The sequence below is a fragment of the Vicia villosa genome, linkage group LG6 (genome assembly GCF_029867415.1).
Source record: "Vicia villosa cultivar HV-30 ecotype Madison, WI linkage group LG6, Vvil1.0, whole genome shotgun sequence".
In the NCBI taxonomy this organism is placed as follows: Eukaryota; Viridiplantae; Streptophyta; class Magnoliopsida; order Fabales; family Fabaceae; genus Vicia; species Vicia villosa.
The window spans coordinates 23,723,337-23,795,425 of record NC_081185.1 but is presented as its reverse complement, the minus strand read 5'-3'; positions in this window follow the sequence as shown (position 1 = coordinate 23,795,425).

Here is a 72,089-nt window from a genome sequence, read left to right as displayed (position 1 = left end):
CATGTTTGAGATTATAGATGAATTAATTAAATATGCATTATTTAAATTATTAAGTTAAATAAGATTTTAATCTATTTATCACTAACGTTATATAAATAACGATTTAGAACATGTCACTTGAAATTTTGTAAAAAATAAATTTTAAAATAAATTAGTAATAAGAGATTTAGAATATTCATATTTATATATTAAGAAACGTTTAGAAAAATTAAAAACGAAAGGTGTTGTATATAGAAAATAAAAACATACTTATTTCTACATTTAATCTTATTAAATTATAATAAAAACAATTGTTTAATATAATTGATTAAAATTATTTTAATAATTTATTATTTTCATTTTTATTAAATCATAAACGTGTAGTATTTCACTTGAAAAGATGTAGCTTGTAGTATCCTATGAAAAGTATCCCTTGAGACTTGAGAATTTCTTTATTGAGCTCGTATGGGGTGACCCAATGAAAATTCAAATTTATCCCTGCTTCAGAGATGCATCTCCGAAGTATTTTTTTTAGATTTTTCTAGATTTCGGAAATGCATCTCCGAAAAAATTGGAATTTTGATTAATTCAAAGATGCATCTCCCGAAAACACAAAAAAATGGAATTTTGATTAATTTGGATATGCATATCCAAATTAATCAAAATCCCAAAATATTAAAAAATTTGGGATGTTAATCAATAGAAGAGGGATCAAGCTTAATAAAAAATTTCTTTTTTCATATGATTCGTTTTATATCTATCTAATCAATTCTATATATTAACAAAACATTATTTTTCTCTCACATGAATAATCAATTCCAGATAATGTCAAATAAATAAATAACACAAAAGTTTATTTTTACAAAAATGAATTTAATTATTTTTTTAATTATAAATAACACTACTAAAAATTTTATCAACTAACATACTTTTTATATACTACTAAAAATTTACTATCATATTGATGTTAATGAAAAAAAATTAATTCTTAAACAAATTTTTCATTATTTTCTTCAATTTTATTTAAATTAAAGAATAAAATTAATATTTATATGTATAATATATTTACATATTAGAGATTCACTTAAATTTTAATTCTATTCACTTAACACAGTACTATTTACATTTACTATTCTAAAATATTTTCATTGTTTAAAATATTTACATTTAATATTTACTATTCACTTAACGTCACCAGTACTATTTACATTTACATTTACTATTCTAAAATATTTACTATAATATATTACATTTTTTAAAATATTCTCATTGTTTTTTTAATTTTATTAAATTAAATTCTATTCTATTCAATTAAAATAAAGTATCAAATAATTTATTTGTAAATAAAGTAATAGATAGTTTTCAAAATGTGCATAAAAAATTATTGAAAAAATTTAATTATAAATAATAACTACACAATATTTTAATTTAAAAAAAATGTTAATAATTATTATTATATCTTAATGATAATGATATATATTTAAAGATATCTTTTAATTAATACAATTAATTATACTATTAACTGTATTGATTCTCCTTTATTTTAATTTTTTAATAATTATTGAATATTTTCGGAAATGCATATATGAAACATTTCAAAATAAAAAATTAGAATATTTCGGATGTATCTCCGAACACACCCGCTCTCCAAAAAAAAGTGATTTCGGAAATCCATATCCGAAAACACTTTTTCTATTTTCGGAGATACATCTCAGAAAACACATTTTTTGTGTTTTCGGAAGTGCACTTCCGAAATCAATTTTTTTTCAAAAAAAAATAATTTCGGAGATGCATTTCTGAAATATAGGAGCATTCTAGGAATTTCGCCGTGGGGACCAAAAATATTATGGGGTCAATAAAGAAACTCCCTGAGACTCATAATGTGTCTGATCACACTTTTAATCGTCTAATCGTTTTATTTTCCAGCTTTTCATTATCATGGTACTACTTGGTATTTTACTTTTCTCTCACACATGTTTATCATATTTCTTTTCTCTCTTAGACTATTTATAATGGGGTGTTAGAATAATTTTTTCAATAGTTAAATATTTTCAATTGTGTTTTGAATGAGATGTCAACATGTTGAATGAGAAGTGAGTGAGGACCACATCATATACTTTGCAAAATCCTATTGGTTGTTTTGGTTATTTAGATTTTTATTTCATCATAATTATTTGGGACAATTATTTTATAATAAATCAATTATTTATTTATTTTTATTTTCAACAAAATTCATCATTTTTTTCTATAAATAGAGATCTAGTTCATTTGATTTAGACAAAAAAAATTGACTTTTTCTCTCTAGTTTTTTTATTTAGCCTCTAATAAATTCTTGTTTGTAGTTCTAAACATCTTTTTAGTGAAATGGATCCCAACAATAACCCTTTTAACACCCAAAATTATACTTTACTGTATTGTATTGCATTTTTAATTTTTTATAATTTTATTTGTTTTAATAATGACTATCCCTATATCTCGTCTTTATTACTTGCAAGGAAAAAATTAATTAAAAATATAAAATTAGAAAAATAAAATTCAAATAAGTTATTAAATTATAAAAAAATTTAAAAAAATTATTTAATTCTTAATTATTTTAATTTAATTTTAATCAATAATTGTTATTAATATATAATCACAAAAACAAAAATTATAAAAGAAAATAAGAATATGAAAAGTGATGGGGTTGGGTGTTGAGTTTTATTAAACAAAACCATTGTAGTGAGTAAAAGTTGAATGAGTGTTGAATTATTAGGTGGAAGAGTGAAAAAATGATGTAGAGTGTAAAAAATTAAAAAGAAAGATGTTGAATCCATGAACCATTGTACATAGTCTTACAAGAGAAACAAATCTCAAACTTGTCTCTCTCTTCATACCAAGCCATGACACACAAATACAAATTACTCTTCAACTATCTACCTAAGCTCAAAACATACCACTAAACTCCCTAAATTACCCTTTTCTTTTATTAAATTTACACTACAAAAAACCTTTAATGGTAATTGACTAAATCATTTTCACTGCCCAATCACATTATTCCTTTTGTACACTTGGCATCAACTTTTCCAATCCAAATTTAAAATTCCCTTTCCATTCCATTAGTACGGTCACTGCACTCTCCCTCTCTTGTTTATCATCAAGACTCCCTCTCTCGTCATTTTTTCCTACACTCCACACTCAACAAAGCTTCCTTTCTGTGTTCTAGATCCAACATCACTCCAAAACATCTCATACTAACATCCTTCCGTTTCTCATAAGTTATTCCCTTCATTAGGTGATTTCCTCCCTCCCTTCTCAAACCAAAAAACCCAACAACGACCCTCTCATGCGCAACCAGAATGTCGCCGTTCAAGCTCGTACCAAAGTTCAAAATCACTCCAACGTCCTTCAACTCAAGCTCGTACCTCTCTTTATTATTTCATAGATTCATCCCCTTTCACACACTTTTCATGTTTTATTTACCCTAATTTTCTTCACATCAACTAAATTGTCTTTATTACTATTTTCGTTTGTTTATAATCGCTAGGGTTTGTTGTTCATAACCCTATATAGTAGATTCCAAACCTATTTTTTGTTGATGATTCAATTTTCCTGTGATTTGATGCAAATTGGACAAAGTCATCCAACTGGCCTCACCACGAATTTGCTTAAGTTGTTTGAGCCTAGACCTCCATTGGAATATAAACCTTCTTCGGTGAAAAGAAAATGTCCTCCATTAACGGGTAATTGATAATTGTTTTAATTAGGTTTTCATATGATTTTGTTACTGGTGATTACGGAAATGTAGCCAAATTTTCATTTTTTTTCTATTATTTTTTGTCAAGGGATTGCGTAATTTGTCACCAAGTTTGTTGAACATTGTCTGAGTTGAGGACCAAAATATCTGAGTATGGTACTGTTGTTGATAAACACAGTTTTAACTTTGTATCATTAATACAATACAGAATAAATAGTATCTGTAGAAGGATAAGGGTGGAAAACGATGATGTGAGTTGCAATGGCATGTTGGATGGCAGCAGCAGTTGTTATCTATTCACATATTCTTCCCTCTAATGGCAAGTTGGATTCCAATTGTTTTCCCGAATCACACTATCTCGAAAAACACGGAAACCACTATCTAAGAAACTATGAGGTAATTCCAATTGAATTTCATAATTAAAGTACCAAGTTTACCTTTAATTGGAAGTATTTTTGTGATGTAATCTCATATGTATAGCTAGGTAACTGTGAAAGAGTTGGAATATGCTCATGGAGCTGTTGAAGAGTTTGGGAATGATAACAGAGCTGGTATTGAGGATACTTTGCATGGAATATATACAATCAAGAGTAGAAATGGTTGTATTGTTGGTTTGACCTGTTGAATTGGGAGGGCGGTCACTAGCCATATTGGCATGGTTTATGATCTGCTTCAATATGGAAAAAGCATTTTATTTGTTGGAAGGTATAACTTCTTTTCATTCATGAGAGAGATTGCTTGTGTAATGACATATGAGTTTCACAAAACAGTGGTAAATTGATTTTGCAGCATCTCACTGCAAGTAGCTTTTTTTCCCTAAAAGTAGTGTTATAAATTAGTTCATGATAGAATGAGTTCTTGTAAATTGGGTAGCTGATTGTTGATACCAGTAATGAAATTAGAGGGGATGGCAATATTCCTCATGCACCAATAGGTGGCGCACGAAGATTGCAGGTACCCATGCCATCGATGCAATATAGTGTGATGATTGAGGCTATAGAAAATCACATAAAATATTCTGCATATATCATATAGTATCAGATAGTATAACAAATTGAAAATATAAAAGAAATTTAAAAATAAAATAATGATCTTGAACTTGTATTGGTTAGCCCATTTAGTAAAACCAGTCAAATGTTGTAAAAAAAACCATTAGAAATAGCAATATAAAAGTTAAATAATGTAAAACCCTAATTATTTTTACTTTTCGTCGTTGTTGTATTGCATTTCATACTGCCAATATTTTATCTTCCTTCGTTTACTCAAAACTCATCTCTTTCCAATTATTCTTTCTTACACGAGAAAGTCTTCATCCTTTCATTTTATACATGAAAATGAATCAAAAAGTTTAAAGAGAAAGAACAAATACATTTCTCATTTCTCTTTCTTCGTCATCTAAAACTCAAAATTTAAAACAACTATTAATTTTATGTTGGAAAATTAAAATGTCAGATCAATCGTTAGAATCGTGTGAACTACCATTTCTACCAGTTTCAACAGTTTTTTACCGATTTAGCAGTTTATTTTCCAATTTAAATCTGCAAGGTTCACACAAAATGATTTTGTAGATCTGGATCTATTTTCTCATCTTTGTAGATTTGAAACTATTTTTTCTATTGTATTTTTAGATTTGGGTCTAAACTGATTAGTCGAAGATGAAGAACAAAAAAAAACCACATTGTGAATGAAGAAGCGAAAATTGTGAAAATGGAGCAAAAATTATTGAAGAAGCATGTAGAAATGCCTGAAGTTAATGGAAACGAAAATATGTTGAACAATGAAATTGAATATGAAAATGAAACAAAATTAAAGTTGTTAAATAAAGATAAGGAAACCGTGAAAATAAATGGAAGAAGCTAAATAAACCATACAAAATATTTTGATAAAGTAGCATAGATGAAGAAGGAGATGAACGAGGATGGAGAATAAGAGGGAGATGAAAGAGTAAAAAGAAAAAAACTTGAGTATGGTGAAAATAGATGGGATACTGATTTAACAATAAGTAGCAGTTCATGAGTTGTGAGCATGAATAATATAATAAGAATTTGGAAGAAAAAACTTTGAAAAGGTTGTGCATTTGAAACATTATGTCAATGAAGAGGTGTATATGCATGGGGAAAATCAGATGACGTGGAAGCATGTGGTGCAGGTAGGGTATTTTGGTATATTTTATAGCACACTGCTTTCTTATATGATAGATACCTAAGTTTTTTTAAGGCTTCGTGTGGGAGTTTGAAAGATAGAAAAAGGAAGAGCTTCGAAAAAATTATTTTAAATATAAAGAATTTTTTAATATTTTAAAAAAGTATATACTTGTCTAAAATAATAAAAATAATTTTTATCATCAATGTATTTTTAATTTTTGAAATAATATAACAATAAAGTTTATATTTGAATAATGGGGGATTACTTCGTTACCTTTGCAAAAAAGTTGGATAATCTTACCTAATTGAGGTGTCATCTATCACAATATGTCACGTGTCTTATACTATCCATATCATTAAGAACATAATAGTTTATAAAATTAGGAAATTAATTTGTTTAATTGCAATTACACTCATTTGTTTAACATATAATTCTTTTTTTTCTCATTTTAGTGTTAGAACAAGATTTGTTCTGATTAATATTCTTAGTTTTGATGATAACAATGTATATGAATTTTGTATGAGATAATGTGGTACTCTAATTCTATGCAATTTCCATTTCAGAAATCACATAAAGAGTATGCACAAAATCAGCGCAAGAAGCACTGACTTAGAAGGTTCAGCATGCAACATCAGAACATGGTCTGGCAAGACATCAGAAGATGGTCAAGCAGAATCAGAACATGGTCTATGGAAGCATCAGAAGAACTTGAGATCAGAAGCAGAAGCACTGAAGATATCATGGTATCACGCTAAGAAGCACTTCAAGGTCAGAAGACAAGAAGATGCTCTGCACCAAGCTGTTTGACTTTGATGATTTTCAAACGTTGTTTACACAAACATCAGATCAGAAGCAAGTACAAGATGGCAGGCTACGCTGACTGACAAAAGGAGCGTTAGAAGCTATTAAAGGCAATGTCAGTAGACACAGCGAAAGCAAGCTCGAGGTAGTTGACAAAAGAGTGAAACATTAAATGCAATGCTGTACGGATCACGCATAGCATTAAATGCTCCCAACGGTCATCTTCTCAAACGCCTATAAATAGAAGTTCTGATGAGAAGCTGAATACAACACTTTGCACAAACATACAGAAACGCTGTCAAATTCAAAATCTCTCAAACTTCATATTCAACCTCACTACATTGCTGTTGTAATATCTTAGTGAGATTAAGCTTAAACTTAAGAGAAAAATCACAGTTGTGATAATAGCTTATTAAGAAGCATTGTAACTCTTATAAGAATTTGTTTACATTAATTTGTAAGAACTAGAGGATATCAAGTTGTGATCGGATTCTCTAGAAAGTCTTAGAGGGTATCTAAGCAGTTTGTTCCTAGAGTGATCAGGTTGTGATAAGGATACTCTAGAAGACTTAGAGGTTATCTAAGTGGAAAACCATTATAATCTTGTGTGATTAGTGGATTAAATCCTCAGGTGAGGTAAATCACTCCAAGGGGGTGGACTGGAGTAGTTTAGTTAACAACGAACCAGGATAAAAATCATTGTGCAAATTGTTTTTATCTTACAAGTTTTAAAGCTACACTTATTCAACCCCCCCCTTTCTAAGTGTTTTTATATCCTTCAATTGGCATCAGAGCGCCGGTTCTAAGGTGCAAACACTTAACCGTGTTTAGAAAAGATTCAGGAAGAGAAAAACGCTTAAGTCAAGATGGCTGGTGATGAACCAACACCTACATCTACATCTGGCTCTGCTGAGCAACATAATGGAAATGGTAACAATGGTTATACTAGACCACCAGTATTTGATGGTGAAAACTTTGAATATTGGAAAGATAAACTTGAAAGTTACTTTCTTGGTCTAGATGGTGACTTATGGGATCTTCTGATGGATGGTTACAAACATCCAGTGAAAGCTAGTGGTGTAAAGCTTTCAAGACAAGAGATGAATGATGATCAAAAAAGTAATTCAAAAATCATCACAAGTGTAGGATTGTTTTGCTGAATGCTATCTCTCATGCTGAATATGAGAAGATATCTAACAGGGAAACTGCCTATGACATATATGAATCATTGAAAATGACTCATGAGGGAAATTCCCAAGTCAAGGAGACGAAAGCTCTTGCCTTGATCCAGAAATATGAAGCCTTCAAGATCGAGGATGATGAAAATATTGAGAAGATGTTCTCAAGATTTCAAACGCTAACTGCTGGATTAAGAGCTATTAACAAGGGATACACAAGGGCTGATCATGTCAAGAAGATCATTAGAAGCTTGCCAAGAAGATGGGGTCCTATGGTGACTGCTTTCAAAATTGCCAAGAATCTGAATGAAGTCTCTCTTGAAGAATTGATCAGTGTTCTGAGGAGTCATGAAATTGAGCTGGATGCTAATGAACCTAAGAAGAAAGGTAAGTCTATTGCATTAAAATCTAATTATAAAAAATGCACTAACGCTTTTCAGGCTGAAGAAGAAGATTATGAAGAATCAGAATCAGAAGATGAATTGTCCATGATCTCCAGAAGGGTAAACCAACTCTGGAAGAACAAGCAAAGGAAGTTCAAGAACTTCAGAAGTTCAAAGAAGCATGAAAGAGGAGAATCTTCTGGAAGCAGAAGATCTGACAAGAAGAAGGTCATTTGTTATGAGTGCAATGAGCCTGGACACTTTAAGAATGAATGTCCAAAACTTCAGAAGGAGAATCCCAAGAAGAAGTTTCATAAGAAGAAAGGTCTTATGGCAACATGGGATGATTCAGAATCAGAATCAGAATCAGACTCTTAAGGCGAGCAGGCAAACCTTGCACTGATGGACACAGTGGATGATGGATCAAAATCTACATCAGAATCAGATTCTGAAGAGGTATTTTCTGAACTATCTAGAGAAGAGTTAGTTTCCAGTTTAACTGAACTTCTGGAACTCAAGGCTCATCTTAGCATCAAATACAAAAAGCTGAAAAAGCTATTTGAATCTGAAACTAAGAAGCTGGAAGTGGAAAATTCTGAACTAAAGGAAAAAGTTTTAAAATTATCCAAAAATATTGGATATCCTTATGAATCAGAAAAATCCATTCCTAGTCTCAATCATATTCTGAAAGAATATGATTTGAGCTTCAAAAAGTTCTTATCTAGAAGTATTGGCAGAAGTCATCTTGCTTCTATGATATATGGTGTTTCTGGAAACAAAAGGATTGGCGTTGGCTATGAGGGTGATACCCCACACAAATTTGAACCTGTAGATGATATGAAAATCACATACAAGCCATTGTATGACCAGTTCAAATATGGCCACTCACATGATATTAGGCTCACTTCACATGCCAAAAGCTTTCACGTTACACACACTAAGAAGCATGTGACACAACCTAGAAAATTTCATGCTGCCAAACCTAAAGAATATCATGATGTTCCTCCTGTTGTTTATTATGCTAAACCCAAGTTCAATCAGAACTTGAGGAAAATTAACAAGAAAGGACCCAAGAAGTTGTGGGTACCTAAGGAGAAGATAATTTATGTTGCAGATATCCTTGACAGCAAAGAAGACAAAGCACAAAATGTCATGGTACCTGGACTCTGGGTGCTCGCAACACATGACGGGAAGAAGGTCTATGTTCCAAGACCTGGTGCTTAAATATGGTGGAAAAGTCAAGTTTGGAGGAGATCAGAAGGGCAAGATAATTGGCTCTAGAACCATAAGTATTGGTAACTCTCCTTCCATAACTAATGTACTTCTTGTAGAAGGATTAATTCATAACTTATTGTCCATAAGTCAATTAAGTGACAATGGTTATGACATAATATTCAATCAAAAGTCTTGCAAGGTTGTAAGTCATAAGGATGGCTCAATCCTATTTACAGGCAAGAGAAAGAACAACATTTATAAGATTGATCTTTCTGACCTTGAGAAGCAGAAGGTGACTTGCCTTATGTCTGTTTCTGAAGAGCAATGGGTCTGGCACAGAAGATTAGGACATGCTAGTTTGAGAAAGATTTCTCAGATTAACAAACTAAATCTGGTCATAGGACTCCCAAATCTAAAATACAAATCAAATGCTCTTTGTGAAGCATGTTAGAAGGGCAAGTTCTCCAAACCTGCATTCAAGTCTAAGAATGTTGTCTCTTCCTCTAGGTCGTTAGAACTTCTGCACATTGATCTGTTTGGACCAGTCAAAACAACATCTGTCAGAGGGAAGAAATATGGATTAGTCATCATAGATGATTATAGCCGTTGGACATGGGTAAAGTTCTTAAAACACAAGGATGAGTCTCATTCAGTGTTCTTTGAATTCTGCACTCAGATTCAGTCTGAGAAGGAGTGCAAAATCATAAAGGTCAGAAGTGATCATGGTGGTGAATTTGAGAACAGATTCTTTGAGGAGTTCTTCAAATAAAATGGTATTGCCCATGATTTCTCTTGCCCTAGAATTCCACAACAAAATGGAGTTGTAGAGCGAAAGAATAGGACTCTACAAGAAATGGTCAGAACCATGATCAATGAAACCAATATGGCTAAGCACTTCTGGGCAGAAGCAATAAATACTGCATGTTATATTCATAATAGAATCTCTATAAGACCTATTCTAAATAAGACTCCTTATGAATTGTGGAAGAACAGAAAGCCCAACATTTCATATTTTCATCCTTTTGGATGTGTTTGTTTCATTCTGAATACTAAAGATCATCTTGGTAAGTTTGATTCTAAGGCACAAAAATGTTTCCTTCTTGGATATTCTGAACGCTCTAAAGGCTACAGAGTATACAATACTGAAACGTTGGTTGTAGAAGAATCAATCAATATCAGATTTGATGATAAGCTTGGTCTTGAAAAGCCAAAGCAGTTTGAGAATTTTGCAGATATAGATATTGATATATCAGAAGCTGAAGAACCAAGAAGCAAGGTTTCAGAAGCTGAAAGTCTCAGAAGCAAAGGATCAGAAGATCAAGTTGCTGCATCTTTAGAGAATCTCATAATTTTTGAAGAGTCAACAGTCAGAAGATCTTCTAGACTCACCTCAGCTCACTCAGAAGATGTGATTCTTGGAAAGAAAGATGATCCTATCAGAACAAGAGCATTCCTTAAGAACAATGCAGAATGTCAATTAGGTCTTGTTTCTTTGATCGAGCCAACTTCTGTTGATCAAGCTCTAGAAGATCCAGACTGGATGATTGCCATGCAAGAGGAAATAAATCAGTTTACAAGGAATGATGTATGGGATCTTGTTCCTAGACCAAAAGGATTCAACATCATTGGTACAAAGTGGGTGTTCAGAAACAAGCTAAGTGAGAAGGGAGAAGGGGTAAGAAACAAAGCCAGACTGGTGGCTCAGGGTTATAGTCAGCAAGAAGGTATTGACTATACAAAAACCTTTGCACCAGTGGCCAGGTTAGAATCTATTCGCTTATTAATTTCTTTTGCCACTCAACATAACATCACTCTGTATCAGATGGATGTTAAGAGTGCCTTCTTAAATGGCTATATAGATGAGGAAGTCTATGTCCACCAACCTCCTGGTTTTGAAGACTCTAAGTCTCCAGAACATGTTTTCAAACTAAAGAAATCATTGTATGGGTTGAAGCAAGCTCCTAGATCTTGGTATGAAAGATTAAGTTATTTCCTTCTGAACAATGGTTTCACTAGAGGACAAGTGGATACGACTCTCTTCTGTAAAACATCTAAGAAGGACATTTTAATTTGTCAAATTTATGTTGATGATATTATTTTTGGAACATCTAATGCTACACTTAGGAAGGAGTTTGCTAAGTCTATGCAGGCTGAATTTGAAATGAGTATGATGGGAGAACTTAAGTATTTTCTTGGGATTCAAATCAATCAAACTTCTGATGGAACATATGTTCATCAAACGAAGTATGTGAAAGAACTTCTGAAGAAGTTTAATCTTTCTGAAAGCAAAGAAGCCAAAACTCCTATGCATCCAACGTGTGTCCTAGGTAAGTGATCGGTAAAATAGCAAGTGTACTATTTTTCCTCTGTAGTAATAATAGGGAAATTCCCCGAATGTCGATCTCAAGGACTGTGTAGTAATATCGAGTTCAAATTGTAGTTTAATTAAACAAAAACTAATGTTGGGGGTGTGTTTGCAAATTGTGACTAAACAATAATTAAAATAAGCAGAAAAGTAAATTGGCTTTTTGACAAATATTTGTATTATGCTAGGGGTATAGTGTGTGATTGTTCCTGTAATAACCTTGGATTTAGATCTCTTCAACAAGTTCATAACCTTTAATTACCGCCCTTTAGATTATTTTCCCCTAAGTCCTTAGTGGGAAAACCTTTGAACATTCATCCTAAATCCTAAGTCCTTAGAGAATTATGATGAAATCAAGCCTTTATGTTATCAAGAGTTAACCGGTAACTATAGGGTATCCCTAGTCCTAGGTGATATCTACTATAGTCTAATCGTACAAAAACCTTAACAACCGCTGTCCAGCTGGTTGTTAACCGTAAATCAATCTTGTTGGTCCGACAAAGAAAGCATAAGAACCTTGTACAATTAAATTAAATAAGAAAACAAATCTATTGATGAACTCAGGAATTCAAAATCATTACATAATCAAAGCAGGGACACCCCCTAGCATTAGGGTTTAGTTACTCATATTGTTCAAAGAAAACAAAATATAAAATAGAGACATTACGAGATTTAGATGAAAGTTGATCTTCAATCGCTTCTGTTCATGAAGACCTTCTTCTCTCCCAAACCCTTGTTTTCTCTAATCTTCAATCGTGTCTTCTCTTGGCCAAAAAATCCTCTAATTCATCGTTAAAACTCTTCTAAATAGTGCAGACTCACTTAGGTTGGTTGGAAGTACCCAAAACGCCCCCATAGCTTAACCCATGGAAAAAATATGAAAAAATCATAAAATCAGCGTCACATGCTGACACGGGCCGTGTCAGACAACACGGGCACCCGTGTCAGACTTCTGTCATCTTAAAACTTGATTTTTTTTCTCCCAGGCCTCTTGACACGGGTGCCCGTGTCAGGTAACACGGCCCGTGTCAGACCATAACTTCAGAATTTGGCTTTGAGTTCTTCATCAAAGTTGTAGCCCTTTTTGTTAGCGAAATTTTGCCACCGAAATCGCGTCAATCGGAGTTACGAAGCTCTAGTTATGATCAAAATACTACACGCCTGTCACAATGAGAAACATGCTGAAAATTTCTAGATCTCACACTTGCTAACACGGGCCATATCAGCCCCCTGACTTTCATCTCTGTTGCATTTTCTTGGCCACGCTTCATCCTAACACGGCCAGTTTCAGGTGACACAGGTGGTTGTGTCAGGCCTCATGTAGCATGATTTTTCACTTCCTTCGAAACTCCCCTTTTTGTACTTTTTCGCATTGATTTGTCTCGATTTATTCCTTTGAGCTTGCAAACAGTAAAATACACAACCAAAGCATAAAATGTAGAATAATGAAGTAAAATACTTGACAATATAGAGCAAAGACGACTAAAATCAACGGTAAATAAACGTGTAAAAACCACTGATCAGTAAGGATGAGGTAAGTAAGAAGGTTGATCAGAAGTTGTACAGAGGTATGATTGGATCTTTTCTATATTTAACTGCTTCTAGACCTGACATTTTATTCAGTGTTTGTTTATGCGCTAGATTCCAATCAGATCTTAGAGAATCTCATTTAACTGTTGTTAAGAGAATTCTGAGGTATCTGAAAGGTACTACTAATGTTGGTTTAGTCTACAGAAGATCTAAAGAATACAACTTAGTAGGATTTTGTGATGCTGACTATGCTGGAGATAGAATTGAAAGGAAGAGTACTTCAGGAAGTTTTCAATTTCTTGGAAGTCACCTGATCTCCTGGTACAACAAGAAGCAAGCTACCATTGCCCTCTCAACAACAGAAGCAGAATATGTTGTTGCTGCTGGTTATAGCACACAAATGCTCTAGATGAAGAGTCAGCTAGAAGATTATCAAATATATGAGAGTAACATTCCTATCTTCTGTGATAATACTTCTGCCATATATTTATCTAAGAATCCTATCTTACATTCCAAAGCTAAACATATTGAGATTAAACATCATTTCATTAGGGACTATGTTCAGAAGGGTGTCCTTTCTTTAAACTTTGTGGATACAGACCATCAATGGGCTGATATCTTTACAAAACCCATTGCTGAAGATAGGTTTAAGTTCATTCTTAAGAATATCAGTATGGATTTATGCCCAGAATGAGAAGATGAGAAGTTCTTACGTATGGTTAAGTTCTGAAATGTGGTGGGATTATGTTTTTATAAGAAGTTCTGATAGTGATCAACTAGAAGTTCTGATTCAGTTATTACTAACATTTCATTATCTAAGTTGATTCAGAATCTCTTTTAAAGTAAAACAGTTGTCACCAGTTTTCCAGAAAATGAACACGTGTTCACTATTTTTGGACATGCATGCGTACAGTTGAGGAGACGCCGCCCTAGGTAACTGTGCAAATCATGTCAATTTCTCACTTTATCTCTCCTAACGTCATATCTCATTAAATGCAAATTGATGTCATGCTGGATTAAATGATGTTGCTATGCAAAATTTCTGGAGGATCTTCAGAAGAAGAGCAGATGCTTGTTTTCAAGAACTTCAGGAAATTTGTGTAGAACTTGCTCCATGACCTTGTGGATTTCTGAGGCACTATGAAGAATTTTGGTTCAGTCGTCTTGGAGGGAGATACTGTTTTGAAGAAAAGGAATTCATTGATGAACTTGTAGAAGCACGAGTTTCTGAGGAGATGGAAGACAACCCTTGTAGGGATATTGTGGTTTGGAGGCCTAAGTATCCAGTTCTGACTGGAGACTTCAAGTGGTTGTTCGACTTTCTAAGTGAGAATCCTTCTGAGAAGTCCCCCAATATGGTCATTCCAGAAGTTGTTTATCCTCCAGAAGTTGATGCTCCTACTGCTCCAAGGAATCTTGCTGCCATTCTTCAAGCCCTTGAGAATGGAGATTCTGATCTTCTTGCTCCTGAGTATGAAGAAGATGCTTCTAGGGAAGAAGCTGATGCTGAGATTCATCCTGCTGGGAATATTCCTGCTGAGGAAAATCATGATGATGATCTCACAATGGATGCTGTTGTTGAGAATGTTGTTCCCTTGAACAGAAGTTGTGAAGCTTCTTCTGGTGAACCCTCTCTTCTGGTGAAGACTCTAGAGGTTATTCAGAAGAATCAAGCTGAACTAGCTTCTCGCATGGACAAGCAAGAAGATATCAATAATGAGTTTCGCTAATTCATGGAGAAGCAGGCTGAGAGCAATGCTGGGATTCAAGACCTTCTGGCGAAGATAGTTTCCAAACTAGGCTAGTCGTAGTCTGTTGTGTCTTAGTTGTCTCTTTCTTTTTTGCATCCGCTTTGTGCATCTATCTTCTCATCCCTTGTATCTTCTGAATATTTCAACCGAATGAAATCCTTTATCCTTCTCTCATATTGTTTGTTTTTTCATCTGAATTTTTTGTGCTTTTTGATGTTATGACAAAAAGGGGGAGAAAATGTGATAAATGATCTGATTTATATTATCAGTTGCTGGGAGTAAGTCTCCACATTTCTAACAGAATTTGCAAGTTCTATGTCTTTGAGTGTTTTGCAGGATTGAAGACATTGTAAAAAGCTCAACATGAGAAGCAAAGACATGAGGAAAAGCAATTCTATATAGAAACAAGCTCATGGAAATTGAAGCAAGCTGAGTGTTGTGAAGCTTCAAGATCAGAAGGAAGAAGGAAGAATGTTATGATACTCTGATGATAGAATATGCTCTAACACATTCTTATTCCTTATATGTTCTGATACATTTTGTTTCTTAATATGCTCTAAAACATTATGTTTATGCTCTGATACATATTATATGTTCTGATACATATTTTATGTTCTGATTCATTCATGCTCTGACTTTTGTCGTTTAGTTTGTTTTGTAACATTTCAGGATGTAGAGATGCTCTGATGATGCTCTGGTACATTCAACAATGTTCTGATACAATCTACCATGCAATGATTCAAGAAGAAATTCAAAGCTCCGAAGTTGTCCTATGGAAGCAAGAAGCAAAAGCTATGAATGTTCTGAAGAACTAAGCATATGTGATCATCTCAACTGAAATGGAAAATACTCAGGGAAGTCCTTTATTTATAAATTTCTTTCAGTATTTATTTCAGGGGGAGATTATTTATCTCAGGGGGAGATTGTTAATCTCAGGGGGAGACATATTCACACAATATGTTTATATGCTTATGCTATAACTGTGTAATTGTCTTTAGCCGTATGATATTCTGATTACAAATTCATATCATTTATATATGTTTTTGTCATCATCAAAAAGGGGGAGATTGTTAGAACAAGATTTGTTCTGATCAATATTCTTAGTTTTGATGATAACAATGTATATGAATTTTGTATGAGATAATGTGGTACTCTAATTCTATGCAATTTCCATTTCAGGAATCACATAAAGAGTATGCACAAAATAAACGCAAGAAACACTGACTCAGAAGGTTCAGCATGCAACATCAGAACATGGTCTGGCAAAACATCAGTAGATGGTCAAGCAGAATCAGAACATGGTCTATGGAAGCATCAGAAGAACTTGATATCAGAAGCAGAAGCACTGAAGTTCTCATGGTATCACGCTAAGAAGCACTTCAAGGTCAGAAGACAAGAAGATGCTCTGCACCAAGCTGTTTGACTCTGATGATATTCAAAAGTTGTTTACACAAACATCAGATCAGAAGCAAGTACAAGATGGCAGGCTACGCTGACTGACAAAAGGAACGTTAGAAGCTATTAAAGGCAACGTCAGTAGACACAGCGGAAGCAAGGCTCGAGGTAGTTGACAAAAGAGTGAAACATTAAATGCAATGCTATATGGATCACGCAACGCATTAAATGCTCCCAACGGTCATATTCTCAAACGCCTATAAATAGAAGTTCTGATGAGAAGCTGAATACAACACTTTGCGCAAACATACAGAAACGCTGTCAAATTCAAAAGCTCTCAAACTTCATCTTCAACCTCACTACATTGCTGTTGTAATATCTTAGTGAGATTAAGCTTAAACTTAAGAGAAAAATCACAGTTGTGATAATAGCTTATTAAGAAGCATTGTAACTCTTATAAGAATTTGTTTACATTAATTTGTAAGAACTAGAGGAGATCAAGTTGTGATCGGATTCTCTAGAAAGTCTTAGAAGGTATCTAAGCAGATTGTTCCTAGAGTGATCAGGTTGTGATCAGGATACTCTAGAAGACTTAGAGGTTATCTAAGTGGAAAACCATTGTAATCTTGTGTGATTAGTGGATTAAATCCTCAGGTGAGGTAAATCACTCCAAGGGGGTGGACTGGAGTAGTTTAGTTAACAACGAACCAGGATAAAAATCATTGTGCAAATTGTTTTTATCTTATAAGTTTTAAAGCTACACTTATTCAACCCCCCCCCCCTTTCTAAGTGTTTTTCTATCCTTCATTTAGATCTACCTCTTAAAAATCAGTCCTCTTCCTCTATATAAATTCAATCTCATCCCCTTCCTTAAGAAATTCTTCTTTACCATAATCAGTGACAAACTCTAAAATAGTAATGGTAAGGTATACAAAAATCAGTTAGAGAAAAAAATAAAAATCTACTGTTTCGACAAACTTCAATGTCATAGTAAGTTAAATTCTGAAACCCATTGCGTTAGAAAATTGCAATTGCACCAACGCGATGGTGTCACCAACGTCGTCGTCGTATTTTACACCGACATAGAGGTACGCAGCCGGAGCCTTATTTGGCCTGGCTTAACTTCACCAGACTCATCCATTAGGTATATCAACCGACGAATTTCCTTCTTTTAGTAGTTGCAGTACCCGTGCGGTTTTTGAAGATCCCGACCTTTGGGTCCACAACTCCTTCGCTTTGCTTCACCCTATTCTCATGTGTATCTTTGTCATCCTTTTCATGTTCACCTTTTCGGTTACACGATACCTAATTGGTTATATTCAAAATTATAATTGCATCCTTGTTTGCAACTTTTTTTTTAATTCATTGCAATTTTGTTTTGGAAATGATGATTTTAGTAATGTATAATGGTAAAAAACTAGCTTAAGTTAATTTCATTCTTGTTCTATTTGGTTTTTCCTAATTAATGTTTTGAAGCTAATCACATTGTTGTTGTGCTATGTTTGAATTTGTTTTCTTTGAACAGATTTCTAGATATTGATTCTAGAGCATGGTCTGGACTTGAAGAAACTTCTGGATCTTCATTGGCTAGTTGTCATGTCGGACCAGTATGTAATTCTACTATTTTCTCACTTTCTCTTAAAGTTGTGATGTATACATAGGGGTGGGAATAGGACTGGCCGGCCTACAGGGGCCTATGGCCTAGCCTATATAAGGCCAAACCAGGCCATACTTATTTAACAAAAAGGCCAGGCTTAGGGTTTTTTAAAAGCCTATTTAATAAAATAGGCCAGACTTAAGCTATTAAAAAATCCTATGAAGTCTTATAGGTCGGCCTATATTTTCATATATATTAAAAATAGGCTAAATAGATCGGCCTATATTTGCATGTATATTAGAAAAAAAGGTTAAATAGGCAAGTCTATATATGCATATATATTAGAACAAAGGCTAAATAGCTCAACCTATATATCCATATATAGGACAACTCATAAGATTTCTTAAATAATATAGATTAATTGAAAATCATAATGAAAAATAGGCTTTTAAATAGACTTTCAGATCAGGCCAGAGTTTTAAAAAGGCCAGGCTAGGCCAAAAAAGAAATCCTATTATAGGCCACGGGTCAGATTGAGGCCTTTCAAGTTTATCGTAGGTCAGGCACAGGCTTATAAAGCCTAGCCTAGCCTATTTCCACCCCTATGTATACATTCTCGTAGAGTAATTATGTACTCATATAATGGAGTTAAAGTTTAATTTTGACACATTGCTAGTGTAAATTTTAGCATATCGTCAGCAAATCACGTAGCATTGTGTTTAACTTTTTAAAGTAGTTATGATTAAAGTAACATTTTCAATAATCTGATGAGACGATGATGATTGATAGACAATTCAAATGATCTATATGAATTAAATATTTTGCTCTGTTGTGCCTTCTTATGTTTTGTTGTTTTAGGTATGTTTCTTTCTTCATTTTGTTCATTTGCGCAGGGTTTATAATATTGCACCTGTTTGTTTCTTGTTCTCCTATTTATACATGTGTAATTGGTTTGCATAACTCTTATTAGGACTTGAAGTTGAACTTTACACCGAGCAAGATAGTGGTTGAAAATATCTCATGTATATCTGAATCGTGTTTCTAAACACTGTTGTCGATAGAAAGAATTTCCAAAAGATACTTAATATATAAGTTTCCATTTTGCTTGTGAGGAGTTTGACAAGTGACAACACAAAATGTTTGACCATAAAAACACCAAGCTATGTTTATTATTATTTGACTCATGTCACCTATTCCACTGTTCTTGTTTTTTTCCCGTCTTCTTCTTTACCTATTTTCATTGGGGTCGATGTATTTTGTGTATAGAATTTGGTGTTGTGTGGCATAACTTTTTTTTATTGTGTTCATATATTTTTTTGTTGATTTTCTTTTTACCAATTAAATCACTTAAAAAAAGCATGTGAATGTTGCAGTTCTTGAGACTATAGTCAAAAGAATTTGATATTGATGATTCTCAAAGGCTACATCAAGAACTCGCTTTATCGGAAGCAGTTGATGCATTGGTTCTTAGCTTGGAAAATATTTCAGAGTCTTCGAGGTCAAAAAGAGAGAATTTGCGTGAATAAGAGCATTAATGTCGTGAGAAGTTTTCAACTGTTGATGCTCAACCAAACTCTGAGAAGGTAGACACACATTCAAAAGTCAGCAAGAGGACGATACTCTTTTCTTTGAATGTGAAGATCCACATGGGTCTTCTAATAGTAATACATATGAAGGTCCGGATGAAAAGGTAACGATGCTAAGCTATTAGTGGGAAATAGCAGTCCTCCTTTAACTTCTCGCTTCTTGTTTGTCAAATATAGGTGAAAAAACACAAAATATGCTGGTTTTGGGAGGGGTGGCAGTGGGAAATGAATTTGCTTCTATCAAGGGTTGTTCCTGTTACTGTTAGTGCAGAGTCGGTTGCTGCAGCGTGTATTTTGCAACGACTGTTACACTATGCATGTCTCTTTACAAGGAAGTTTTGATACAAGATAAAGAGATTGAAAAAAATTGGAGCATCTTGAATTTTAAAGGAGATATAAATCTATTGTTCTAAATTATGGAAAAAACTGAAGTGAGTATTTGGAATTAGTATAAGACACAGTGTAGACACTTTTGGCGATAGTAAATGGTGTTTGTTGATAGTGTATATATTTTAGTTTTGAGCATATTTTGGCTCTCAATATAAACCATTCATATTATTGCCATAATTGTGAGCAAACTAATGTAAATTTGCCTTCAAACTATAGCTTTTTGAATTATAAATCCTATAAACATCAATTTTAGCTTACAATTATAGCTCATGTGTGGAGCATTTTTTATTTTCAGAATTTAAGATATATGCTGCTTTGAGTTATTCTTATTTTGCGTGCTTCTCTTGTGATCATATTTCTGCATCACCAAATGGCATTTTCATTTGTAGTGTCAATTTTAAAATAAAATGAAAAACTCACCAAATTTATGGCCATAATGTTATTTCAAATTTAGTTCATATTTGTATTTTCAAACATTATTTACTAGTTTAGTTTAGACTTATCATATTAATTGTACCGAGATTTGGCAAGTTATAATAATGAGGATAAATTTTAACAGTAAAAATTGGATAAGTAATTACATATGTTTAACATATCAATTTTAAGAGTAGTATATGTGGATGACATGAACCCAACCAAACTTTAGTGTACACTTCCACTCCTATGCATTTCACCCATAATGTCATGTCCATTTTATTTCCATTAAGATGTGTGAAACAACTTTAAATTAATAAATATAAGACTTAAAATTTATAACATTTGGTGACTGCCATACTATTTCATTCCATCAAACACTTCGTTATAAACCATTGCATAAAACACCTTCTATTACAATCCAAAAGTCAAATTAAAAACTAAACTCAAATACTAAATAGATAATCCACAATGTGAGAATAATCCGAGTTGTTACATAATTTAGTCAATATTAAAACTCTCGTAAAATTCATCACATGTTTGTTATGCATTGTCCGACTTGTTAATTCTCTCCCACGCCCTCTCCAAAATCAAACCATTTAATTGGTTGTAATAATCCATTGTCAAATCTAATGAATTCCTTAGTCTTGTACCACCATCAACCTAGAAAATAAAATATCGTTATAATTAGTGAAATTCACATAAAATTGAAATTAAGTTCAATAAAAAGTGACTTATATAAATCTTATTACATCTCCTCTTATTTGCTCCATCCATTTTATCACCCATATTCCACAATCATTCCTAAAGTTTTGTTTCATCATTAGATAGACATGGCTTTGGCTAATATGCATAAGGATTTCCTTATGCACAATGCATAAGCCTAGATAAGTCATAAGGATTTCCAATATTGAGTATTGAGTATTAAGTATTGAGTGGTGAGAATTGAGTATTGAGTAATAATAATTGATGTCTAGAATTTGATCCAAGGGTCCATAATAATCTATGCATGGTGCATAGATTTTTTATCTATGCACGGTAACTGCACCCGATAGACATCATATGAATAAATAATTTAAAAAAAAAATTTAAAAACATCATAAAATACAAGTTGTATGTCCGCTTTCCCAAATCATTCTGAATGATGAGTCGAAATTCAGATATTGTTGATTTATGTGTTGCTCTATTTGCATAAAAAGAAGGATTCAAGAGTAAATCCCCAAATCATTCGGAATGACGAGTCGAAATTCAAATATTGTTGGTTTATGTGTTGCTCCATTTGCATAAAAAGAAGGATACAAGAGTAAATCCTCCATATAAAAATTAGCGATATTTGTGTTAGCAATTATATTATATAAATATATAGGTTAGATTCTAACAAGACAATGAAAAAAATTCAAGTATATTATTTTACCATTTTTTATACACAACTTCCTTTGATAAAATGATGAATTAGATGGGAAAGAATCAAGACAAACTATCTCTTTTTTAACGAGATCAATCACGAGAAGAAACTAGTGAATAAAGTCCCAATCATGAATTTGTATGAATATCTGTATTTACACAATATTAGATAATCAAAATTCAATTTACATAAATGGTCGTATGTATTTTAGAATATAATTTCTCTATGTAGAAACACTCATTACCTTTGAAATATTATCTATTCTTATCATAAATATTTTGTCTTAGTATATTTCAATCAATTTTTTTGTTCCTCCACTACACATATTGCTACAAGAGAATATACATTTGTAGTATCCATGACCGGTCCTGACTTTTTAGAGGCCCGGGGCAATTAAAAAGAATGGACCCCTAGCAAAAAAACTAACTTTTTACCCGTCTCTAAAATGAAGAAGAATTTCGGAGACAAGATAAAGACTATGAAGTCTTGATTGTTTCTAACAATAAAAAGAATTCCAATCACAATAAAAAAAAACCATCGGTAAATCATTAGCGAATTCAAAACCATTGATGTTTTCTCTTACTTCAATTATGGAAAACCAAATCATATGATTAAGATATGTACGAGTAGCCAGTAGGTATAATCTATGTCACAACCTTAATAGGCAGGTTTACCTGATGGTTTCTATGATAACAAAATAATAAATCAAAACAAAAATAGTATTGAATTTGATTTCATCATAAAAATTTAATAATAAATTAATTAATTATATGATAAATTTTTAAATATTTAATTATAATATATAAATAATCTCTATAATTTATATTAAAATAAATTAAAATAAAATTATAAGAATAATAATAAATAACTATCAAATATAAAATTATAAATATAAAAGCTATATTAAAAATTCATGGTGAACATATATATAAAAGTACTACTATGAGATATAGTTAAATAAGTTTGCCATTTAAATGAATAATTTATTATACTATAATGAAATAATAAAGAAATGTATACGAGTACTACTAAGATATAGTTAAATAAGTTTGCCATGAATTTACTGTTACAAAATTAATTTAAACCGAATGGAACCGAGGCTCGAATCGTGAACGGAATCACTTTCCTTATAAGTATTTCAAGCACTCTCAATATGTCTTAGAGTTGGAACGCAGGAATACCCAGGATAATTCAGCCTTTTATCGAGTTTGCGTAAGACCGACGAAAACTCGGATGTAGCGAAGAGTGTCTGGAATTTTAGTGAAGATGATAGGCTTATCAAATGTACATTTTTGTTATTGATTTCTTAATCAAGAATGAGGTTTTTATAGGCCACTTTAGTATTGTTTCATAAGGTAGCGACCCTTCGTGAAACAATTCCTTTTCCAAAAGTTACAATGCTTGGCCTATTGCAACATTTACCAAGAGTTGCATGTTTTCATTCTGATTCAAACTACAAACAGCCTATTGCAACACTTCACGAAGTGTTGCCTATTTTCATATTCAAAGTACAAACTTCACATAGATATTTTCTTGTCATTTTGGAACACACCCATGGTGATTAAATATTATTAAGTATTAATAATTTCCAACAATCCCCCACTTGTTCTAATAATGACAAGATCAATTCCAGAAAAAGGGAAACAAAGAATGTTAATACAATTAAGTATCTTTCGATTTTAAACTTAATCTTAGTAAGGATAACGCAAAGTCTAATCGGAATATTAGGTAGCAATGCTTTTAAACCATTAATCCATATGATTATACTGGCGTTACGTTACACACATTCTTTAAGGGTTCTTCGCCTACATTTCTCGCCTAGCACTTATTAATGGCCATGTGCTATCCTGTTTCATGAATTTTTCATGAGAGAAACTCCAACTCTCACTTTGAGACGGCACCATCTCGAAATTCACATAGGTGAAGTTCATATTGTGCCTTTTTTCCATGAGACACGTACCCTCGGTATTGAACTTCATTAAGAGTTTGAAATAAAACTCAACCCTCATTTTAAGGTCAACATTACCACGAAATGTTTGACAATTATCCAAATCAATGACTTGTTGTTACCCATTGAAAATCTTGAGGTTAATGTTCTGTTAACGTAAGATTGGGTTGCCGCCATTGTCGGAACTCTTACTCAAGGAGTTTCAACCTCCTACCTCTCGAGGTTGTTTTTTTACTAAGTCTCTGGCTAGTGGCTTAGTAAATGAATTTCCCCAAATTATAGATCGATTGTATATATGCGAGTAAATGATTACATCTTTAATCAATTTTCTCACGAATGTCTAAGGTCTCAGTGCCCAGACATTTTATTTTACACTTATCTGAATTCTCTTGTTAAATTGGCTTGACTAACACATTGTGTTAACACCTTTGAAACATTGTGTTTAGACAATGGAACTTCTGAAAGAAGGTCCCTCAACCATTTAACTTCTTTGACCAGTGGAAGCGAGATCCACACACCATGGCTCCATGGTCAAGATAGTGAAGTATGCTTGTTTCTTGCTCTTCCAAGAAATCTCACCCCCAAATAATGTAAATATCCACTTAGTTGTAAATATATGATCTTCAACACTCGATATCCAACTCATATTGGTATATCCCTCTAATATGGCAAGAAACCTACCATAATGGAGGTCAAGATTTGGTTTTAAAAGATAGTCAAAATCTTTGTGATGTCCTTCGAGTGCTCACCATTTGGATTGCTAGTAAATCTACTCATTTACTATTTGCAACTGCTATATCGTATATAGTACATTGCATTAGAAAACCAATTTCACTTGTGTATTCTATAGCCATAGCTCTCCCATCATCATTTTGACACTAAGATCAAATTGAATATTCACTTTTTGAAACGTGAAAGTTTGAACTTATCAAGAACTTTCTCAACAAAGTGTATTTGACTAAGTTCATAACCCCCACTATTTTTGCATTACTTTGATCCCCAAAAGAGTGTCAATTAGTCTAAGATATTTCATCTTGAATGTGGAAGTTTTCTCAATATAGTGTGTTTAACTATGTTTTAAACCCCCACTCTTTCGCTTTACTTTGATCGAAAAGAGTGTCCACTATTTCAAGATTTTCATCTTGGTTGTGGAAGTTAGAAACCTCTCTGTTTCTAAGATTCCATTCATCTTTTTGTTGATAATGATCAACATGTAATCAACATAGAGACAAAGGAATATCACAATATTCTTACAAAACTTTGCGTACAAACACTTATCACAAGAATTAGATGAAGAAGGTTTTTAGATGATCATGCATGATAATGCAAGAAGGTTTTTAGATGAAGTGAGAGATAAAACTATGAGCAATTTAAAATAAATAGTATGAATTGCAATGAGTACCTTAGTTATGTTCACTTCTCTCAAATCTTCTCTTGAACTTCTATGTTCAACCTTCTTGATCAACTACATCGTTGATGTGCATGACACTTTTGAACCTTTTCTTCTTTGATAACCTTTGTCTTCATCAAAACTAAATATAAGATATAATTTCACAATCTCCCCCTTTTTGATGATGACAAACTCTTTGAATTCTTGTTTTGATAAGATTGAAAATTCTCCCTCTAACTTGTGTGTCTCCCCTTTAGTTTGTGTGTCTCCCCTTTAGTTTGTGTGTCTCCTCCTTAATCAGAGAATCTTACAATGACAAATTCAAACTTTTAATGTCTTTGCTTCGGTGCTTGTTTTAATCCATACAAGGATTTAACAAGCTTATACACCTTTTTGTTCATCAGTAGGAACTATATAACATTCTGATTGCTCCATATAAATCTCCTCATTGAGATTTCTATTTAGGAATGTCCTTTGACATTTATTTGATGAAGCTAATGCAAACAAAACTATAATTTTCATTATGCTTGCTTCTAGTGCATATGTGTCAAAATAATCAACATCTTTATTTTGTCTAAAACCCTTGGTTACTAATCAATCCTTGTAGATTTTTAATGTACCATCACTATGATACTTTCTTCTAAACATTCATTTGCATCCAATGAATTTTGATCTTTTAAGTAGATCGACAAGTTCCAAGTATGGTTTGACATTATTGAATCTATTTCATCTTGGATATCATTATTCCAAAAATAGAGTCCTTTGAAGCTACTGCTTCCTTATAAGGCTTAGAATTGTCTTCCACTTGAAGAATAAGAACATCACGAACAAAACTCTCACTATTTCCTTCTACACAAGCGAAATAAGTCGAAAAGTGATTTTGTTCGGTCTTATATCCTTAGCCTTTCAGACTTTGCTTATTCTAAGTTCGATTTGTTTTCAACATTCATTGACGAACTTTTGATTTGTGATTCAACAATCTGCGGAGAACCTTTCTCACGAGGTTCTTATTTGTAGGAATCTTAAATTCCTTATCCTCCACGATAAGGTTCTCAAAATTCTACATCTTATTATGAATCATATTTGAATGATCTTTATATCCTTAATAATCAACGAATCCATACTCTAAAATTTCATTTCCACAAATAAACAATTTAACCAAAACATATTCTGCATCGTCATTATGCATCGATTGTTTGCATTTAAATAACAAATTATGTCACTTAATAAAAGAGAATTTTTTAAATGAGCCAATATTTTAATAGCCTCGTTTCAGATAATGATTTGAAACACTTTGAATTATTAACTGTATTTTTTCTTTTTTTTTTCTTTTTTGAATTGAAACCAAAGCCATATCATACTAAAATTTTAAGAAATCGAAGGTGTATGACAGTTTCATATTATACATTGCTTATCCTATTTCTCAATAAAAATATATATTTATATTTTGCTATGCAAAATGCACATGTTTCCGTGTACTACATCTACCACATGGAATAGAGAATTTGCATGTACCTTTACCAAGATGAAAAGGATTGGATTCTGTATTATTATTTATTACACATCCTTTTTCAAATTTATTGCATTGATTTAACTTGGATTACATAAAAAAAAAAAAAAAACAATATATATGTTTTATATGAATACAATGTTTTGTCAAACCACACATACATTGCCAAACAGCACATGTACGTAGTGCTTCGTTTCAATTACGTTACGTATATGCCTTTTCAAAATTTTCTCAAACAAACAATAATACAAATAGCAAAACCATGCACGTTCATTTCATTTTATATTTTAGGTCTTAATGATACTGTGGAAACGTCGCATAAGTTAAGATTATTTTCTTTTAATTTCATATCTTCTGTAAAAATAAATAGTTAAAACTTTTAATGTTAGAGATGACAAACTCCATATACAGTACGTATCATTCTCCAAAATGATTTTTTTTTTATTATTATTATTATTTTTTTTTTATATATATATCCTTTAATGATAAATATAGCATATTATGTAACAAATCCATAATCATTTCTGAAACGCATAGCACAATGAATAATCCAAAATAATTTTTTTTTATTTAGGATCTTAATATCAATAAACACGTACCCGAATTTATGATGTCAATTCTCGTTAAATTCCGAATTTTTGATTTGGATTTTCTCTAATATTCTTGATGCTTGAAACAGAAGTCTCGATCGCCATCGCCATAATATAAAATACTTATAAGATTGTTACAAAATTAATTTAAACCGAATGGAACCGAGGCTCGAATCGTGAACGGAATCACTTTCCTTATAAGTATTTCAAGCACTCTCAATATGTCTTAGAGTTGGAACGCAGGAATACCCAGGATAATTCAGCCTTTTATCGAGTTTGCGTAAGACCGACAAAAACTCGGATGTAGCGAAGAGTGTCTGGAATTTTAGTGAAGATGATAGGCTTATCAAATGTACATTTTTGTTATTGATTTCTTAATCAAGAATGAGGTTTTTATAGGCCACTTTAGTATTGTTTCATAAGGTAGCGACCCTTCGTGAAACAATTCCTTTTCCAAAAGTTACAATGCTTGGCCTATTGCAACATTTACCAAGAGTTGCATGTTTTCATTCTGATTCAAACTACAAACAGCCTATTGCAACACTTCACGAAGTGTTGCTTATTTTCATATTCAAAGTACAAACTTCACATAGATATTTTCTTGTCATTTTGGAACACACCCATGGTGATTAAATATTATTAAGTATTAATAATTTCCTAACATTTACTAGAAAAGAATGAAGCGTTTATGTAAAAATAAGATTATTTAAAATCTGGAAGAATGAGATAAGTTTGTCATTTAAGATGAATTTAGTATACTGCAGGAAAAGAATTAAGCGTTCCTATAAAAGTTAGATAATTAAAAATTCAAAGCAAGTATCGAACCGTTAACATTGTCTTTCTGAGAGAAGAACAAAGCCACTAAGACCACCTCTAGCGGAGGTTTTTCAGCTAGGTTCGCCAGCGTGGCATCTTACTTTTGTTTTTCAAATTACTCCAAACTGGCAAACGGAACAAAGAGATCAATGGTTCTTTCTTTTATTTTTATATTAAAAAATTCAAACTAGCCAATATTTTTATATTATAAATTTTAATATGGATAAAATATTAATTTATAAAATAAAGTTATGGGACCCAATATGAGTTCTTCAAAGTTGCACCATTGGAGTGAAAAATTAATTGAGTTGTTCAAGCTGACGTGGCTTAATAGGTCCCACAAAGAACCAAAAAATGGGTTCACGGTTGGAGATGCTCTAAGTCACCTGAAACGATTTGTCAGAGTTTTTCGTTAAAATATATATATTATTTAAGTATTATTTTTTTAACCATAACTTCAAATTGAGGGCCCTATAATTTTGAGGCCCTGGGTCGTGGACCTGCTTGCCCGGGCCCAAGGCTGGCCCTGATAGTATCGTTTAATTATAAGTGAAAAAAAGTTAAACAAATTAAACAATACAAAGTTTAAAGTTGTGTGAAATTAATAACAAAAAAGTAGTTGGTAGAAACCAAAACCTTGGAAATAATTGGTCCATCTTTTCAGCATAAGTGAACATACTTGTAGCTAAATCAAGTATTTGAAACAATAGTCATTAGCAATATTAAAATATGTTTTTAGAAAAACATTATTACCACATATTTTAACCTCTTGGTCAACCAGTTTATTAGGCTTTAAACATTCAAACAACTTTTTCGTTCCTTCACAAATTTGGGTATCTATAACAACTAAACTTTCGGTCCTACAATTAAAAATAAAAATTAGTATATCATTTATATTTATTTTTTTCTTCTGCTCAATCTCTTTCAATCATCTCGGATTTATTGGGAGTAGATATTTTGCGATTCTCTAATTTAATCAACATAAATCTCTTAAAATGTTCAATATCATGTATTACATCATCAAATATTCTTTCCAATTTTGTCACCCTTTATTCTAGCAAATAATGTTCACCCTGGTTATTAATATATTAATAATAACACTAGTAAATAACAAGGTGTTCAAAATAATAAACAAACATTCTATAAAGTAAAATAAATAAAATTATAATGTAATTACCTCATGACCATCTCCTTTAGAATGCATGTTAGCAAATTCATCATAATTTTCTATTCTCTTTTCCCAAATATAATTAATTTCTCTGTAGCTGAATTTATTTTTAAAAAATAAACAAACAATCCTTGTTCTCTATCTATAATAAAAGAAAAATTATAAAAAAAACTTATGTTTAAAATAATATATTTATACCTTAAAGACATCGCGTCTTCAAAAGTTGTATTTTGTGGAATATACTGTTGAGATTGTATGAAAATATACATGTTGATACTCTTTAGGGTGAAGTATGATTGTCGGTGAAGATTATTGGGGTTGATTGAAAATATACATGTTGAAGAAGTCTCACATTGTTTAGTTTTGTGAAGGAAGATGGAGTTCAAGATTATATATTGTTCGGGAAGAGCATAACAGATGGCCAACAACAAACGACTTGATCTTCAGTGATGATTGAAAGAAAAAAGAGGTTTGTACCTGCAAGATACTCCGATGCCAAAGTAAGATAGAGAACAAATGTACAACAGAAAGTATAAAGTTCTTTGGGAAAAGTTTGAATTACCTTGCCCTCTAGGAGTATAGGACTATTTATATTGTTCTATTTGAGGTGAACTAGATTGTCCTATTTTTGTGGGCTTGGGCGTGATTTCCGGGCCCAGAATGTAGAAAACAATGGAAAAGATTATGATTAACCGAGCAAAGGGAACTAGCCGCTGGCGAGGACAGAGGTCCAGCATGCTCGGATAGTCCAATATTGTGGGAGACATGTTGATGAGTCCTGCTCGGTCGAAAGGGAGGATTGTCCTCTCCTTGCTCAAAGGCATAGTCTAACTCTTATTGGGACTCTTCATACTAGTAAGTGGATTAGGCCAATTTATGGTAATTGGGCTGGTCCATAGCATATATAGTGTCACCATTATAGTGTCTTTGCTGGAAACAGAGACTAACACTTGTGATTACGTTCCATTTTATTATTTTTTCAAATTAATACCGGTGTCGACGTGTCAATGTCATGTCTCTGGTGTCCGATACGGACACCAACACTAGTGATTAGGTTCACTTAATTATTTTTTCAAATCATTATCAGTGTCACTGTGTTAGTGTTTCCGGTGTTCGTGCTTCATGCATAATAGTAAAAGTATTATTATAGCAATAACATGACATTTCAACAACAATGACAAATATCAACGATATTGCAAAATAAGAGAAAAGGAAAATAATAATATTTCAATGAAAATGATGATGATTATAAAAACTACAAAAATAGTAATAATACGTGAATATATTCGTTGGAAACCCAGTGATCCAAGTTAGACAAATAGAGTTTAGTGATAGGTCTAGGTTGAACAATGTTACGATCGCGAATCATTTCCGAAACATCGATGCTACTTCTTCTTGTTCTTCGCAAAGCTTCTCTAGCAACCTACATTTGCATCACTTGCTTTTTCGTTTCGTTTTAGAATAAAAAAGCAATAACACTATTTCAGTTTGTTTTTTATGTTGTTAGAAAGAATGACTGGATCACGAAGTTACCTGAGACTGAGGAATAGAGTACGACGTGATTTTGATCGGGTTATAAACGTCGGTGTTGTGGTTTGGTCCGTGAGTGGCGGTGAATCTCCAGCGAGCGCTGGAGGTTTTGATGAGGTCGTCGAGTGACATGTCTATGCCGACGGGCATTGGTGTCGGAAAATGGAGTAAGAGTAGGGTTTGTAGAGAGAGAGTGTTGCTTAGTGGGAGTGAGTGAGCACACAGGGTGTGTGTTTGAGAAATAGATGGAAAGTATGTATAGTATATATATATAAGGGGTTTTATAGGGTGCAAAAGGGAGAATGCATGTGATATGGAATCTGAGTGAAGGCTGAATACTATTTTTGACGCGTGTGATTTTCAGGCAGCACTTTTTTTTGCCCTAAAATTGGTTTGTTCCGGAGGTGCATCTACAGAATGTAGAATTATTTTGAAGTTTTTCCAATTTAAAATACTTCTGTAGACGCACCTCTGGAAAAAACCAAATTTTAGCAAAAAAAAAGGTGTTTCCTGATGTGTATCTCAGGAAGCAGAGGACATAAATGTAATTGCGATAGGTGCCTAGGAGTATCAAGAGGTGGGTTGTGATATTGCCTTTTCGGTAAGCAGTCTTCTTTTAAATTGAATCCACTGAAGTCCGATTATTGTCGCATTCACGTTTTCAAGCATTTATCAACCGTTTGATCTTGATCTCATGGCCTAAAAAATATTTAATTATCTCAAAATCATCTGTTTTAAATCAAAACCATTCGATCAAGATCAGACAGTCGTATACGATTGAATGCGTGAGAATTTAACTGTAGGGAATCAGGGTTCGTCTTCTTTAGTTTTTTTTAAATAAGCTAAAATGTATTAAATTGCTATACTACAAGATGTGCAAAGAAAGATTAAAACAAAAAATTATTGACAATAAAACTACAAAGCAACACCACCAGGGGTGGTACACAAGCCCTGCCAAAAATATTCAACACAAATGGATGAAAACTTGTAACAACCTAAATAACCAAAAAAAATTAATTACCCAAGGCTAACATGATAACATGTTGTACTGACAAACAGCTGCAAGAAATAAGTTAACCAAAGCCCAACCAACCGCGAATGGAGAAACTTCCAACAAAACAATATGGATCTGAAATGAGAACAAATCAAAACACCAAGCTGCCGCCTACAGTCTCCTGCAAAAAGCTACAATAGAAGCAAACACACAACAACATATTTCGGCTCGAAAACTCCGCACTGAAACCCCTAGCTGGCAACGCACCACAACCGACCTCTTATCCCTACCCCATAGTGGAGAATTAATATGGGGTTCGCGTACCACTACATCAACTCGCAATTTTGAAATTTACGACTTTTACTTAACTAGTTCCACGAAATCCTTTGGACAGCTTTAAACATTTGTTCGACCGATTCAACCTTGTTTTTAAATATCTTCATATTCCTCGCTTTCCAGATGCACCAGATGCATGCGGACCATACCACTATGATTCTGCTTACTGTATTTCTTCCACTGTCGAGTAAAACTTCGAATTGATCTAGGTGATTTGTGCACTCTTTTGACAGCACCGACAGCAATCCGAACCACCTGATAACTTGCATCCAAATGTAACACCCTGAAAAATCTAGAATAATTATTTAATTGGTTATTTAATTAATTTAGCGTGAATATGTGAGTCCTTGTGAAGTTTTGATGCTTTAATGATGATATGTGATATTTTGGTGATTTATGTGATGTCCGTATGTGTTATGAGGATTATTGGAAATTAAGAGTATTTTAGAATAATTAGTAGATATTATTTTAATTAGTAAAATATAATAATATTGGTGTTAGAGATGATAAGGGCAATATAGTCAATTCAAGAGGTTAAGTGGGAGTGAAAAGAGAAAAGAAGGAAGAGAGGTATTCATCCGATCGTAAAATTTTGGGGAAGCGTGAAAGAGAGGAGAGCTAGGCTTGGGAGAACTATGAAGGCTTTGTGGAACGCGAAAAGGAATTAGGATCAAGCTTCAATCCAAGGTAAGGGGAGTCCATCCTAATTATTATATTTGGCCTAAGTTTTAGATAATTGTAGGATTAATTTTGGGGTTTTTGGTTCATGAAGAATGGATGATGATGTGATGAATTTTGATAATTTAGAGGTATCAATTTACAAGAGAATGATACCCATAATGCATAATACATTGGATTGTTATTATATGATGAAAACTGGTAATTTGATGATGTTATAGGACCCATTGTATGTAGGAAATAGCAAAAGGTTTGGGTTTGGTTGTGCAGAAATCGCAGCAGAATTTCTCTATTCGTTCAGATTGGTTGGGCGAATCGATTGGGCCTCAGGGCGAATGGATTCGTCCAGGACGCGCCGGGCGAGAGAGTGGGCGAGGGGAGGCAGAAGCTACTAACGTGGTTTGCCCATGTGTTGGTCGAGCGAGCCTCAGACGAACGCATATTCACTCGGCAAAAGAGGAGCTCGTCGGGCGAAGGACTTGAGGAAATTGAGATGTTGGCTACTGACTTGGTTCGCCGGACGAACGAGGAAGCTCGTCGGGCGAATGCTGCATGAACGAGAAAAATTTGTAATATTCATAACTTGAGTTTTAGGAATTCGTTTGATGCTCCGTTCAAAGCATACTATAGCTAATAGTATAATCTATACTCTGGTGGAATAAAATGAGCTGTAGGATATGGTTTTCTGGTAATTATTTTGTGATGATGGTGATGATGATACCTTGTGATGAGTGATAGTAAGTATGCTTTCTATTATGGAATTAAATTAACCATGTTTTGCCATTACTTGACTTGTGTTTCATGATGTTTTGATAATGTTGTGATGCTATGTGTAATACGGTGAATTGACTTTTTATATTTAAGCAAACAATGTTGCGGTAAGCAAGAGTCGTCACCGACTTTTATTTTATCCAATTTATAGAAAGGCTAAAAGAATAGAAAAATATATTTTAAAAGATTTTGAGTTCGGGGGGTAGGTAATACAAAGGGAAGGTTTAAAGCACCCTTTGTATCCATGGTTATCCATGGGCTCTTAATTGCTTAGCTCACTTTTGAATTGTTTGAAAGTGTTTAGAAAAGATTTTTGAATAAGGACTTTAGCTTGTAAAATAAGCGTAGCCTTTTTGAAGGTTTTTGAAAGAGGAAAGTTGAATTTAAACCAGAGCAAGCAATTAGTAGCACCTACCCTAGGTTTTGAAAAAAAATGTTCTTTTAGCCTTTCAGGGCTGGCCATACCATAGGAGGGTAGGAAGTCCTTTTATTGGATGTAAAGGGTCATCGGAATTATCGTTCGCCATAAGACCGACCCTGCCATAAACAGGGCAGGTAGTCTAAGGGAAGGATATAATAGTCATTCTTAGGTAGCAGGCGAGGATACCTTAGCAATGGGGACAAATCATCATATTTTTTCGAGGCAGCATCGAGGGACTAGATCTCATGTGATGATTTCAATAACTTTAAAGGCACCCTTTGCTTTAGGTATCCTCGGAATCGAGGGACTTGACTATTTTTCACAAATAAAGGCAACAAAAGATAAGGCAACAAGGCAACAAATAATAAGGCAACAGGCAGCAAGAGAGGTTACCCTAAAGGTGTGCGTGTGCAATCAATCACGTGGTTCAGTTCAGTGATGTTATCTTATAATTAATGATTATACTTTAATTCAGGGTTTGCACTCCCTAAGATTACTAACCACGCAGTTATAAACAAATAATACAAAACCTAACTATTACAAGGCCTCGGTGGGGGATTACATGGCCAAAAACCCGTTGGTGCAGAAAAATAAAGGCAAAGAATAAAGGCAGAAAATAAGAGGGAAAAATAATTAATTTAAATATCTTGAGCCTTTATCGCTCCTTGATCAACCCTAAAAATTACGAATGAAGAAGAGAAAAGTTAGTGGCTTAGTGCATTGGTGATTTATTGATTATTTACACAAGCTCTAAACAAACCAAGTAAAACGGTTAATTTAACATTTTAAATAACTAGAAAATAAGAAAGTCGAAGATACGATGAAATATGATATTTGCATGTTTTAATTAATTATTGGATTAATCTTAATTAATTAAATCGATTTAAAAAGCATATGTGAAAAATAATAATTTTTAATATTAAAAACAATTACTTTTAACGCTATGAGAAAAACGAGTTTTCGATTAAATAAACTAAATGGTTATGAAATTATTATATGATAAAAAATAAAATGTTTGTATAAAATAAGTTTGATGAAAATATAATAAAAGAAATAAAAAGAAAATAATTAAAAAATATTCATGTAATAAAAATAAAAAAAATTTAGAAGAACTTAGCTCTGATCAGGTGTTGTGAGATTCTGGGTGCCGATGGTGGACCATCAGCTCGCAGGGCGTTGGATCTGAAGGTCATTGGTCAACGACACATGGTGGTCACGCTGGGATATGGCACACCGGATCAAGAATCATAGTGTTTCATGAAAAATAGTGTGGGAATGAGGGCTCGAACCCACGCCCATAACCTCCAACATTACCCTTCGCGTCACTTCAACCAACTCAGCAACTTGTTAATTATATAACTCTGTTAAATAATATATAAAAAAATAAATAGCAAGATTCAAACCAGAATAGTTGGCACCGATATTGTTCATCTTCAACCTTTGTGCTCTTTAAAACACAGACTTTTGGCCACGGTTTCTCTGTGTAGCTACATGCTCTCATCACCCCAACCCGCAAATCAGCATCAATAAACACATAAAAATATTCCAAATTGACTATAAGGAACCTTACGGACCCATTGGATTCATCAATTCGACCTGAAATCGCTTCTAATAGGAATCCCTTTTTAGAGCAACCGAAACCCTAACAATGGTGTTTCGTGGTCCCTGCATCAAACCTTAAAACAAACAACCCAGAAACAATCTACATATCCATATGAACAATAATATAGCTTTAAGACATGTATATGATGCATGAATCATGGTGATTGAAATAGAAAAAAGTTTGGAAAACCGTGGTAGCGATACACGTGAATTGGCTTGCTTCAGGCTTGTATGAGTATTGAGGAAGCTTCCTTGAATCACTGTGATGCCTTATTGATTTTCAAAACTCTTTGTGTTAGGCTGCAACCGCAGAATCGTATCTCATTTTTTTTGAGATTTTTTGTGAACTTGAATGGGGTTCTGAAGGCTGCCCAAATCCTTATGACTCGTCCCCTTTGATCTGAATTACCTCTAGTACTTATAAGGGTTAAATTTAGGTTAAAAACTTGAAGAAAACCCACTTGAATCTTGGATTACAAGTTATGAAAATTTGATTCATGAAATCTTTCTAAAACTAGCCAATTTTTGTTCCAATCATATCCATTCCAATTTTCACAAATTTCTTTTGTTTATGGGGCATTGATGATGATTGGATTTGGTTATAAGTGAATTCCCAATCAAATCTTTGATTTTTCCCTTTGATTTACATGATTTACATCACTTTTAAATGAATAAAAATTAATATATAATCAAATAAATTTCAAAAATTTGTGGAAATTGGATTGGATGTCTTGGATAACTTGAGGATCAAGATTGGATCTTAAAAACTTGGGCCCATTTGCAAGAAAACTCATTTTGAACCACTTTTGTTTCACATTTTTCACTCAAATTTGTCCAACTTTGACAAGGCATATCTCTCTCAATTTTTAAGATATGGAGGAGTTCTAGGACTTTTTGGAAACCTCAAGGTGTCCTCTACTAGCCACTTTGGTAGATTTTTTCCATTTGAGGATTTTATCTTGATGATATGGGCTTTGACAAAAAACTACTTTTGGTTGACTTTCAAAAATGTCCTATAATCTTTTGATCCATATCTCTCAAATGAAGCATTTTTAGACTTGGCATGTAGGCAACAAAGTTGTATAGAATTCAATTTCCTTCAAATTGAGCTTTGGATGAAAAATTTCTGATGTTCCATGTGAAAGTTATGGCTGGTCAAAGTTCAGTTGACTTTAGGTCAAAAAACCCTAATTTAGAAACTTTAGGTTTTGTTGATTTCTGAACTTTCCTTGATGAATCATGATCAATACTTGATCAAATGATGAATGATACTTCAAAATATTGATGTTGACCAAAAATCAGGAGTTTTGACTGTTATTTGACCATAGTTGACTTTTAGATCAAACTGGTCGATTGTTGACCATTTGAACTGTTGACTGAGCAATCTTATGGATAAAAGCTTGAAACTTGGCATGAGGATTCTTTGAAGCATATGATAGGCCATGGAGTCCACTTGAGGCATCAAAAGTTGATTTCTCCTTGAGAAAAGAGAAAACCCTAGTTGGAGGCTTGTTGCTTATGAGACAGGTAAGTGAGGCTTATCCTCAGATGGATCAAAATATCTTGAAATATGATGGACAAATTTTGGGGTATGAAACTATGTGTATTTATGAAGCATGTGATGAGGTATGAATAATCTGATGAATGGTAATACGTTTTGACCAGCAGTGGTCGTATTGTTATGTGTTTTTGCGTATCATGCATTCATGGAATTTATTGGTAGTCCAGTGAAGTTTCGCAGGATGATGATCCAATGAAGATTGTAGGACGATCGGGTCCAGTGATGGCCTCAATACCATAGTGTGGATTGAGTGCAACTTGTGATGTGCTTCGGTTCCAAGCAGGAATTGGTCCTATTGGTGGGGATATTTGGAGGTAATGATGACTAAGTCATTAGTGATGTTTTTGGTACCACATGCATAATCTATTGATGTTGTATCTCATTATTTGGGGAATTACACAATACTTAAATTAAGTGATGTAATTCTTGAGTTGGAGTGTTTGATGTGAAGAATTGAAGATTGTTGATTTTTCTATGGATGTAATAGATGACATAGTGTTGTTGTTGTCCCTATGTTATGACTACTATATCTATTACTTATGCATTTTATAATGATTGCGATTTATTCACCCTTTCTGCTTGGAAATGTTGCCTCGAAATGTGGGTAACTTGCAGGTGATAAAGATTAGTGCATGAAGCTTAGGAGGTAGCTTCAAAGTGCGCTTGTTTAATTTTCGTTGAGTTCAGTGGGTCTTTCTCTGATATGTAACATCGAGGTTGGGATTGATTGAGTGTGAACTTTGATTTCCTTGTTATTTTGAAGAATTTTGTATTACTTTTATAGTCTTGTAGTATTAAACATGAAGTGTGGCGATTTTGTTGATGTTGAGCTACCTTGCATGGTACTTGTAATACGGTGAACTGACTTTTAAAGAAAATGTCGCGGTAAGCAAGAGTCGCCACCGACTTTTATTTTATCCAATTGGAAAGGCAAAAAGAACAGGAAAGACCTTTGAAAGAGATTGAGTTCAGGGGGTAGGTTATACAAAGGGAAGGTGCTATACCCCAAAATTTGCCCGCATCTTTTTTCAAGAAAACTCCAATCTGAAAATTAAGAGTCTCATATAATCATGGATTTTTATTTCAACAAATATCCTGACATATGAAATACTTAGTTTTTAGAATTTTTCTTATACAGTAATTTGGCTTGCAGTTGAATTTATTCTTACGCAAACGCCAAATACTGTTTATTACTTCACACATGCTATTTATTTATTTATAGATAAATAGTACTGACACAATTGATACAGAGTTAAATCTTTTTGCAGGCGCAGAATCAGGAAACTCAGACTGTACTGGTAACAGTCAGTCGACAGTCAAACTGCTGGCAGTACAATTCTCAGTGTTTTGTACCATCAATCAAATCAATCTTTTACAATTCAAAATTCCAAGATTTTTGTTCTAGAAGTCTTCTGAATATCACGCGATTAGCAGAGACTCAACACTGCACAAAAATCAGGTACGCTTAACTGTCTCCTACACAAACAGTCCCTGACTAGGGTTTTCTTGTTTTTACAGGAGAAACAAGTTTTTGAGACCTCAAATGGATTTCATGCACATCCATATATCTCAAAGTACCATCATACAAATTTTCAAACTTCAATTCACTCAGACGCACCGTCAGCAGCTCAAACAGTCAACAGACGACCCGTTTGACCAAAAAGTTAACAGACAGTCAAAAATGAAATTTTTTGTCAAAGTCCATATTTTGTCAAAGGATTCATCATTTGATCATTGGATGATCGTAATTCATCAAGGAAAGATCAAAAATCAACAAAACCCTAAGATTCAAAATTAGGGTTTTTGCCTGAAAAGTCAACTCAACTTTGACTGATCATAACTCTCTCATCCTTCATCCAAAAAATTCAAACCAAAGCTCATTTTGAAGGAAATTCAATTATCTTTCAAATGCAATTGATCCCATGGTCATTGCATTCACCATTTGAAAAATATGACCAAAGACATTACAAGTCATTTTCAAAGTCAACAAAAAGACACTTTTTTCAAAAGGACACACAAGGAGCATCAAAAATCATTTTGACATGAGACCAAAGACATTGGTTAGAGGACTCTTTGAGGTTTCCAAAAAGTGCAAGAACTCCTTCATATGACAAAAATTGAGGGATTTACACCTTGTTGAAGTTGGCTAAATTTTGGAAAATGCATAAAACAACATTGCTCAAAAATGCATTTTTTCCAAATGGGGCCAAGTTTTCATGGTTCAAACATCATTACCATAATATTATGGGCCTCCCACGACCAAGACAAGGCCCACTCCATTTTTTATTCATTTTTGGTTTAATTTTATCACATATAAGATTAAATTAAAAAAGAAAAATGGATGGATAAAGAATAGCTTACAAACCAAGCATGACTCATCAAGAGAATCATTCAACTCTGCCCCAAGCCAAGTACAAACAGAAGGAGGGTGGAAAATCAAGCCATGGTGGCTTAAATGCAAAGCTACTCATGTTGAAAAAGTCAAGATTCCACAAAGCTAATGAATGCTTCTTAGCTTCACTTCCAAGCAGCTTTTGGCCTATAAAAGAGCTATCATACTTCAGCAATCAAAGAGACACGAGTTCATAGCCAGTAGAATGCTTGTAACATATTTGTAACAACTTGAATTTTTCAAAGAAATTTAAAATTCGAATTTTAATTTCTAGCTCGTTTCAGTTCAAACTAAACACTTAAATACAATCCTCAATCATCATTGAACATATCCCAATCAGTTTCAAGCCTTGAAGCACTCAGAATCATCCATTATACCTCACAGTTTGTTCAAACTAAAACCAACTTATATCTCATAACACACGCATATCTAGCAAGATGTAGATATATATTTGAACTTAGTGTGGTGTGTAGATCGTTTCTGGAAGTTTAATTGAGCTTTGGATGCTTGTATACGAATCTACCATTTTAGGGTTTTCCAGCTCAAATTTAGGGTTTTTAGTTAGAGCCAAAATCAGAACAAATTAAGAGCATTGTTGAATTCAGTGGAACAAGACGAATCGAATGGACATATCGCGCCAAATTTCTTTTCAGGTTTACCCCTATTCGCTATTTTGCAGGTCTGAAGCTCATCAATTACAGCGCTTTTTTCATAAAAGCGCTATTAAAGGTCCTGGCGAGAGGTTGAAGACGATGAGGTGTCCTCACCTCATTGGACAGTACGCGCGCGTTTTTTTTAAATTAACCTTTGGTTTCAGTGTTTGCAGGCGTGTCACAAGTGGTGGACCCTCACAATATGAGCCATCAGATCTCATTTATTAATTCATCCAACGCATCAGAATGAAGCCCTATACCATGGACTTTATTTAAATACCACACTGGATCATTAATTATATATTTCTATTTTTATTTTAATTTCTTTGCAAAATTAATTAAAAATAGTTTCAAAAATCCAAAAAATACACAAAAAATATTTTTAAGTTTCTAAAATAATATTTTATTTTCTGAAATAAAAATATTTTATTTTTCTTCATAATTTCAATATTTTGCATAATTAATTAGTATATATTTATATATTTGCTTTTTAATTATTCTAACCAATCAAAAAATCATAAAAAAAATTGTTCTTTATATAAAATATTGTTTATATATTATAGACTAATTTTGTACATATTTTGAATAATTTTCTCTTTAAGTTTTAATTATTTGTATAATTATTTGTATAATTATGTATTAATTAGCTTAATCAATTTCAAAACAATTTCAAAAATTCCAAAAAAATTAGTTTTGTTTTAAAATTAATTGACAAATATTTTGTACATATTTTAAACTTAATTTCTAGGTTTAAATCTATTTTCATCTTTTTTCTTCATTTTAATTTAATTAATCATGCATTAATTATAATTAAAATCAATCATAAAAAATCCAAAAATATGTCTTTTATTTTTCTTGCAATTTAAATTCCTAGATAAATGTATAGGATGTCAAAATCATGTAAATAGGCTTAGTTTACATTTCCTGCACAATCAATGTAATAGCGTAGATTTACTTTCCGCACTTTACATTTCCGCATTTTAATTTCCAGCAAATATAAACTGCGTGTATGTCAAAGATAAAATTGAACCGTTAGATCACTAACTTCAAAGATAAAATATCTGAATCCAATCACAATCACACTTGCACCTTTTAAGGTAATCCCTTCTCATTCTTTTCAAAATCAAAGTCAAAATTCTACTATTTCGAGTACAAAATCGAACCTTTTGTTTGTATCCGGTGAAAGGATAGATTTTTAAAGGAAATAGGATAAAGACCTTACAACTCAGGGTAGACCTCCTAGTTTGCTTGCTCAAATCAAAACAAACAAAATTCTCATACACTGTTGTTTTTCAAAACAAAACTTTCCAAAAAGACAATATTTTGTATACATCCAAACACGGATCATTGCAAAGTTAATGTTCTTTTCAAAACATCTTTCGAAAGATAAACAAACATTTTGTATACATCTGCACAAGGATCATTACAAATTCAATTTACAAAGGTATTTGAAACCACATATGAGCATTCTAAAGCAATTGAAAAGTGATCGAAAAACAAGTGAGCTAAGCAAACTTAAGAGCCCATGGATAACCATGGATACAAAGGGTGCTAACACCTTCCCTTTGTATAACCTACCCCCTTACCCATAATTTCTTAAAGGTCTTTTTTCTGTTTCTTTTATAAACCTTTCCTTAATTGGATAAAATAAAAGGTCGGTGGCGACTCTGTGAATTTTCAAAAAATGCGAAAGCATAAGCGATAAAAAAGAGTCAGTTCACGTATCTCTCCCGCTCAGAGGTATGGCCCGAAAAACGGAGGTCCACAGAACTGGCGACTCTGCTGGGGAGTCACTTTCAAAAAACAAAATGTTTTCTAAAGGGGTTACCTTAAGAGAATAGATTACTTCGATGTTTTCAATTGTTTGACTTGATTGCTCTATTTTTCAAAGGTTTGTTTGGGTATTTTGCTTGTGTGGAAGATTCTAACCCGAATCTCGAGATACCTTAAGTATATGACAATAGACCAAGGAAATTGTACGGCATGTACCGATACGGTTGATCTGGTAGTCATCGTTAGTGCGATACTTTGGTTTATACTGATGTCCCTTGAAAACGATCAAGGAGTATATTAGGCTTTCGAAATGTCATTAAACACTAATTTGTCTTAGAACCTTTTTAGTTGAACTTGACTTATGGCCTATTAAGTGGCTAGCTTTGAAATTGATCGAAGTTAGTTATCCTCGAGGAATATTTTGATCGGCCGCTCGAGCGCCGTATTGAGATGTTACTTCCAAGGATCATAGAACCTGAATACTATTCTAGGACAGGTTTTAACCAACTCAACTTCAGTGGGGAGGGTATCACCTATCAGCTCCATGCAAGCCTTTAAACCTAAGGCTATTGTTTGATTTGTTTTTGTGTGCCACATGTTTGCATCATAAGCATATCATTTTCTCACAAAACACTTCAAGGATCAAAGAGTTTACCTTTGTTTTTGCAGGTAATGGCTCCCGCCACCCGAGATTACATCCGAATCAACATCTCAACGGTACCATCTGAACTAAAAGACTTAGTGTCAGAATTCCCCAGGAATGTTCAATTCACCGAAAGGCATGGTCACCTACTCCATTTGGTTACCTCAAAATTTGAAGAAGACATGATACGGGTCCTGTTCCAGTTCTTTGACCCTGAACATCATTGCTTTACCTTTCCTGATTACCAGTTGGTACCCACTTTGGAAGAATTCTCTGAACTAATTGGATTGCCTGTTCGAAATCAATTACCTTTCACTGGTTTAGAAAGGATTCCAAAACCTGAAGTCATTGCTGCTGCTTTACATCTGCGAAAATCAGAAATCGAGTCCAATTGGGAAACAAAGAGTGGAGTTAAGGGTTTGCTTGCCAAGTTCTTATTGGAAAAGGCTCGACTACTGCTAGAAAACAAAAGTTATCCATCTTTTGAGGAGGTTATGGCCCTTTTGATCTATGGGTTGGTTTTATTCCCAAATCCCGACCAGTTCATAAGTGTACACATCATCAACCTTTTCCTAATCCGTAACCCGGTACCAACATTGCTGGGAGACATTCTACATTCTCTACACACTCGTACCATGAAGAAACGAGGAACTCTCATGTGCTGTATACCACTACTGGCTAGGTGGTTTACATTTCATCTTCCCCGATCAGTGTTGAGAAATGAACAAAGAATGCAATGGTCTCGCAGGATTATGTCTTTGTCTCATTCAGATATCCGGTGGAACAACTTCTTTCAAAGAGACATTACTATCATTGATCATTGTGGAGAGTACCCTAATGTGCCACTCCTTGGCATCAAAGGAGGCATCACTTACAATCCCTCTTTAGCTCTACGCCAATTCGGATATGCAAGGAGCAACGGTCCTCATGACATGATTATCCGTGGCATTGTGTTTGATTACGAGAATGATTCTCATAGACACCGACGAAGGTTCATACATGCATGGGACAGTGTCTATAGAATAGAAAGCAAAACTTTGGGGCAATGGAATTCTATCCCTATGGAACCTTACCTCAGATGGGTCCGCACTCATGCTCAGAAACTCATTATGCCATATCCCGCTATTCTACCTGTGACTATTGAGCCAAAGGTCGAAGGAGACGAACCCCAAGTTATTCTACACCCGGATATGCCAACTGACCTAGAAGAGTTGCAAAAATCTTGGGTTCAACTAAAAGAGGAAAGAGACACCTTCAAAGCACACTGTCAGGACTATGAGAGAAGGATATTGGAGCTCACCGGACAGCTTCAAGAAGAACAGCAGATCAACACATTCCTGGGGGCAAAGAGAAAGCGTCCATGGGAGACCTGAAGGATCATTTATTTTATTTCTGTCTTGTAAGCCCAAATGAGGCAAAGAAAAAAAGAGAATAAATTGATTAACTAATGTTTGTTTCTTCTTTAACAAATCTAAACTCTAAGATCCTTGAAAACATTGCACACACATTTCATTTCATGCATTGCATATACATTTCATACATTGCATTCATATACATTGCATATACATTTCATTCATATACATTGCATCCAGTCATACACATTGCGTAACAGGTTCTCATGACGGATTTCTCATCTCCTCGCTGTTTATTTCAGTCAGAAGAGATGGAATCTGAGACAAGCATCAAGAATCTCGAAGAACAGAATGCCCAAGTTCAAGTGGCAATTCTGGAACTGGCAAAGGGGCAACAAGAACTGAAAGCCCTGATAATCAAGAAGAAAAAGAAGCCCAAAGGATCTGTAGGCTTGAGTCACCTGAAAAGGAAGATCAAAATCCCAGTCAAAAAGTTCAAAAAGCCACCGATCCCTGAAACAGTCGGTGATGGTGAACAAGAAGACAATCAAAGCAACCAGGGTTCTGCTAAACCCTCTCTCTCTTCAAATGAAGAAGATGATCATTCTGGGGACGAACCGGATGATGACAAATACCAACAGCTGGAAGACCGTATGAAAGCTATGGAGATACAAAAAGTACCTGGTTTAGATTTCAATGATCTGGGGCTCATCTCGGATGTTGTTATCCCTCCAAAATTCAAAGTTCCTGTCTTTGCAAAATATGATGGAGTTTCTTGCCCGAAACTACATCTGAGATCCTATGTGAGGAAGATACAACCTCATACAACAGATAACAAATTGTGGATTCACTTCTTCCAAGAAAGTCTGTCGGGTACACAACTCGAGTGGTACTACCAGCTGGAAAATACCAAGGTTCATACTTGGGAAGAATTAGCTGCTACTTTTTACAAACAGTACCAATACAATGATGATCTTGCGCCAACCCGTACTCAACTAAGGGGCATGTCTATGGGACCAAAAGAAAGTTTCAAAGGATATGCACAAAAGTGGAGAGATATGGCTGGAAGGGTTCAACCACCCTTATCTGATCGCGAACTAGTCGACATGTTCATGGGCACTTTAACTGGCCCTTTCTATAGCCATTTGCTGGGAAGCTCATCATCAGGTTTCACTGACCTGATACTGACCGGAGAACGTGTCGAAAGTGGCATTCAAAATGGAAAATTCAAATAGGTTCCTCCTCTGGTACTACAAAAAGGCCCATCAGCGGGAGAAATGAGGTCAATGCAACACAAATTCAGAAAAGTCGCAAAAGTGAGCAGCATCAATCTGTAGGGGCAGTTCTGATCTCCGCATCTGCACCTCAAAAAGATCAACAGCCAAAATATACGCATCGACCAGATGCACCAAGAAGAAATTTCACCAGAATCAACATGCCAATCTCTCAGGCATTGCAGCACTTGCTAAAAGCAGATCTGATCACATTAAAAGGTCCTCCAAAGAATGTCAACACTTCCTCTCCGAATTATCGCCCTGATGCGACATGTGCCTATCACTCAAACTGTCCAGGACATGACGCAGATCACTGCTGGGCCTTGAAAAATAAAATACAAGATATGATAGATGCTGGGGAAATTGAGTTCGATCCTCCAGAAACTCCAAATGTCATCACTGCACCTATGCCAAAGCATGACAAAACTGTTAACGCTATCCTGGACACTGTTTACATCTATGATGTGAACGAATTATCAACTCCACTCTGCGAAGTCAAAGGAAAGCTAATCCAAGCTGGTTACTTTCCAGGGTGTGACCCCGACTGCTTTTATTGCTCATACCTGCCCAATGGTTGTGAAAATCTAAGAATGGGAATTCAAAAGTGGATGGATCGCCGTATCATTATGTTTGAGAGGCTCCCTTCTATGGACGTGCTGTGCGAAGTCTTTGCAAACGGGATGAGAATAGAGGATGCCTCAGTGATCTCCAGCTTACCATTCAAAATCTCTGCCAAGGCTCCATTCAAAATTTCTGCTACACTCAAAGTGGCATCAGTAGTCATTGCTAGTCCAACTCCATTTCCATACTCCTCAGACAAAGCTGTCCCATGGGGATACGACACTAATGTTTATGTTCATGGAGTTAAGCAGGGTACCTCGACTGAAGAGGCCGCAAAGTTAACTACTCCAACTGTGGGTAATATTGTGGGTACCAGCAAGATCACGAGAAGTGGAAGAATCTTTTCACCAGAAATTTCTCCAAATGTTGCTGCTGGTCCAGTCCGAGTCCCAGTTCCTAATCAAGATGACAGCGCTCGAGGCAAAGAGCCACAAGTTGAACAAGTTCAAACCCCGGTGGAGATCACTGCTGAGGATCCATCAAAGCAAGAAATGGAGGAAATATTGAAAATCATCTGCAAGAGTGATTACAATATTGTTGAGCAACTAGGGCACACCGCTTCAAAAATCTCAATGCTATCTCTGCTAAAATATTCAGAAGCTCATGCCAAAGCTCTGATGAAGTTCCTTAAAGCTGCGCATGTGCCTCAAGAGATCTCAGTCGACCAATTTGAGAATTGTGTAGCCAATCTAACCGTGAACAATGGCCTCGGTTTCTCTGATGTGGATCTAACCCCTGCTGGAAAAAATCACAACAAAGCCCTACATATCTCCATTGAATGTAATGGCACCACTTTATCTCATGTGCTAGTAGATAACGGTTCTTCTTTGAACGTGTTACCAAAAACAGTACTAGAAAAGCTTGACTTCGAGGGAATTGTGTTACAACCAAGTGATGTTGTGGTAAGAGCCTTTGACGGGTCAACAAGAACGGTATACGGAAAAGTGGATCTCCCAATCAGAGTGGGTTCTCAAATCTTCAATTCTATCTTTTACGTAATGGAAATTCACCCAGCCTACTCCTGTTTACTTGGACACCCTTGGATACATGGGGCAAACGCTGTAACTTCTACCCTGCATCAGAAGTTAAAATATCCAGTAAAAGGAAATATTGTCACAGTCTATGGCGAAGAGGAATATGTGGTCAGTCACCTAAGCAATTCCAAATATGTTGAGTTGGAGGACGAATTCATCGAAACTCCATGCCAATCATTTGAGGTGGTCTCCCCAGATGTCTCTACCACCAAGCATATTCCTGCTACTCCAACTACAACTATGGCTTCTCTCAAAGATGCCAAAGCCATGATTGAACAGGGTGATTGCACAGTATGGGGACAGCTTCCCGATATACCCTACAAGTCTGACAAGCTAGGCCTGGGCTATGATAGTGAAGATCAAAAGAATGATCAAGGTCCTCGTTCTGGAGGATTAATGTCACACTTCGTCAGCCAAGAAGTAAACGCTATTGAAGATGAAGGAGTGTTCTTGAACCATATCATTCAGCCATATCCAGATGAGATTCCACCCATTTCCATGGGAATGTGGGATGCTGTGGGAGAACCAAGTGACGGGTATAATTATCAGTATACCGCACCTCAGAATTCTTATGTTGCTATGGAAGACATTACCCCGACTGGATGGGGTGATCAAATTGAAAATGACGAAAGTTTCACAAGTCCCGTCACTGAGCAATATCAAAATCCACCCAAAGAAGTATGGGACACGCTAGGAGAACCCAGCGGCAAATATGACTATATGGTGAAATATTCCGCTCCTCCGAGCTCACAAATTGCTATGAAGGACATTGTCCCTACTGGATGGGATGAACATTACGATGACAAGCCAGGGAAATACCAAATAACGAGGGTTGCTTTCTGTCAGCATACACTCCTCATCAGGATGCACAATTCTCTATTCAAAACATCATCCCGACTGCATGGGACGGCCTTATTGAGCATCTTGCTCAGCCAGCAGAGATATCTCAGCCTGGGCTCTCGTATCCAGCAGAGTATATCACTTATCCCGAAGGATCACCGGCTCATTTTCCCACTAATGAAATCAATGCTGTGGAAGATGAAGAAGACAACTGCAACTGGAACAGCTGGATACTCCCTGCTCACAACAGTGGATTGAACAACTGGAAAGCTGAGGATGTGATCTCCTTTGACCAGGAGTAAATGCCATTTCCTGTTTTCTTTGTGTATATTGTGCAAAGATAAAAATGGTTCCTGAACAATCGAACCATGAGCCTGAAAGCCGTGTGCCTTGCCCAAAGCACACTGGCCCTTCTATAAGGGCTTATCATATCATGATCATGTGCATTCAATAAAATCATGGGACGCTTGCATATTTAAAATTTTGTGATCCTTTTTCTTTCTTTCTTCGCTTTCAAATAGCTATGTTTTTTCTTCACACACACTCACATAACTAACATGCAGATTCACATACACTATGGATCCAGTCAACAACGATTCTGCTATTGCCCGTCATGACTTTGAAAGTCCGATCTACCAAACTGAGGACGAAAGTGAGGAAGATTGTGAAGTGCCAAGAGAAATTGCAAGGCTGCTAGAACAAGAAGACAAGGCCATACAGCCTCACGAGGAGCCAATTGTGGTCATCAACTTGGGCAGCAACGAAGAAAAGAAAGAAGTCAAAATAGGGGCTGATTTAGAACACAGCATCAAGCAAAGACTGATTCAAATGCTGCGAGACTACGTCGAGATATTCGCCTGGTCCTATGAAGATATGCCAGGCCTTGACACGGACATTGTAGTCCATCGCCTGCCAATCAAAGAAGGTAGCACTCCAGTCAAACAGAAACTACGAAGGAGTAGGCCTGATATGTCAAAAAAGATCAAAGACGAGGTTGAAAAACAGTTCAATGCCGGATTCCTAAAAGTTGTAAGTTATCCTCCTTGGATAGCTAACATCGTGCCTGTACCTAAAAAAGACGGGAAAGTCAGAATGTGCGTGGACTACAGAGATCTGAACCGGGCAAGCCCCAAAGATGATTTCCCTTTACCACACATCGATGTACTGGTTGACAATACCGCACAATGCCAGGTATTCTCCTTTATGGACGGATTCTCAGGGTACAATCAAATCAAGATGGCACCCGAAGACATGGAAAAAACAACCTTCACAACACCCTGGGGAACCTTTTGTTACAAAGTAATGCCCTTTGGTCTGAAAAACGCAGGAGCAACCTATCAACATGCAATGGTAGCGCTATTTCATGATATGATTCATCAAGAAATAGAGGTGTATGTCGATGACATGATTGCAAAATCCAACACCGAGGAAGAACATCTGGGTCATTTACACAAGTTGTTTGACAGACTCAAAAAATACAAGTTGCGACTGAACCCAAATAAGTGTACCTTTGGAGTAAGATCCGGCAAACTCTTAGGTTTCATCGTCAGCAGCAAAGGTATTGAGGTTGATCTCGCCAAGGTTAAAGCCATTCAAGAAATGCCTATACCTCGTACCGAGAAACAAGTCAGAAGATTCTTGGGACGTCTAAATTACATCGCCCGATTTATTGCCCACATGACTACTACTTGTGAAGAAAGATCAAGTGGAAAGGTGGAATGACAAATGCCAGTTAGCCTTTGACAAAATCAAAGAATATCTCCAAAAACCTCCAATCTTGTTGCCACCTGTGGAAGGCAGACCTCTGATAATGTACCTAACTGTGTTAGAAGACTCAATGGGGTGTGTACTAGGACAACATGACGAATCCGGCCGAAAGGAGCACGCAATCTACTATCTTAGCAAAAAGTTTACCGATTGTGAAACAAGATACTCACTACTCGAAAAAACTTGTTGTGCCTTAGCTTGGGCGGCTCGCCGACTAAGACAGTACATGCTAAATCACACCACTTTCCTAATCTCCAAGATGGATCCCATCAAATACGTGTTCGAAAAACCTGCTCTCTCTGGAAGAATAGCGAGATGGCAAATGATCTTAACAGAATATGACATTCAATACACTTCACAAAAAGCAATCAAAGGAAGTGTGGTAGCTGATCATCTGGCTCATCAAGCAGTAGATGATTATCAAGTATTGAACTTTGACTTCCCAGACGAAGACATTATGCTAGTCAATGACTACAAACAACCAGGACCAGAAGAAGGACCCGAGCCAGGATCCCGGTGGACTATGGTTTTTGACGGAGCTTCTAATGCACTTGGCAATGGCATCGGAGCTGTGATCATTTCCCCCGCAGGAGGTCATACACCATTCACTGCCAGGTTATGCTTCAATTGCACTAACAATATAGCCGAATACGAAGCATGTATTCTGGGTCTTAAAGCTGTGATCGATCTAAGAATCAAATTCCTGGAAGTCTACGGAGACTCGGCCTTGGTAATCTACCAAGTCAAAGGGGAATGGGACACGAAGCACCCGAATCTAATTCCTTACAAAGAATATGTGCTGAGCTTGATTCCTTACTTCGAAGAAATCACTTTCGAACACATCCCACGCGAGGAAAATCAACTAGCTGATGCTTTAGCTACCATGTCATCCATGTTCAAAGTCAGGTGGGACAACGAGGCGCCTATGATAACCATTTACAGGCAAGATGAACCATCATATTGCAATGAGATCAATGCCGAAGGAACAGAAGAAAAACCATGGTTCCATGAAGTAAAAAGATATCTCGAAGCTCAGGAGTACCCTGAAGGGGCATCCATTAACGACAGAAAGTTTCTAAGGAGATTTGCTGCCAAATTCTTTCTAAGCAATGGAACCTTATACAAACGCAACCATGACTCGACTTTACTTCGCTGTGTAAACAAGAAGGAAGCAGAACAGATCATGAAAGAAATACACAATGGTGCCTTCGGTACTCATTCCAGTGGACATACAATGGCTAAAAAGATCCTTATAGCAGGTTATTACTGGTCTACCATGGAAACAGACTGCCATCATCACTCCCGAACATGTCACAAATGCCAGATATACGCTGACAAAGTACATGTACCTCCAGTTCCATTAAGCGTCCTGACGGCTCCTTGGCCTTTTGCAATGTGGGGTATTGATATGATTGGAGAAATCAAACCTACTGCCTCCAACGGACATCGCTTTATCCTGGTCGCTATTGACTACTTCACAAAGTGGGTAGAAGCAGCTTCATTTGCTTCTGTTACCAAGAATGTGGTGGCCCGGTTCATCAAATACAATCTCATTTGTCGGTACGGCATCCCTGAACGGATTATCACAGACAATGGCACAAATCTAAACAACAGAATGATTACTGAACTTTGCACACAGTTCAAGATCAAACATCATAATTCTTCTCCATATCGACCAAAGATGAACGGCGCGAGGGAAGCTGCCAACAAGAACATCAAGAAAATCATACAAAAAATGACAGTAACCTACAAAGACTGGCATGAGATGTTGCCTTTTGCTCTTCATGGTTATCGCACATCTGCGCGTACTTCAACAGGGGCAACTCCATTCTCCTTAGTCTATGGTATGGAGGCAGTTCTTCCAATTGAAATTCAGATTCCTTCCCTAAGGATTATGAAAGAAGCCAATCTAGACAAAGACGATTGGATTCAAACACGGTTGGACCAGATAAACTTGATTGATGAGAAAAGGCTCGCAGCTATTTGTCATGGTCAGCTATACCAAAAGCGTATGATCAAAGTCTTCAACAAAAAAGTCAAAAGTCAAGCATACCAAACTGGTGGCTTGGTTGTCAAACTCATCATCTTACCACAAGGTGATCCCAGAGGCAAATGGACTCCCACCTACGAGGGACCATTCATAATCAAGAAAATATTCTCCGGCGGCGCCATGTTGCTTACCACCATGGATGGTGAGGATTTCCCACACCCTGTGAATGCTGACATAGTCAAAAAATACTTCGCTTAAAAAGAAAAAAACAGCTCGCTAAGTTGAAAACCTGAAAGGGCAACTTAGGCAAAAAATGAGCGTCTCGGTGGATTGAAAACCCGAAAGGGCGATCCAGGCAAAAATTAGAGACTAAACAAATACTATCCCGGTAGGCTGAAAACCTGAAAGGGCAGCCTAGGCAAAAGTTAGGGAATGAAGCATACAACTATGTTCCGTTCAGCTGCCTACTCACCATCAAGATTCAACACCTCAAAGACACCGATCAGTCCAATCACTTTCTTCCAACAAGTGAGGGATGAGATGCTCGAAGACAGATTGGCAATAGCATAATTGAAACTTGACTGAATTGTTTTCACATAGCTATTTATCTTTATAAATATTTTCCAAAACTTTATGACAGTTTCCTACTTCTAGGATTGTTGTCTCCCTGTGCTAATCAGCCTATCATGGCTCTTTTTCAAAAATCAATGCAGCTTAGGCTCAAAAATCACTATTTTCACTTTTTCTGTTTTAAATACGTAAAGGTCCCAATGATAATTCTGAATGAACATGTGCATTTGAATATGATTGATGTTTACCAGGAAAAACAGGAATAGCATTCAGGTAATGTCCCAATTATCTGGACATCATCCCATCAGAAGAAAATCCCCAAGAGAAATGGTCTAACATCGCAGATCTAAAGTTGATACCTCAGACGGTTCCAGAACGATCTAACATTGCAGATCTAAAGTTGATACCTCAGACGGTTCCAGAACGATCTAACATTGAAGATCTAAAGTCGATACCTCATACGGTTCAAGAATGGTCTAACATCAAAGATCTAAAGCTGATACCTCAGACGGTTCCACAATGATCAACTTTCAAAAATCTAAAGCAGAAAAAACTTTGGACAAGTTCCGTAGCAATCATCCTCCTAGACTTAAAGCGGTAACCTTGGACGGTTCCGAAACAGTCAACACAAAGACTTTCAAATCCTTCATCAAGATATAATCAATGGATTCATTCTGATGAACAAACCCTCAACCCATTTACCAGGTGGCATCTGAAAGCCCATCTCAGGTAATGTTCCAATCTGCCAACAACATTTCGCAGACGACATTCAAATGCAACTTCCAACATCTCTTCTAATCAAGGTAAGTGCAAATTTTCAGGGCATCTAAATATTCAATCATCTTCTACCTTCAGATTTCAGACAATCTCTTCAGGTTTAAGAAGATTGAATAGGGGCAACTGTTATACCCAAAATTTGCCCGCATCTTTTTTCAAGAAAACTCCAATCTGAAAATTAAGAGTCTCATATAATCATGGATTTTTATTTCAACAAATATCCTGACATATGAAATACTTAGTTTTTAGAATTTTTCTTATACAGTAATTTGGCTTGCAGTTGAATTTATTCTTACGCAAACGCCAAATACTGTTTATTACTTCACACATGCTATTTATTTATTTACAGATAAATAGTACTGACACAATTGGTACAGAGTTAAATCTTTTTGCAGGCGCAGAATCAGGAAACTCAGACTGTACTGGTAACAGTCAGTCGACAGTCAAACTGCTGGCAGTACAATTCTCAGTGTTTTGTACCATCAATCAAATCAATTTTTTACAATTCAAAATTCCAAGATTTTTGTTCTAGAAGTCATCTGAATATCACGCGATTAGCAGAGACTCCACACTGCACAAAAATCAAGTACGCTTAACTGTCTCCTACACAAACAGTCCCTGACTAGGGTTTTCTTGTTTTTAAAGGAGAAACAAGTTTTTGAGACCTCAAATGGATTTCATGCACATCCATATATCTCAAAGTACCATCATACAAATTTTCAAACTTCAATTCACTCAGACGCACCGTCAGCAGCTCAAACAGTCAACAGACGACCCGTTTGACCAAAAAGTCAACAGACAGTCAAAAATGAAATTTTTTGTCAAAGTCCATATTTTGTCAAAGGATTCATCATTTGATCATTGGATGATCGTAATTCATCAAGGAAAGATCAAAAATCAACAAAACCCTAAGATTCAAAATTAGGGTTTTTGCCTGAAAAGTCAACTCAACTTTGACTGATCATAACTCTCTCATCCTTCATCCAAAAAATTCAAACCAAAGCTCATTTTGAAGGAAATTCAATTATCTTTCAAATGCAATTGATCCCATGGTCATTGCATTCACCATTTGAAAAATATGACCAAAGACATTACAGGTCATTTTCAAAGTCAACAAAAAGATACTTTTTTCAAAAGGACACACAAGGAGCATCAAAAATCATTTTGACATGAGACCAAAGACATTGGTTAGAGGACTCTTTGAGGTTTCTAAAAAGTGTAAGAACTCCTTCATATGACAAAAATTGAGGGATTTACACCTTGTTGAAGTTGGCTAAATTTTGGAAAATGCATAAAAACAACATTGCTCAAAAATGCATTTTTTCCAAATGGGGCCAAGTTTTCATGGTTCAAACATCATTACCATAATATTATGGGCCTCCCACGACCAAGACAAGGCCCACTCCATTTTTTATTCATTTTTGGTTTAGTTTTATCACATATAAGATTAAATTAAAAAAGAAAAATGGATGGATAAAGAATAGCTTACAAACCAAGCATGACTCATCAAGAGAATCATTCAACTCTGCCCCAAGCCAAGTACAAACAGAAGGAGGGTGGAAAATCAAGCCATGGTGGCTTAAATGCAAAGCTACTCATGTTGAAAAAGTCAAGATTCCACAAAGCTAATGAATGCTTCTTAGCTTCACTTCCAAGCAGCTCTTGGCCTATAAAAGAGCTATCATACTTCAGCAATCAAAGAGACACGAGTTCATAGCCAGTAGAATGCTTGTAACATATTTGTAACAACTTGAATTTTTCAAAGAAATTTAAAATTCGAATTTTAATTTCTAGCTCGTTTCAGTTCAAACTAAACACTTAAATACAATCCTCAATCATCATTGAACATATCCCAATCAGTTTCAAGCCTTTAAGCACTCAGAATCATCCATTATACCTCACGGTTTGTTCAAACTAAAACCAACTTATATCTCATAACACACGCATATCTAGCAAGATGTAGATATATATTTGAACTTTGTGTGGTGTGTAGATCGTTTCTGGAAGTTTAATTGAGCTTTGGATGCTTGTATACGAATCTACCATTTTAGGGTTTTCCAGCTCAAATTTAGGGTTTTTAGTTAGAGCCAAAATCAGAACAAATTAAGAGCATGGTTGAATTCAGTGGAACAAGACGAATCGAATGGACATATCGCGCCAAATTTCTTTTCAGGTTTACCCCTATTCGCTATTTTGCAGGTCTGAAGCTCATCAATTACAGCGCTTTTTTCATAAAAGCGCTATTAAAGGTCCTGGCGAGAGGTTGAAGACGATGAGGTGTCCTCACCTCATTGGACAGCACGCGCGAGTTTTTTTTAAATTAACCTTTGGTTTCAGTGTTTGCAGGCGTGTCACAAGTGGTGGACCCTCACAATCTGAGCCATCAGATCTCATTTATTAATTCATCCAACGCATCAGAATGAAGCCCTATACCATGGACTTTATTTAAATACCACACTGGATCATTAATTATATATTTCTATTTTTATTTTAATTTCTTTGCAAAATTAATTAAAAATAGTTTCAAAAATCCAAAAAATACACAAAAAATATTTTTAAGTTTCTAAAATAATATTTTATTTTCTGAAATAAAAATATTTTATTTTTCTTCATAATTTCAATATTTTGCATAATTAATTAGTATATATTTATATATTTGCTTTTTAATTATTCTAACCAATCAAAAAATCATAAAAAAAATTGTTCTTTATATAAAATATTGTTTATATATTATAGACTAATTTTGTACATATTTTGAATAATTTTCTCTTTAAGTTTTAATTATTTGTATAATTATTTGTATAATTATGTATTAATTAGCTTAATCAATTTCAAAACAATTTCAAAAATTCCAAAAAAATTAGTTTTGTTTTAAAATTAATTGACAAATATTTTGTACATATTTTAAACTTAATTTCTAGGTTTAAATCTATTTTCATCTTTTTTCTTCATTTTAATTTAATTAATCATGCATTAATTATAATTAAAATCAATCATAAAAAATCCAAAAATATGTCTTTTATTTTTCTTGCAATTTAAATTCCTAGATAAATGTATAGGATGTCAAAATCATGTAAATAGGCTTAGTTTACATTTCCTGCACAATCGATGTAATAGCGTAGATTTACTTTCCGCACTTTACATTTCCGCATTTTAATTTCCAGCAAATATAAACTGCGTGTATGTCAAAGATAAAATTGAACCGTTAGATCACTAACTTCAAAGATAAAATATCTGAATCCAATCACAATCACACTTGCACCTTTTAAGGTAATCCCTTCTCATTCTTTTCAAAATAAAAGTCAAAATTCTACTGTTTCGAGTACAAAATCGAACCTTTTGTTTGTATCCGGTGAAATGATAGATTTTTAAAGGAAATAGGATAAAGACCTTACAACTCAGGGTAGACCTCCTAGTTTGCTTGCTCAAATCAAAACAAACAAAATTCTCATACACTGTTGTTTTTCAAAACAAAACTTTCCAAAAAGACAATATTTTGTATACATCCAAACACGGATCATTACAAAGTTAGCGTTCTTTTCAAAACATCTTTCGAAAGATAAACAAACATTTTGTATACATCCGCACAAGGATCATTACAAATTCAATTTACAAAGGTATTTGAAACCACATATGAGCATTCTAAAGCAATTGAAAAGTGATCGAAAAACAAGTGAGCTAAGCAAACTTAAGAGCCCATGGATAACCATGGATACAAAGGGTGCTAACACCTTCCCTTTGTATAACCTACCCCCTTACCCAGAATTTCTTAAAGGTCTTTTTTCTGTTTCTTTTATAAACCTTTCCTTAATTGGATAAAATAAAAGGTTGGTGGCGACTCTGTGAATTTTCAAAAAAATGCGAAAGCATAAGCGATAAAAAAGAGTCAGTTCACGTATCTCTCCCGCTCAGAGGTATGGCCCGAAAAACGGAGGTCCACAGAAGGTTTAAAGCACCCTTTGTATCCATGGGCTCTTAACTGCTTAGCTCACTTGTTTGTTTGAAAAGATTTTGAATAAGGACTTTAGCTTGTAAATAAGCGCAGCCTTTTTGAATTGATTTGAAAAGGAGGTGTGAAAAGCATTTTGAATTTTGAATTGAATGTGAGCAAGCAATTGAGAACCACCTACCCTAAGATTGTCTTTCTTGTTCTTTAAGTGTTTCGGGCGAAAGGGTCTATCCATACCATGAGAGGGCAGAAAGTCTTTCAATTGGATGTTGAAGGGTCATCGAAGTTATCGTTCGCCACAAGGCTGTCCCTACCATATAGGGGGTAGGTAGTCTAAGGGAAGGATATAATAGTCATTTATCTTTTTAGGCATCATGCGAGGATACCTTAGCAATTGGGACAATCATCATGTTTCCGAGGCAACATCGAGGGACTAAATCTCATATGATGATTTTCATTCTTTTAAAGGCAACCTTGCTTTTGGTATCCTCGGAATCGAGGGACTTGACTATCTTTCATAAACGGAGGCAACAAGATAATAAGGCAACAAGGCAACAAGAGGGGGAACCCTAAAGGTGTGTATGTGCACCAATCACGTGATTCAGTTCAGTTACTTTATCTTATAATTAGTGATGTTAATTCAGTTCAAGGCTTGCACTCCCTAAGATTACTAACCACGCAGTTGAAGAATACAAAAATTAAAGGCAGAATTTAAAAGTCCTACGCTATTACAATAAACACCTGTGGGCAGAAAAAATAAAAGGAAGAAAAATAAACCTAATTACTATTACAATAAAACCCTAGAAGGGTAACAGAAAATAAAAGAGCAGAAAGAAAGGTAGAAAACTTTTTGTACATGACTTTGGGGCAGATACATAATAATAGCAAGCAATAGTAATGCGGATAATGAAATAAAATCCAAAATAAGAAGGCAAACACGTACGACAATCAAGGGAATATGAGATGAGAAGAGCAATTCGCGGTAATGAAGAAATTCAATGTTTAATTATGACAGGCAAACCTAAACCTTAGAGGTAAAACATAATAAGGTAAAAAACTAGGTTACAATTAATGGGCAACGCATACCTAAAGTTTGCTATGATTAAGGCTAAAATTAATTTTTACGTACGACCCTAAAATTAAAACTTTATTTTAATTATTTAACCTAAAAATTAATTTACTAATTTTAACCTAAAACTAAATTCTAATTAATAATAGAAATCAAAATTAAAATTATCCTAAATTAATTAATCCTAATTTTTAACTAAATTAACCTAATTTTTAAACTAAATAATTTCTAAATCTAAATTAAATTAATTAAAAAAAAGGTTTGTTTTTTTTTTAAAAAAAGGTTAGTTTTAATAATTAAACAAAGAAAAACAACAAAATAACAAAAGGAAAAGAGAGGTACACAGGCGCGTGCGTCAGGCGTACAGGATATGTGAACAAGTGAAAACAACAATTTATTAAAAATATTTGCCACATGCTGGGCTCGAACACAGGTTTCCCAGGCTACAGTCCTTTCCTCTTTGCCAATCACGCTGTATGTTTAGTCATTTAAGGGATCAAAACTTAAATAATATATATAAAACATGATTCAAAGGGGAAATTCAAGGCAAAAGTCAAGCGTGGGCCCTGGTGTTGCGTGGATCAATCAGAAGCGGAGAGAGAACCAGCATTTGTTGACCAGCGAATGTAAATGCGCCACACAATAACCAAAGGTCTTCGTCCACTGTCCATCTCCTTCAACCTCCATACCTGCGACTTTCCCATGGATTTTCCTGCGGAATTTGTTGTGATTCTGGCAGCCGTTTTTATAGCTTAATTCTAGAAACGCAACCTGCAAGAATACGCATCAAGCAAACAAAACAAACGTCCAGGTCTCGTTAAAATTAACTCCTGAACGCGAATATGGCATTTGTTTGGGCTAAAACGCTTTGGAACCATGAATCCGAAGTGACTCACGACTTGTGCCCTAACAATGGCTTCATATGATTACTGCGCTAAAGCTTCAACTTGATGGTTCAACCTTGTCCTACTCATCACCAGGAACTTACATATATGATTAGATTTCATCCAAACACACAAAATCATAAGATACGTAAATCAAGAATGCATGTAAATATGAAGTTCATGGCATGTGAATTTCTAAGTGCGTTTAAGCATGATTAATGAAGCAAACCTTCTTTATACTACCTTAGAAGATGAATGGAATGGTTGGCAAGCTTTGAAACTCGCTGGAAGCAGCAATACAACTTTGCCCTATTCTTTGAATTTTTTTGTCAAGCTTTTGCAAGTTCTTGGAGGCTAGGGTTTCAGATTTTTCCGTCCCCATGCTGTGTAATGTTTGTGGTATATATAATGAAGAGAATTAGGTCAAACAATATAAAAAAAATCTTGTCTTTGTGAGGAAAATATTTTTAAGAAATTTGATTGGAAATCATATGAAATATTTCTATTTTTGTTCCAATCTTTTCTCAATCAGTTATATTTGATTTTCTTGTACCTCAAGGATGGTTATTTGATTGAAAAATCAAATCATGCATCAATTTGATTTTATTTTATTTTTTCTTTGATTTAAATTGAATAAAAATCAAAAAATAATAAAATAAAAATCCAAGCCAAGTATAAACGAAATTCCATGGTCTTCAAGATGTTTCTTGGGCCTTCATATGATCCAAAACAAAGCCCCATAATTTATTTCATCATTTTTTGGTATTTTTACTTAATTTATTTTGCATTTAAATGAATAAAATTCAAATAAATAAAAATAAAAATGCCAAAAATATAAGAATGGTTTTATAGGTTCTAATTTGGGTCATATGTATGTTTGAAGTCCAAAAACTAAGCCCATTAGCTCAAAAACACAAAATTATTCAATTAGGGTTTCATGCACTTCTTGAAATTTGACCAACTATATCTCCTTCAATTTTTGTCATATGACCATGTTATAGGACTTTTTGGAAAGACCAAGATGTCCTCTACAAGCCACTTTGGAACATATTTTTCATTTGGAGATTTTATCTTGATGATATTGCTCCTGACAAAAAACAGCTTTTTACGATCTTCTAGAAGGACCTGTAATGTTTTGACCTATATCTCTTATACGGAAGCATTTCTAGATCTTGGACCCAACATCAAAGTTGTAGAGAATTGAATTTCCTTGAGAATATGTTTTTGTTGGGGAATTTCTGATAAAGTACGAGAGAGATATGATCAGTCAAAGTTGGGTTGACTTTTAGTTCAAAACCCTAAATTAGTAACTTGGATATTTGATGATTTTGGAGCTTTCCTTGATGAATCATGATCAAACCTTGATCAAATGATGAATGATACTTCAAAATGAAAATTTTGACAAAAAATCAGGAACTTTGACTGTGATTTGACCATAGTTTGACTTTTAGGTCAACTAGTCGATTGTTGATTGTTTGGGCCATTGAGTGAGAAATCTTTTGAATCAGGGCTTGAAACTTGGCATGAGGATCCTTTGAAGCATATGAGAGACCATGAAGTCCACTTGAGGTATCAAAAGTTGATATTTCTTGGAAAGAAACAAAACCCTAGTTTTGGTCCTTATTGTTTAGGAGGAGAGTGAACGTGCTTGCAATTGGATATCATATGAGCCTGAGGAGACTGCTTGAGCCAAGATATCTTGAAATGTGATGGGAAAATTTTGGGGTATGACAGTATTAATTATTTTATGAAGAAGACTGTTAAGAGTCCCACATCGGACAATATATGTCCTGAACATGTGCTTATAGGTGGGGGTAATCCCCACCCTATTAGCCGGTTTCGTAGGATTGAGTTAGGCCCAACCACATTTCTTAACACGGTATTGAGAACCTTGTTTAAGATCTGGTGGGCCACCTATTATGGTTTCCGCTATCGGGCACCCACCATTTTTTCCACACTCCAGTTGTCTAGTCTTGGGCAAAAGGGGGTGTGTTAAGAGTCTCACATCGGACAATATATGGCCTGAACATGTGCTTATAAGTGAGGTTAATCCTCGCCATACTAGATTGTTTTGTAGGATTGAGTTAGGTCCAACCACATTTCTTAACAAAGACGTTAAGAATTGTTCATTCCGTTGTGAAGTTTTGAAGTAATTTACTTGATGATGTTAAATATGCTACCTATATTTAAATGTTTTTGCAACTTGTGTTACAGAACTGGACTATTTGTTAAATGAAGTTATTATGAAGATGTGATACCCTTGTGGTTGTTTGTTTTGATTTTCATTAAAATTATATGCAAAAAATATATGTGGGTTAGAAGAGTATTATACTAAACACCTATAAAAGTAGGACACTCAAAAAAAGGTGAGAAACCGACTCTATCTCTCTGCACCCGCCAATGCACTAAATATTATCCTAATAGATGACACCTCTCTTTACTAGGTTGTCCTTAGTCGGTAATATATTGTGAAATAATCTCCAACCTAGGCACGATACTTTTGAAGGTATCGATTTGTGTCAAATTGCAAACCACTACTTTGTATCCTCGGTCTTGCTCTCTATCCTAAGCGCTCTGTAGCTCTCTTTCACTGAATAATCTTCTGAGTTCACTATGTCGTCTATGTTTATACTACTACTAACTCTCTACTAAGCTGAGTTATTAGTGGCTTGGGTTCTAGGATTACCCTCAACCCTCTGTATCTCTCGATTATAACTTTAAAACAAATACCACGCCTCTCTTTACTCATTTTCCATACCCACTTACCTAAAAGGGCAGTGTTAAAGACACTCAGATTTTTTATACATAACCATCCCTCTTCAGTCGGACTACAAATTTTATCCCATTTGACCTAATGACGCACTTAGAGAAAATGAGTCCACTGCAATCAGTTAGTGGAAACAAAACATTGAAAATAAAATAAAATTAGAGAACCAACTAAGTGAACTTCTAAATACAAGCAATGTTGAACCAATAGCAAGATCAGAGAATTAACTATGTGAAATTCCTTCATAATAATTATGCATTTACTTGAATAAACATTCATACCTTGGGAGAGAAAAGCAAGTTGAGTAGAGTAAACAGGAAGATAACCGACAACAACATTCTCTGTTGCGACATAAATTCCGATGAATAACATGATCAAACAGAAGTAGCTCGGAGCTCAGCGACGTGACGACGACAAATGAGAGAAAGCACAATTGAGAAGCGGGAAGAAGAAAACCCTAGGTGAGATATAGCGAAAAGGGAAATGAAGGAAGTTTTGTTTGTGAATCCATGAAATGTGATTGAATATATTTTTGTGTTTTTCTTCTTCCCATAACTCTTTTACTTCCCGCACTTTATTTTTATATTCTGCGCTGCTTAGAAATAGAAAAATGTTTTCAAACTCTGATTTTAATCTCGAAAAGTTTTCAAAATTATGTTTTTCCAAACCACACAACTCACCCCCTCTTGTGTGTAAAGTCTCAAGTCCAACAAATATATGTGTCTTTTATCTTTGTTTATTCTTTATTGTTTGTGTTCTTGGGTAGTGGAAACGTTTTAATCTTGAAACCCAATCAAAACCCCCCTTTATTGTGTTTCTTGAAACTTCAATTGGCATCAGGGCTCCGGTTCTGATATTGACTATTGTGTCAAACACTTAATTGTGTCAGATAAAGATCCAATTTTTTGAAACACTAAAATGACATCTACAAGCAACAATTATAAAGATCATTATTCTCTATTAATGACTTACTCATGTAAATTCTTTATTTATATTCTGTTACAAGAATTCTAACATCGCAAAAATAAAATAGATAAATATAATTATATCTCCCATCATAGTATATAATTATATCCTCAATCGATGACTAGCCGACTTTCAAAGAGTCAATTCATCAGTTTTAGATCTTTTTGAGAAAAGTTAATTTTTAGAAATGCATATTTTATCGGTTAAACTAGAGACACTTTCATGCCTTGGTTTAACTGTCTGACCTTTTAGCTATCAATCCTCATCTTTCAAGGTATCGAATGATATTTAATGCTATATCTACTTTTGTAGAGGTATGTGTGAAAAACCTAACAAATCATATCAATGACATAAATTATTATAGCAATGTTTAACCTAAGAGTTTACATGAGGACTTTAATTTAGATAATCCTCATAATCTTAAGCCTAATCTTAAGCCTACGAAGAAACTACCCACTCATAGCATTAGAAAACGCAAGCATAATAATGAATATAAACATTTTCATAAATATAAAGTAAGGAACGACAAAATAACAAAGATAAATGAAACTTCAATCATATAGGAAATGAAATACAACAATGTTTTGCTCTTCCAATTACAATAAAATAAAAATGCAGCAAAATCTAAATAAAGTAAAGTGAGAAAAATGAGAGAGAGAGAGAGAGAGAGAGAGAGAGAGAGATCTAAACTGATGTTTACAATATGATTGTATAGCCTTTATGACCTAATAATGGCTAATAATTCATAATTTAACATTGGCTCTTCAATGCGTAACATATGGAAAGAAGAAAAGCCAAAATATGAAAAAGCAGTAAAGTAAAAATCCAAGAGCCACTAGGATGGGTCATTACGAGTTGGTCATAATGGCTAGCTCCTTGTGTCAAATTTTCATTTTTAAAAAGGTAAAAGTCTTGGGGTCATTACGGTATTAATGCCCTTTGGTTCGTGATGAAATCTCTTCTTTCTTACTCATTCTTCTTGATGTATTCAGACATTTCTATGGTTTAAATTTCCTTTCACTTATGCATGGCTTTAATTCTTCAATCCTATTCAGACATCTCTATGGTACTACAACTGACTTGATTCTATAAAGTATTGGTTCAATATATCTATCTTTGAATATGAATACATCCAAGAAACTTTGTTTTTCATTAGTCCAATTTTCGTCAAACTTATCATCAGTGTCGCCAACCTGTTCATTTTGTTCTGCAACAACAACATCATAAATAATAAATGAATTTATCATAGAAGAATATTTACTTACATTGCCATCCTTTTTTATTTGATTGTAGTGTTATTTTAGATTTGGATGGGTGTGAGCGGTGAATGCGCCTCTTGGTTTTCATTTATGTACTTAATTATTTGTCCCATTTTTACTTCCAAGTTTCTAAGGGAGACTTCACCTTATATTTTATTGGCAATATAAATTTAGATAAATTGATTTAAAGTATCACTCAACTTCTTTTTAGTGTGGAGCTAGCTCTGATATCTTTAGAATTGTTGTCTATTGGATCTTCTAATGTTCCATCTCCCTTCTTGGTCGAAATTATTTCCATTTTACAAGTTTTTTACTCTTTGGAAGTTGACAGTGCCTCTCTAAAAAGGAATATATATTTAGTTGTTCATATAACTTATTTTGTCATCACTAAGGGGATAATATTAAATTGGATGGTCACATGCACATAATTCATAAAAAGAAAATTGATTGGGATTACCAGAATTTTCTTGCATCTTTTTGAATTAATATGGAAGTTATATAGTTTGGTACCTTAGATATAACGACCTTGATGATCGTTAAGTTCCACTTTCTCTATGATTGCTGCTGCATCTTCGACACTTATGGCCATTATTGAACCATCAACAATGGAGAGGAAACACACGATCTTCTTGATAATAAAGATAATGATTATGTATTGCTAATAAAAGATATTATGATTGAGTGGGGTGGACAAATAAAGCTCTAGCTGTAGAGGAGGCAACTAAGGAAGCTCCCAATGAAGTAACTTTTGGACCATATGAAAGGAAGGTTGTCCTATCGCCGTATCCTTAATCAATAAGAAAGAAAAAGAATACCAATGTAGTTAATTATTAGGAGCCATTTGTCATCTATCATATTTAAGAGGAATAAATAAACGTGGTCAAGGATTTTGGAGTGAAGAGAAAAAACTCCTAGCAGTGAGAGACAAGATGATAACACCGAATCGCACTATGTTTTTGACTCGAATATCACATGTTTTCAGTAGTTTTTATTGTTGTTTTCCTATATTATGCTTGTGTTTGCTTTATTTTTAGGTTTCAGGTCCATTTGGAGCTCTGCTTGAAGAAACGAGCGAAAAAGCCAGAGAAACAGATATCTTAAGTCGTTTTGTACACATGGCGTCCAGCTCAGCGTCCGCTGAAGAGAGCGCAGTGACATGACCAATTTCCACCAGAGGGGTAACTGCCACGTTCCCACGATCTCCACGTCGACCTGCTCCGCGACCGTTGACCCCCCCCCTCCGCGGGCGCGGTCCTTGCAAAATAATTCCCGCTCAAAAGGAGTTGAAGGGCAGGCTCATCTTTACGCAACTCCAGGAACTACTATAAATAGTTTCATTTTTCATTTTTTCAAACCATCCAAGCTTAGTTACTACTTAAGGCATATACCATCAATATCTGTAAAGTGACAGTCCCTTCACATCGAAGAGCTGTTGTGGTGTAGATTGAGTCTGTAATCGGGTTTGGAGCACTTTGGTTGAAGTTCATCATATCGCATTTACATTTCCACATTTACTTTCCTTGTACCAGAACCAAAGACTCCCGTTGGAGCAGGTTTTTATTTAATTGCTTTTACTTTATTTATTTCTCGCTCTTATCATAGCCTACACGTTTTATAGGCTCGCACTATTTACTTTCCTCGCTCTAATCATAGCCTACACGTTTTATAGGCTCGCATTTCTTTCCATGTCTGGCTAATTTTATAAAAGTTAGAATGTAAGGATCGTTGTCACGATCGTGTTCCAAATGTTATATCAATAGAAATACTATTGGGGATGTTTTAACCTTTAATTCAAGTTTGCTATCTTTAAATATTTATGGGTAAGATCGAAAGTCGTCCATACTTAAGATTAAATTTAATTAGTTTTTAACCAAACAAAAAGGGCGAAAGCGTTTGTTTGGTTAATTAGGAATCTTTACCATATTTTTAGAAAAAAAAATTAAAACTATTTTCGAATGCGTTTATGGGTTTAAAATCTGATTTTTGGCCAAAAGCCAAGAATCTCTTTAAGTTAAATTTTCCAAGTTAAAACCACTTTTCTACTAAGACAAGTAATTGATTTCTTAAAAATAGGTTTATTACTTTAACGCAATGCGCACTGTTCATATGTGACAAATGAACGAATAAACTTAAAGATTAAACTCGATTCTTAGTACGCGAAAGCAACAAGTTCCTGTCAAATTGTTCCTTTCTATAAGTAGAAAATATTTCCCCATAAGTAATTCTATCATATGTAACTGGAACGTTGTTTGATATACGTGAATTACATTCGAACCTGTTGCTTTTATCTGCACTTTTAATATCTATTTATCTTCTTGCACTACACTCATATCACTTATTCTCATCTGCCTTAGATAAGCACCTTAACAATAGAGTTGATAGATTGACGATTTGGTCTCTATGGTTCGATAATCTTATATATTACTTCGATAGGATGTGCACTTGCAGTTTAATTTTAGACTCTATAAACAGACCCCATCACAAGAAAAAACTCAAACTTAGGGCCTAATAATCCTTTTTAATTATATAACCCATTGTCGCACCCCAATTTTTGACCCGCATATTTTATTCATCTTTAGTTTATCACATTCATACTTTGCATGCGTTCATCGTTTAACTGTCGTGTCTTTGCATATTTAAAAGATAGCTTTGCATCCAAGTTTCATTTTATTCTTAGACAATAAAAGATTGTTTATTTTATAAAAAATTTAGTTGTAGATGATTTAGTTTACTTATTTTATTTAGGGTTGGTATTATTTTTATTATTTTTAGTTTAGATTAATTTGCATTTTTATTTTAGTTAAAAAAAATATGTAACAAAAAAAACTTTTGACATTTTGGGTCCAATTGCACCTTTTGTTTTTTATAAAGCTCATCTTTTTATTTATTTCTTTGTTATTACACCACAAGTAAAAATAATAATAAAAAAAAGAAGAAGAAGTCAAAACGTTGCAGCCAAGTCTTCCCACGCTTCTGCTCCACCACTTCTGCCCCACCAACTTGCTGCAACAACAGTCCAAAGATTACACCAAAATGGCCATACAACCTGCAAAAGTAAAAAAGCAAAAAAATCAGTATCCACAAATGTTCAAAACCCATCCAATTTTCCCCCCAAAAACTCTTTGATTTCCTCTATAAAAACAAGAACAAAACACAGCAAAAGGGGAACGATTTCAGAAACAAAGAGCCACAAAATTTCAAACGAAATCACTCAAAAAACAATACACCTCAAAACCCCTGCCTCCATAACTTCACATACACACCTCAAAACCGAAACACTCTCAACATCATCCATCTCACTGCTAAAAAACGCAATACACACCTTCAAACATTTATAACCACTTCGCACAACAACATCACCACTCGGTCCTCACCACACTCATACACACCGTCACACACTCAGACCCTTCAACTCTCAAACCTCACTCAAGACTCAACACCTCACTTTCAAACACGTATTAACCTAACTACAACACACAACAAATCAGCAGCAACTTCACCGTATCATCAATACGCACGAAGCAAGCCATAACTCACAGAAGGCGATAGAAAGAAGGGATTCGAGTTTGCGTACCTGGAGAACTTCGAAGACAATTCTCAGTTATCTGTCGGTACCGTTTTTTTTAATGTTGTAGCTTCATGTAATCTTGTTTTCATTGCGCTTCTGATTGATGTATCATGTAATCTCAGAATCTAATGAAATTGGGGCTTTAGGGTTTGATTTGGGGTTAGGGTTTATGATTGTGTTGTGTTTGTTTGATTGTTGGTAACCGGAATCGGGAATGGTGAGAAACAGAGAAGAAGAGAGATTAAGTTTTTTTTTGTGTTTGTTCTGAGAGTTGAATCGAGAGAAAGAGAGAGGTGAGATTAAGAACTTTGTTGTTGTTGTCATTTGTGTAACCGAACGAGATTGAGTGAGATTGTTGAGAGAGCGAGGAACAGATTGTTGTTATAGCTGTGTTGTGTTTCAACGAGAGAGATCAGAGTGAGAACTGAGAGATGAGCGTGAATGATTGAGAGTGAGGCGCTGTTGCCTCTTGTGTTTTGATTAGGTCTCTGCGGAAAGCGTGGAGGAATTGAAAGAAGGGCGGATCCGGGTCACACTGACCCGACCCGGTCCGACCCAAACATTTTTTTTAATTCAGTTTTTTTTATTATCATTTTGGGAGTTTACACCCCTATTTCACAATTTCATCATTTTTTTTGTTTAATTTTAATTGTAACTTTAGTTTTAGTCTTTTAAACAAATAAACTAAAAAAAAATATTTACTGTTTATTTTATTTATTAGATTTATTAAAAGACCAAAAAATATCTTCTTTTATTTGTATTTTTTTTATAGAATTTCTTTCTAAATATTTTAAAAATGATTCAAAAATTGCTTTTTTAATCGAATCGAGTTTTGAGTTCTAATGGAAAAGGAGGGTTCGTACGTACTTGTACGATTTGTCCTAAAAGTATTTGGGTGATGGCCGTTAAGCTTTTATTCGAATACTTTGATTCCATTAAACGCTCCATAAAACTCGATTTAATTCACCTTTTTTTTTTTTTAACAAAAAAAAAAACACCTTCTTTTAATCAAATCATTTTATCTATAATGGAAAGAAGAGTTTGTACGTACTTGTACAATTTGTTCTTTAAACATTTAGGCGATGGCCGTTAAGCCTTTGTTTGGATGTTTAAACTCCATTAAAGACTTCTAAAAACCCGATTTAGCAAATACTCTTTCAAGTATTTTAAGCGATGGCCGTTAAGCTTTTGTTTAAATACTTGAATCCAATTTAAAAATACTTCAAACTCAATCCATTTCTTTTACAAAACAATTTCAAATTCATCAAACCATCTTTCTCTTGCCCTAGCGCGCATCATCTTCATCACCTACGAGAGGGTTGTACGTACTTGTACAATTTTCTCTTTCAAGCATTTAGGCGATGGCCGTTAAGCCTTTGTTTGAATGTTTGATTTCTCTTAACAAACAAACTTTCAATTCATTCACACCCTTTTACATTCTAAAACACTTTTTTTCATAAAACGAGACACTTATTCAATTTCAATACGAACATACTTCCACATGTGAAGATCTAACATCTTCCACTCGAATGCGATGATGGCCAAAATCATGTCTTATCTTGATTTAGTTATCCATTCTAGTAGTGATATCATATCCATGTGCGCGTAGTATTTCCATTTGAAAGCGATCGAGTACCTCTCGCTAAAATCAATCAACAAAACATTTCGTAGTTAGCCCGAACTACGATTGCTCTGACTTTCCCATTGCACTAGGGAATACGTAGGCACAAGATACAAATGTCTTGGCGAGCACAATAATAAAAAAATCTCTTTTTTGTTCCTTTCATCTTTCCAACCTAATAAATAACGCAAGTAGATAATAAGCTAACAATAAATCACAAGATTAACTAAATGGGTCCCATCGAGTACGATGGAGGTGAGGGGTGCTAATACCTTCCCCTTGCTTAACCGACTCCCGAACCTAAATTTGGTTGCGACGACCATCTTATCCATTTCCTTTTTCTTCGTGGGATTTATCGATATTTTCCCTTTCCTTCTTGGAATAAATAAAAGTTCGGTGGCGACTCTGTTGTACTTCGAATGCGTGAAAACGCGTCGAGTCACATTTTTACCGCTACACCCATTGGGTAGTTTTAATTATATTTGATGTCTATTAGGGCCTTGCATATGGTCATTTTCTCCATTGTTCTGAGAGTGAATATATTGTCTTCATTTCATGTTTGGTGGGTGGGGGTGGGGGTGTTTACGGTGATTTCCGGTAAACAACCGCTAGTCTTCCAAACTATAATAAATATGATTTGGTTACTCGCAGGACCGACTAGATTGATCCTAGGACACATAGTCAAGAAGATTGTTATCCATGTTTGTTCGAACCATATTCATGATTTGTCTTCTTCAATAAGTGTTGTTCAATTAAAGAACAAATAGTCTTGATAATCACTTTGTTATATAAAAATGTGACTTCAACGAAAAGATAAGTAACATAACATATGAAATTAAAAGGACTATTGAAACATAAAGAATCTTAAACTGCAGAAATGTTAAAGACTTTGAAAGTAAATAACATGAAAGTAATTCGAAAGTAAATGACATTAAAGTAAAGATACAGAAATGTAAATGGCAAGAAGTAAACGAAATGCAGTAATTCTGGAAGATATTTAAAAACAAAAGATAATACACATGTATTAAAATGGTGGTGTCATACGTACATTTTCTCAGCGAACTCTTTCTCTTAACGCTTGATACTTGAGTAAATATGTGAGTGATTTGTACAAAATGAACACACAGAATCCTAACATTAAGACTCCTATTTATACTAGTTTCGACCTTAACGGTCCTACACTAATCTGCTGCCACGTTTCTCATAAGAACTTCTAGCGATGCCATCTGTTACTTGGACAGTTACGAAACCGTCTTCGAATTTCAAATCTTCCCGCCTGAGTCTGTCTTCGATGCGTGGCAGTGTATTTAAAAAAACACTACGAAAACACGCTAAGTAGTAATACTTGAATATATTTATAAATTTGTCTAAGTCCCCGAAGACACATACTTTTCACTAGCTTTCAGTATTCATTATCTTCATAGCGAACTTAGAAATCTTTACTCTCGAAGCATGACCATCAGTAGCCATTCTTTTATTTTTAAGGGATGGCCATCAGTAACCATCTTTCCTTCGATTTTCTACTTCTTCGAAGAACAAATACTACAAAACGAAATCTTCAGCTAACAAATTGCCCCTAATAAATGCCTGTTTCGAGAGTCAACAGAAATAGGCGTTTCTTGTCATTATAAGATTTCGTTCTTTATTGATCTTTGAGAGTTCCAAGACTGCTGACTAACGTCATAATCATTGATGACCCTGTTTCCGAAACGTCTTGTCATTTTCAAAGATGTCTTCTCATAACTTACATTCCCACGTTTTAACCTTACTTCTTGATCATTACTCCTACATACTAGGAGTGAAGCTAACTTTATTCGACCGCCGTTAGATTAAATCACCAGCCGCCACGTGTTCTTTGGATTTTACCCAAAAGATTTAAAAAGGGTTTCCGTTAAACCTTTAAATACTTGGTCTTGCAATTCTACACAACCTTTCATTCCTATTTCTTCATCTTCTTCAAAAAACCAAACATCTTCAATCTCTTCAAAATCTCGTTCTCTTAATCAGAAATTTCTCTATGGCTTCATCTTCAAATGTTCTTCAACCTGCTCTGAAGCTCCAATCAACAACACGGTCTGGGGAACAAGAGCACGTTCAAAACCCTAACACCGAAGAAATACGCGCTATTTACGCTTCCCAGGTAATCATTCCCTTTGAACTTTCTGGAAAATCTCTCGCTTTTATGGGTCCATTACTAGGTGAAAATATCCCATCTCTGAATAAATTCTTCCCTGCTTATTACAAGACTAGACCATTAGTTAGCAAAATTAGGATAGATGAAGATGGCTGTTCTCCCTCAGGAAAATCTGCTAACATGGAAGAAACTCCAACTGTAACTCCTTTAGCTTTAGCGAAAATTAGGTTAAACTATATGACCAACTCTGTAAAAGTGTTTAGGTCAATTCCTTTAGCCAAAGATCCTGACTTGTACTATGCCTGGTTAGAAAAAGTAGAAAAACAGAAAGAATCCTTCTGGAAATCGTTAGGAATATACGATTTGATTCAACTGTCAAAAACAGGTTTAGAATACAACCAACCCATGTTAGTAGCAGCGGTTCACTTTTGGGATGCTTCTCACAACACTTTCCATCTCCCATGTGGAATGGTTACCCCTACGCTTTTCGATGTGGCTGCTATTACAGGACTTCGACCAACTGGCGAAACCTTTGATCCCAATGAAATGGATAATGACACTATTGGTTTTAATGACTCGCAAGTCACTTATACTGCATTCATCCAGAAGCACCATATCACCACTGAAACGTCAGTATCTGATGAAGAGCATATTGCTTTCCTGGCATTGTGGCTTTCACGATGTGCCTTCTGCTCAAGATCTATCCAAGTTGCAAAGAGGTACCTTTGTATGGCTAATCAGTTGCATGCTGGGAAAAAACTCAACCTCAGCCAACTGCTTTTAGGGTCTCTTTATGAAAACCTCAGCGAAGCTGCAACCCTCACCAAGAATTTCAAATCCGGTAGTTTACTTTATGCTGGCCCTTTCTGGCTATTACAACTGTGGCTTAATGCTACATTCGAAACTCATCTTCCCTTTCGAGGAAACGTCAATGAGGAGGATAGCAAAATCAAGAATCGAACTATAGAAGGGACCAGGTTAGCTTACCTAACTCCAAAAGAAGA